A 72,089-nucleotide genomic window follows, 5' to 3' on the forward strand; every position below is an offset into this window, starting at 1 on the left:
GCATTGGAACAGGCTGCCCAGGGAAGTGGTGGAGTCCCCATCCCTGAAGGTATTTAAAAGACGTGTAGATGTGATGCTTAGGGACATGGTTTAGTGGTGGACTTGGCAGTGCTAGGTTAAGGGTTGGACTTGATGATCTTAAAGGTCTTTTCCAACTTAAATGATTCTATGATTCTGTGATTCTAACATTTTGAGATCCAAAATACTTCACTTCTTGAAAGTATAAGGTGAATATCAGTCAGAATCTATTTAGAAAATGTGAGGTTGCTGCAGCAAATTATTTGAATTACGGGCACTTTATTTTTCCTGCTCAAGATGTTACTGTGATGTATAATAATGTAATATAATATTATCATGAGGTAATACGCAATATAAAGTTAGCATAATATAATGGTACCATGAAAATAATATCTAATCTTTTCTATAAGAAATAATAGTGCAAATGAGGACAAATGAGAGTACTAGGCAGCATAGTCCTGGCTCCTACTACATATAATCTGTCAGACCTGATTTGCCAGTGTCTCTGTAGTCCATCAGAACCATTTAGGGTGCTCAAAGTTATAATGTCTATAGCCAAATAAGCAGACATCTTTATTGACAAATAACAGCCTGCCCCTCTTGCTTTTTTTTCTCTTTCCCCTGTAATTTCCTCCCTTCCTGGACCCCCCACCTCCAACCGTCAAAGTTGATGTCATTAGCATCAAACTGGGCAGTGTGACTATCATGTTTCCCTCTACACTTGGGCAATATGATTATGTTCTCTTTTCTTCCACTGGGGAAGCAATCCTTTAAACACATCAAACAAACACCAGCAAAGAAGTGAAATCAGACTGACAGGAAGGTGCAGAAACATTGTTCACAATCTACAGGTTATGAAGAACAAAATCTCATTTGGTTTTACTTGGCAATCAGTAGCAAAAAATAGTTATATGATGTCTTAGAGCTACACTAGACTCAAGACCAAATGCATGGTTCAGGGAAACTGCCATACTGACTTTAATGCTGAACAGCTAGAACATAGAGATTGGTAGGTAGCACAATGGGCAGAAAAGTGTTTCTTTTGTTATTATCAATACCTACACTCTTAAAAGCATCCTTCTTTACCAATATCAAGGCAAAGTGACATATTCACTGCTGTCACCAAGTGGATCAAATCTGTGCCCCAGAATGTGATGCAGGTAGAGCCACAGAGTGCCATTTCTTCAGCACTGTATATGTAATTTTATTAAAATACAGGAAATAAGACCACCTCTAAAGATAGTGTATCTCAGTTCCTTTCTCTAGAGAACTTAACTCTGTCTGTCATCCAGCAGCAATATACCTACACCTTTCTTCTCCCTGAATCCAAAGGAACACAGATTTAAAATCTACCAAAATAATCTGTAGGATTTTTATTGGCTGAGAAGACACCTTAATGGGAATACCTTCAAAAAATACAGCCAGATCTTTTCAATAAACAATGCTACCTACTTCTTTTTTAGACTATTTTTGTTCTTTCAAGGATGCACTGTGCTTTTCAACTGGCAGAAGCTGTTGCGGGTGCTGAGGAGCAGCCAGTTTGCACATTTTGCAATGGAAGCAATCATCAGCAATAACATATACAGTACATTCTTCTTGGCACATAAGCAACATTTCCCTAGGAGTTTTCTGACAGCTGATGTTGAACCTTATTAGTCTGCCATGTATGTAGTCACAGAGGAAAAAAAAACCAAAGCATTAGTCAGGGTAATCTGTATGATTAGCTTGGTTTCTCTGTGCTCACAGATGTGATTAGTAGGGAGCCAGAGAACTGACGTGTTTCTTCCTAAGACCTTCTCCAAGAACAATTTCTGATAAGTTTCCATAGAAATCCATACTAACACTCTGTGATAAAAATAAAGAATGGCATATTTTGAATTCTTCCTCCCTTCTCCATAAGCAATTCTGTATCTGTCCCTTTTAAAGACCACTGTATTTGTGTGTTACACCTGAAACTGACTTTAGGATCTGAGAGAATGAAATCAGGATGATTATTGGGAACATTCAAATTTAACTCAAATAATTTCTGTAATGGCCCTCCCTTATAACCCTTCGAGCCATCCACTGTTTCACCTGATTGGTATTTATTTTCCTCACATTCTTCAGTGCTGCCTTCTTATTCATTCTGCACTTAATCAAAACCAAACAAGCCCTCTCTGTGTGACTAGCAGAGCTATACTATTTTCTTTAAAGCTCCAGAATTTAGGGTGGCATAAGTATATGCAGCTGCAGGATCCGCATAAGAGTTAGTCAGTCACTGGCTTGGACTGAACACAGATCCTGGAGAGGTATCTGAGTAACACTGTCATGAGCCAACAGTTACAGAAAAACATGGCAGAAGAGGAGGAGAAAAAGGAGAGAACAAAAAGGAGAGAAGCCTCAGATTGCAAACAAAGTGCAAATAAGGTGGGTAAAGTCTCAGGGAGATGCTTGGATATATCAGAATTACTTGCTAGTTCATTACAGGCGGTTTGCAACAGGAAAACCAAAAGAACGGAAAATAGGATGTGAAACAAAATGTAGTAGAATAATAAATAAAATTATAAAACCCCATAGATGATTCTAGGCCGTTTTCTTCTAAATTTGTTTACTTTTTCAATTTCTTTCCATTTCAGTGGTAATTCTTAAATCTGCCTATCAGGCCAGGTACTTTATTAGTATTTTTAAGTCGGCTTATCCTTCAAATATATTCATATTATAGCTTATAGTGTTCTAGGAATTTATCTCATACATTCATAGCATTTTTAGTAGTATCCTTAATAGATGACCATACATCAGCTTTTACTTCCATGCTGCTGCTTGATCTCTGTTTTGGCATGAAGCTGTTATGAAGGTCTACTTGGTTCAGTCACAAGGCAGCATAACTTTTTCTTCACAAGCTATACAAATCATAATTTACTTCTTTATCCAGATCTATTTCATCCAAAGAAATAAAACAAAAAAGAGGCCATCACAGTGAATACAAGTAAGTGTTAAGCAGTCCTAAAAGTGTTATAACTAGTATAACAAATGATGGTGGCAAAAGCTATTTATAACAGCGGGTAACAATATTGATGAGATTAAATTGAATTAACCTGGAAAACATTGTTGGTATCTAACCAGCTGTCAAGTCAAGGCCCACCAATATTGCTAAGTGAATTCAGATCAGCTGGATCTAGCCAGCTGCAGGGAGGCCTGATCGGTGTCAAATACCAGTTACGGAGGTCAAAATCCTTTTCTCAGAAATCCCATAAAAATGCTCTTAGTTCCTTCGAAAATTATTGTGAGTAATATTGAAATACTAAGCAGTTTGGATAAACTTTCTATTTTCATGAAAGAGACAGAGAACCCTGAAATAAAGTTTTTTTATGAAGCAGAAAAATTCACTGAAATTTGCTAATAACAGAACATCTTAAAAAATATTTTTCTTCAAAAAGTGTATTTTTTGGTCTTTTTTTTTTTTAGTTTTTTTTAATATTATACCACTTTAAAATAAACAACTTTGAAGTAGAAAAAAATTCCTGAATTGTTGAAACACGATGTGTTGGAATATTTTTCTTGGATTTTCTACCCTAAGGAATCTCCACCATATTTTACAAAGTAGTTCCATTTTGACCAACCTATATATTCCACAATATGATTACACTGAATTTTCTTATGCCATCTCTGAAGTAGTTTAGGGCAATTCTATTTGATTGTGTGTTTTGCCATTACAAGTAATCCTGATGTCTTGCAAACTTCACACTTACCAGATTATCCATTAAAAAAAACAGTTTAAAATAAATGTTTTCATTTTCCAGCCACAAAACACAGGAAGAAACAGGTGCATAGTAAAATGATTCACAATGTAAGCAAAGAAGGCTATAGGACAGTCCACTTTGCTAAGTCCGGGTTTTCAAAGATCTACACAACAAGTTCCTTAAGAATCTTTGGCTAATCTTCCCAGATGTTGAACCTTAGCTTGATATGCATGAATTTTTGCCCATATACACTGGACACGCACATCAGTTGTAGCTCCGATATTTAGTGCAGGGAAATCTCCCAGTGGACATCTATAGCAAAACTGAAGCGAAGCTTGCTTCAGGGAGCTGAATCAAAAGGGAAAGTAAATTGGAAAAGATCTGCAGAAGCATGACAAAATAGAGACATGGACAAAAAGAAGGAATATGAATATACAGATTATCTTACAAAGCATACCACTGACCTGAAAGTTCACGTTGGATTTGCTGTCCTTGTTCATTACAATTTGATGGGTAAATCAGAAGTTCAATTTTTAAAAATACAGCTAATATGCAAACAATAAATCCAAGAGAGGTATTTGTTGGGGAAACTTTTATGACATGTCTTGGCCTAGTGTTTTCCCTGTCCTGAAAAAAACAGAAAAGCAACAAATTTTAGTGATATCAAGAATATCCTGTTCCTCAGGCACATATTTAAGAAGGAGTAGGAATTCATCATGCAGGCAGTATGTTTTCTAAGAATAAGGAAGTCCACTTTCTTTTCTTCTGTTGGACACCTCTGATAGCCTGTATCTGTTTCTGGAAGTAACAGATGATACTATATCAATATCTTTGCTATTTCCTTGATGCTGCCTGCAAATATCATGCTGCTTGCCTGTCCTAACTTTAGGGTCTGCGCCAAGTGCTTGTGTGGGGACCTCCAGTGTGTAAAAAGAATCCTATGCCCCATATGACCAAACACAATTTGGGCCCTAGAAATACTAATCACTTCTCTTGAAAGTATGTTAATTGCATACAAAATCATAATGTTTTCAGTGAATGCATTTCTCCTCACTGTTGGAAGTCCCACTGCTCCTGGAATTTCCACTTCACTATGTTTATCAGCCAAAAAAGTCAATCTATAAGACTGCATATGTTGTTTCATTATAGATTTCTAATGTACCATTGAAGGGAATGAATAACTGAAAAACACAATTATTGCAGTGGCAACAACTTTTTATATGACTTTTTAAAAATTATCTAGAAAGCTCCCATGAACTACAATAACCTTACTATATTTAAACAATATTTGTGGTTTAAAAAGCGTGTTATTATCAAAAGTTTTTTGCAATTTTTAAAAACAGTTACCATGATTTTCTTGATACACTTCAACCACCACAGAAACAATAGGCTGTGGGCTCATTAATTGTTTATCAAGGTTCAGCAACTCTACATCACTATTTAGGAAACACAGAAAATTATCCCATGGCCCACCCCTGAAGAGGCTTAAATATGAAGACAGAAGGAAACTGGCTTAGATTGCACAGGTTTAATTTGATTAAAATTACATAGTGTAGGTGTTCCTTTGGAAACCTTTCACAGAAGATTTGTGATGCTCTCTAACCAAGTTTCCAAAAGATACCTGAGGAAACCTTTGGAAATGATAAGCATTGACTGCAGGATATTTGGATTCATTCATTTTACTTCAAACAAAAGCAAAGAAACTAGACCCTGCATTCTCAAAGGTACTTGAAGCTCTAACACTCCCATGCTGCCTGATCCTTCTGTCACTGGTATATGAAAATGTACCTTGCCTTGATTAATATTCTATTAATCCATGAGAAAGTACCACTCACACACTTATTTTTTCAGCAAGTTCCTGAGATATGCCTCATTAACTGGATCACTTGTTTGATCTGAACGCTGTCATACTGTTCTGTTGACAGCTAGCGTGCCTCATGCTAGACTGTGCAGTGAATGGTCTTTATTAGTGCCAACCCCTTCACGTAATGTCTTTCTGAACCCTCTCCTCTGATGTATGGAAAGTGGCCCAAGGTCAAACAGTTTGTGATTAACTGTGAATGTAGATGTTGGTGTCTTGTCTGAGTTATCATAAAATTAATTTAAGTAACCTTTGATATGCCTTTAAGATAAAAGAAACATGAAAAAATCTATGTTGAATGAATCTTTTTTTTTTTTTTCTTCACAGAGTAAAAAAAAATTTTCCTCTATGCTGACTTTTTTTCCTTATAACTTTTGAAGGAATTTAGTGCTGCTTAGAGGTAGCATTCTGACAGCCCTGAGACCAAAATTCTCAACTAGTTACAGATCAGAAACAGCATGGTCAACAGCAGCACCCATTTTTTCTCATAGAGAGCAGCTCTTCCAAATGGAGTCATATTTCCCATTCCGTGAGGCTGTCTGCTCTTTTTTCATCTTAGCAAGAACTCAGTCAACTTTAAAGGTACAATGAGTTTTTTTAACTTGCCTATAGGGCAGGTGGATCAAGACCTGAACCAAAAGCCTTTTCTTTTTTCTTTTTCTTTTTTTTTTTGCCTGCCTCTGAGTCTCCTTTAAACTTTAATTGCTTAATGAGATATAGATTTTTATATACTCAGAGCTGTATTTTTAATGGAACTCTGATTCTAGAGGAGGGTTAGAAGTCAATTTTGTTCCTTTTCTCTAAAATGAAAAGGAGAAAAACTCATTATCCAGACACACACACACAGCCCCCAACATCTAGATATTTGACATTTGGATCTGGGTGCAGTTCTAAGTGTCAGCATTTTCAGAGAACAGATGCTTTGGGTGCATTCTCACCCAGTTGATTCTGGCAGGCTGGAAATCTGTCTAGCCTTTTTTCAAAGATCACCTGTGGTGGTGAACTCAAGCAATCTGTTCTACTGCTTCAGTATCTTTACCATAAGAAAGTGCTTTTTAATATTTATTCTGAATAGTTCTCACAGAATTTAAGCCCATTATAAGTGGTCTTGTCTATTGTGGGCATGGAGAACAGATTCCATCTTTCCTCTTTTCTGCAGTTTTGGTATCATATGCTTTAACTTGGGTTAAGTTATCTTTAGGAAAAAGGGGGAAATATCATTGATATTTACCAGTTTATAATTCTGCTTAATTTAGATGGAGTATTTTAAGCTATAAGTAAATATCACCTTATCCATATTTTATAAATAGTGACAAGTTGATTGAGAAAACTGGTATCCACACATAGTAATTCCAGCTTTAATCGACATAGTATACAAAATCAGTCTCACTAATTCTGAGTCTATTTACTTATAGCTGTTTGTCATTCAACATATTAAACAAAGAAAACCCTACTGCTCTTATCCATAATTCTCTTTACTTTTACTTTCATAAAAAAAAGAATTCTTTTCTTGACTAGGTGGGATAAGACTGATAGCAAACTCATTTCCTGACTTAAGCTCATTGAAGTTTGAAGAGTTCATATAGTGTAAACCAGTTGAGATTGTGGTTGTAAGCCCAAGAAAGCAAACTTCACTCTTGTGTTCTGTAAACATTCCTGACAGCCTGACAATACTTCTGCTTCTTCTATCATGCATTAGATGCTATTGGACCAAAGTTGTAAGCAAATAAAGCACCTATTTATCTCCCTAAGAAAGGTCCATTTTTTTATTCCATAATTCAAAGCAACGGTTGAAAACCTCCATCTGAATAAAATCTTTTCACGTGGAAAACTGCTCTAATGGTATATAATGCACTGTTAGTCAACAGCTTGAAAACAACTTTCACTGCATAATGTAAAACATAAATTTTATATGGCAAAGTTGTGAAAGCATCTTACAAACCTGAATAAATATAATCTTTACATACTCAAAATAAAAATTAACTGAGTGATCCAAGGTAACAGAAACTACTATTTGAAACCAGGACCAACAGAGCTCCTGGCTGCATTGAGGTCAACAGTAAAAGTCTTTGTGGTTTTGGTTAGGTCAAATTGGCTTGACATGGTTAATTATTCTGATTCAAGGTGAGACCTGATGGATCAGTAAGGCATGAACTATGTGAAATACAGCTGCACGGAGACAGATGGTCAGTCACCAGTTTGACTTTGATCCTAGCAAAGTGTTGCTGACAGCATAAGAGGATTTGTTCTTTATTAATAACCAGCTGGATACAGAGAAAGTTTCTCATTTCTACCACACACTATATAGGTTAACCAACCTTGTAATAGATATAGACACTTTCCTCTGCCAGAAAGAAAATTATCTTGGCCAGAGATCGTACCCATAGAGATCAGAAATTAATTGAACTTGACTTGCTTATAGTATCTCAGGTAACATTGCTGATGGCAGAAGTACAAAGAGGTTGCTAAGCAAGCCCACTGGACATTATTATTAATAGACTCTCAATCAAAATTCTGAACAGTTTCTTTTATTGAGAAAGACTGAATCCAGCAGAGTCAAAAGTGTGTGTTTCAGTGTATGCATAAAGAAAAAAAAATTACAGTGAATCTTCTCCAACATCAGTATTTCAGGTAAGATTTGTCCATATTGCTGCAGCATAAAAAAATAATGATAATACATGTAGGATGATTTAACAGATGGTTCTAGGGAAAATGCATGGAAAAGAAACTTTTCAGATTAAAGCTTGCCATTGTCTATTAAACAGATAAAACATCTTTAACAAAAAAACTTTATGAAGAAACCTTTATAATCATTATATGGAGAGCCTAAACATGATGTGGCAAGTTTATGTGATACCTGGCATCTCAACCACAACAACATTTAAATATTATATATTAGGTATCAGACAGTTGATAAACGTGAGAAAGAAAAAAAAACCATCATAAATTTTGCCTATCATCATGGATGGTTTAGATGGTATGGAGTGGTTTAGATTCCTAGCCTAGTAAAGCCACTGTGAAGTTTTACTTTATTTCCAATTAGATCAGGATCTAACAGTAGCCTCTATCTCACTTTAAATGAGATCGGGTCATTATTTTTTAAAAATATCAAAGATTTACATTTTATAACCCAGAGTGCCTGTTCTTTACGAAAGAAAAAAGATATGTTGAAAGCAAATTTTCATGAAGTGGATAGTTTAGTGTGAAGTTTTTATTTGTAACACATCTTGCTATGCTTAAAATGCCAAGTAATTTGGTTTTCTATGAATAAACAAAAACTAGTCTGAATACTTATAACATTATTTTCTTGTTGTTATACATGAGGAGACAAATCCTTTGCTTCTGCTTGTACAAGTCATTAAATATTAGAGAGAAATTTAATAGCAATCTGGATACTTCTATTCTTTCTACTCCCAAGTCTCTTAAGCTTGAAGAACACCTCCTTAGCTACTTCTTCCATTATTGCTGTTCTAACTTTTAAATAGTAATTACATCCATGACAGCTCAAATTTATTGTTGGGAGGACAGAAGTTGGCCATTGCATGTAGAGCTTGCATATTCAGTATCCAAATCTCTGGTGCTTTCTTGTAAATCTTTGCAATGCTGAAGAGATGATCATGGAGCATGGGTTAGCAATGCTCTTGAAAGCATGTTGTCTGCCTCATTAGTCTGCATCCTGTCAAGGCTATCCAGGCATGTTCAGGATAATCTGCAAAGGAGACTAAGTCAAGTGTGGTATAACCAATAACAAATTTTGAACAGATAAGTTCCATGTAATGCCCAATAAAAGCAAATTTTCTTAAGCTTCTCTTTTTCTTAAATATGAATTAAATATATCCCTAAAAATAAATATTGGCAAAGTGTCAACCCAAGTGGAACCAACCTAAATTTCCACCCAAAAGCTGAAGCAAAATGCCAAAGAGCCTTGATCCAGAACACAAGCAGATACTGTGAAGCAGGGGATGATTGGTCATTACAGAGTTACATTATATTTATGAACAGAAAGGGCGTTCCAATCTCAAGGCTCTCTATATAAATTGCTGTGTAATCACCATAAAGGCTAGCAGTGTGAAGAAAGTAATATTTTAGTAACTACAGGGATGTAACTGAACTGTAGCCCTCGGATGCCATGCTGTGAGGATTCTAGGAGACGCTGTGCAGTAGAGCACTACTGTCTTTAGGCACCCTTGTCTGCAAACACAATATGGTATTTTTGTCCCAGAATCAGATTATACTAGAAATATAGTGAGGATTCATTCTTCTAAAATTTCCAGCCTAGATGGTTATGTCAAGGTGTTTAAACAGGCAAGTAAACCAACTCATCTCAAGGGACCTACCTGAATTAAACTACTCTCTGTACTTCTGAAAATAACTTCTTACTGGAAACACCCCGGGAAATCAACACTTACTATTGTAACAAAAGCTATTAAAGGTAAATTTAAGAGGGTTTTTGTTTGTTTGTTTACTGTTTTTTAGTTGAAGGAAGCTTTATAAATACTGTGTTTCTCAATTCTTGTTTATCATTTTTCAGGAAAGAAAGAGTTTTTATTATATAAGTTCAAAATGCAATATGCCACTGAACTTTACAAAACACTCACTTTCCTTTATACAAGCTTGCTTAGATGGCTAAAATGAATTCCTGTATTCCTATATGAATATTTTAATAACCTGATTACTATGGTAGGGTTACTTTCTATTCCTTTCTCATGTTTTCTCTTTATGGTTTCCTACAATTTTTATCATTAAAATGTGAATAACAAAATAAATTCCATTTTTAAGTCTAAATATGTCCATTAAACATACATGCTTTTTTCATCTTCATAACTTGCAGTTCAATATCACTGACGTTTCTAGGTGTACGTGGATGCAGACAGTACTGAGCACCAGTTATAAAGCATCTTGTCTCACTGTAGCCTCCTGTTTTCTCATGGTAACTTCTTTATTTTTGATTTCTTCTTCATTTTTAGAAGCTGTGGGCATCTGAAAGGTTGCTGATATTTCTGAAGTGCAGGTACTGACATTGCCTTCTTATTTCATAGGCTTATCTCTGCTGAATCGCTCTTCCCTACTTAAAGAGACCTATGTGTGTCCTGTGTTTTTACTTAACTGAAATTCCCACTTAGTCTGGCCTGTGATCATTTGCAATATAATGTTCCCAAGACAAAACTATTGCCTCTAAGATACCTGCATCTCTAAGAAGGAGATTTTTTGGCATCTTATGCATATACTTCTAAAATTACTGCATAGAGTTCTTTAAAATGTTGACTGACATTTCTTCCTGCTGTTTCTCCCAGTTTTGAAAATATTTGAAAAAGTTTATTTGTCAAAGTTTACAAAGAAATCTTTCTTTCCAATTTTCTTATGGCTTCTCAAAACAGAAGAAAAACACATTTTCTTAAAATTTAAATATTTCCAAGCCATCAAGAAATTCTTTAAGACAATAACTGTTGTGAATGATCTAGCCTTTATGTATTATCTTATCAACACACTCATACACTTGCACCTTCTGCTTGAACCAAAGGCTATTTTTATACTTCAGATGCCACCTTAGAGATGGCAGACATTCAAGATAGGTGTTAAGGGACAGCTCCCTTCCAGACATGGAATAGTGCATAACGTGGGAACTGCAGCTCCATCCTGGATGATTGTTCACACCCCATAAGACAGAAGGTGCTCTAAGAACTAACTACTAGGTAACACAACATTAGTACCTTCTCATATTTGGGAGCAGCTCTGCCAAGACACCTAATTATTGAGGGGAGTGCATGATTTCAAATTCTGTATGGAAATGGACTACTCTCCTGAGGGCTCAGTTATCTGCTTTTTGAAGAACAGATATATATTTATCACTTTGGCAGTTCTTAGTGGCTGATTTAGCAAAGGGAGCATCTGATGGTCTACTATCTGTTTCATTTAAAAGAACCTAATTCTCCTATATTCCTTGTGTACATACATGCACAAACAAACAGATTTGCATACATGTGAAAGGAGCTTGGGTGCCTGCAGTGAGGCAACAGATACCACTAACTGAGATGTTGCTCAAGTTTTTTTATGCATCTTTGCAAATTGGTTGAACCCATAAGAGAATAATATGTTCGACCAATTCGCATAGAGGATCCAGGATGGATTTTATGTACTTTCTTGTAAAAGCTCTGTGGTGCCCCAAATTATGCCTAATTCCAAGATGTAATAATTCTGAGTAGCTACGCATTCCTCTACTGCTGTCAGCCCAGAACTATTCCCTTCTCTGGGATGCCAAGCTCAGAACAAGTGCGTTTTCCCTTCTCAGTTTGTGCAAATCAGTTATCGTGCACAGGCCTCAATCTTAGCTTTTAGTAAAGATCTTTCTCTCTCATTTTCTAAAGCACAAGATTTTCATTTAGAGTAATTCTTTGGTTTATTTACCTCTTACTACCAACTTACTTGGACATCAGGCATTTTATCCTGGAAAATAAATGTTTAAAATAGAAGCTAGAACAAATGAAACTGTTGGACCAGAGATTATAAAAAGACTAGGGATATCGAATCAGCCCATTCATCACTGTCACACACATTTCTGGAAGCTACTCCAAAACTCTGAGCCTCCATGTACTCTCCTGGGTACTCTTCATTATTTTCTGCCAAAGTGTCAGCAAAATAATCTATTCATATCATTTTGGATTAGGCTGAAACAAAGGGTGCTGAAGAAATGAGACCTGCAAGGAAAGCCTAGTAGTTCCACATCATCTGTGGAACTGATATTGAATTAAAAAGTATCACTTCATCTTTTTCTTTTTTTGGAAATATGTGTTCATAAAACACCACATCACAATTTTGTATTTTTTCTTTGAGTATATTTGAAATAATAATGCACTCAGAAAGATGCAGAAAATCTAAGAATACATTGTTTCTTCTCTGCTTTCTATTGGGTTCAAGCTTTCTCTTCCCATCTCATAGGAGTAGATTTTTAAGTAAGGTATGTAATTGTTTCAAGTTTTTTAATTACCATTTCCTTTGGCAAAATAGAGCCATCATGAAAATCCGTGTTTTTCAAAAGATTCAAATTCGTGCAGCATATAAATATTTGTCATGCAAGGTCACGAAGTATCATTCTAAGATCTATTTATTTTAGCATTGTTTCTTGGAACTTCAGAGTTTCTAATGTTTCTGTACAAACACAGATGACAAATACAGTCTTATTCAGATTTTCACTCAACTGCATTTTAGAAGACAATGTAGTTTTTAATCTAGTTTTTAGTGTAGCTTAACTTCAATTTATGTTTAGGTGCCACAGTTTACTATTTTCAAAAATGCTTTTAAAAGTTTAAAAAAATGTTACTGTTATGGTCCAAATTTTCAGTATCACATACCCACTTGACTCAGCAAATTGCAATGGTCAAAAAACATATCCACTTGACTTTTAACAGATTGTTCTTCTTGTAAAATTATTCATTACACATTAAGAGCACATCATGCTTCACTGAATCAGTGCAGTGATCATTGCATCCACTAATGTTTCTCACACCTTATGTCATGCTATAGTTTATTTCTTTTTCTGTTCTTCTCTCGCTTTTCACTAGGATTGTTAACAAATGCATGTTTCCATGTGTACTGACTATGCACTGACTATTCCCTTCAGTATTGGTTTATTACAGTTTAAATATAGGTTGTATGGTTCAAGTGGCCATAGCTGTACATATTGCTTTCCATGTGGTATATTATCCTTATAGTCACAATGGTATGGCTCTGATTTCATTTTGTGCAACCTTAGACATTCACAGCAAAATGGGCCCAAGTTTCATAACTTCTAGGCATGCAACGTTGGCTTTCCAAATGATCTCTGAAGTAAGAATTCCCATACTGACAGCTACTTTCCCCAACAGTCTTTTTAATGTTCCAGTTTAAAAATTGCACCTTATTTCTAGCAGTCATTTCTTTTCCCATCAGTTACTTTTAGTGCAAAGGAGACCAAACTTGCAACACACTAGACAGTAGACAAGTGCCTAAGTGCTGATCCATAAACAATCTGGATTTCATGTTTGTTCACATAATCATAATCTCTTTCCCAGTGGGCATAACTTTAATTTTCTTTACTAATTAATGAAGAAGCTGACTTAAGAAAAATAGAATAAAACTTTCGAGGATCATTCAGCTGAGTCAATTCCTAGATCTGCATGGCAAAAATTATAACTTGTCAGTTTCTGATAAGTAGAGTTCTGTGCGTAAATAACAGCTAATAGCACCTTCTATTTTCTAGTTTAAAACAGAACATAATTTACAATGTAGAACTGTATGTAGCTTAATTTGGTTATCTTCCTGCAGGTGTACATTCACTAAGTACTATCTAATGTCTACAGTAAATGAGATGGAGGAATGACAGATTTTTGTCTCATTTCTTATATCATCACAATTCATCTCCAAGCATTATTTATTATATATGCTGAAAGAAACAGAAATCTCATGAAACAACAGTTTGAAAGTATGTGATTAAGATTGTATCATAAAGCATTCATGTGCAAGGGGCAACGTAAGGTTATCTGGGCAAACTCAGTCTTGATTTTATTTTTAATCACATTTCCTCATTTTATGCATTTGATTTGTCAGAGTTAACACTTCTTTATGTAGCTTTTCTTTGTACAATGTCCTAAATCTAGATGTTTTTCTTTTAAGGAGTATGGAGCAAACAGTTGCCAACACTGTGACTAATGATGACTCAACAGGGCTGTATAACAACCAACCTGAAGTGCCTCCACACAGTGTAACAGATAAGCACGGCAGATTTCCATCCTCAGTTCATGCCAACAGGGAGGTGATGCACACATTTCTGCTACCAGCTTCAGGGGTAGTTTGATAACAACAGAAAGGCATGGCAATGGCAACACAGGGAGTGCCCCAAGTGCCCTGGCTGAGTGAAGATGCAGTACCTAATTAGAGAACACGGTTGCTTAACTCTTTCAAAGCCTGCAGGGAATATTTACAGAGTAAGATTTTTCGAAGTCTTATAGCCTAACTGAATTGGGGCAAACTTCAATGCCAGTTGAAGGCATTTCACTAACTTGATTGCTCCACTCCCTCTTTGACACATTTCAAGTCCCTGTTCCACAGGATGGGAGGTTGTCAAGAGATTTAGGGACCTAAAATCATTAGATTTCTCTTTCATGTTGGCAAAATAACACTTTTCTCTAACCTTCTTGAGTGAAACAGTGAAATTATATTCACAGATATTTTTAAAACTATTCAGCTTGAAACAGATATGCAGCCAGAAAAAAATATAAATATTTAAAACCTAACAAAATATTAAGCAAACTGAAATTAGGATCTTGTAATTGGAAATATCAGCTAATTTTCTACATTTTCTCACTAACTGATGTCCCCTATAACATTTTTCATTACAGGATGCTCTCCTGCATTGCTTTAAAAAATGCCATACTTTTAAATACACAAATCCACATCCAGCTAGGGAAGCCCTATGGCTAGTACCCTAGAGAAGAAAATCATCAGGCATTGCTGCAATAATATTATTTCATATTTCTTTAGGACTTCACACAGAAGACCTCAAAGAATTTTACAGTTCAGGTAACTACAATCTAGAAGTGGAATGAATGCATGCTTACAAACAGAAAAACCGTATTGTGTATAGCAGCAGCTAACAGCCTGGGGTACTGCCGTCACCAGTAATCCCACTATGGCTGCCAGTCAGAGTGTTGACCTGGGTAATCTACTTTACGTATTTATTTAGGTAATGGCGTGGTCTCTCTAACTTTCTCAGAGCAGCAGCCTACAGTGCTTTGTCATGTAATAGCCTTTAATTATAGCAGTCCTAGAGAAAACATTAGGAATCTTTTCAAAACAAAATATGGCTGAAATCTCTTTACCTTCTGTCTTTCAACTGTAGAAGAAATATTCTCATTTGCTCCCCTTTAATTTTGCTTTGTGGATTACCCAGGTGATTCACACACAAATTGGCAGAAAAAAATTGACAGGAGAATTTCTTCAGTTGTTTCCAAACAACCAGGGTGTGCCCTCCAATATATAATAGAAGGCAAAAAAATTCAGTTTGCCGATAGAAAACCAGTAAATATGGAGGACCTGAGCTTGCTTCCACAAAATTGGTTTAATATGAGCAGAATCTTGTCTTAGCACGTTGACTATATTGATCAACAGCATACAAAGTGTAGTCTTTTGTATGTCCTTCCCTCCATTTTTCCTCCTGTTACATCTAGAAGAAAAATCAAGATAAAAAAAGCTAGGGATGGCTGTGTTAGGGACAAGTGCAAGCTATCCACTTGAACAAGTATCATACATCTGGAAAGAGATGCTGAAATTAAAAAAATGAATAGATGTTCACTGTACAGTGATGGTATTTATAAACTCTTCACACTGTCTTTCTGTTATACCTACCTTTGGAGGAAAAGGGACAAAATGCCCCTAGAAATCATGGGGGGTAGAAGCGAGTGGTTTCTCTGTGGAGTAAATAAGAAAAACTCGGCATGTTATAAAACTGTCCACAAGTTAAAAGGAAGGTAAGAAAGTCCCTTAAAACAGTAATTTGCTTAATAGTACCAGGTGCTTGAAGCACACACTGAGTAAAGATCTTCCTTCCCACTGCACAACTCATTTCAAGATTTAGGACGGATTCTTCTAGATTTAGGAGCAACTCTTCAAGATTTCTCCAAAATATTAAATATTTTTTGAAGGATGGGAAACGAGGAAGGTCAAATAAGTACACAGGAACTCTGTATTCAGTGATAGATCCTGTGCATTATGCACCTGCAAGAAAAAGGAAGCATATACAGATGTAGTTAAAGTATGTGGCATCCTATGTCTTTATAAAACCAGCCTGTCTTTTATTCTATGTTTCTAGATAAATTAGGAGGAAGAAAAACACCCAGCTTGTAATAATTATAGCTGGAGGAAGATTCAATTTGTAGTACAGTGAACACACTAAGCTTGAAGGCCTACAATGTTTTTGACATTTTCAGAAGGAAAATAACTCAGACATGAATAAAACATCTCCACAATACATAGATGCTAAAAATAAAGTAAAGCACTGTTAAAAACAATTGAGTGCACTAAGATTATTGTGTTAAAAAAAAAAAAAAAGGAAAAGACAAGAAACAGCAACAATCAAAGACAAAAAAAAACAAGGACAAAGGATCACATTCACTTCAAGGCTACAATAATTACCAACTCAGCAGTTTGCCCACTGGCAATGACAGTGTTTCAAAGCTGACCATACAGACTATTAGAACAGGCTCCTGGGGATTAAAATAAAATTAAGAGTAACTGACTTGATCGATTTTGTTTGTATTCCTCAAGCTATGATGCAACTTAGTAGTTAAAAGCCATCCTGGAAACATATTTAATTAATATATGTATGCATTTACATTTAATATACAATATATATTAAAAGAACACAGCTTTTGAAAGATAACTGTAGACAGACTATATAAAACAATGCTTGTCTTCTGCCAGTACCAGGACAATCAACATTCACAAATTTTACCTAGTAAAGCTCTGATTTGATTAGAATTCTAGGATTTCTGCTTCTGAGTAGTTCCCTGCCAGAATCGCTGTCTCACAGGTGCTGGCCCTTTTCTTTCCTTTCTCATCATCATTCACAAGCCTTCCAGCTCCTGAGGTGAGCCTCTCCCATCATTCTGCCAGTACACGTATAGGAGTTATGCCCCAGCCCTTGGTAAATGAGCTGCTACATATTGAGTTCTGCTGGCAGCCGCCGCTCCTGCTGAAGGTCATGCACCCAGGAGGGATGTCTTTACAATTTAATCCACTGTACGCCGAGCTCTGAAGAGAAATGCTCTTCACACGTTTCAGCATCAGGTCCTCCTGAGGATAAAGTGGATGTCAAGTAGGGTGGCCTACCTTGGCCAATTTAGGAAAGGAATAAATGCAGGTGAGGACAAAGTGCAAACATACATCCGGAAAAAACTGCAGAAGAGGTGCTACGCTACTGAGCTATATTTTGGATAAATGTGGATGTTTAATCACATTTACTCTAGAAGGTAGCAGATAGGCTAGGAAAAGAGTTTTTGTTTGTTCATTTGCTTTTTAGCTTGTTGTGGTATCTTTTAACCCAGCTCAGGCTGTACCAAGCAAATATGGCACTCAAATTGAACAGAAAACTTATTTTTCTAAGTGTCAGCTAAAAGGTAAAAGCAACAAACACTCTCTACAAATTACATATAGATGGTACACAGGTGCTTATGAAACACGGTAAACACACTTTATAGCACTGTGACAACTTATCTGTTCCAAAACACTGTTGTGAACTAAGGCAGAAATATCAGTCCAGAACGTATAAAACATGATTTAGCATTTTATACCATTATCCTACATAAGTAAATTCTGAAAAGACTTTTTTTTTTTTTTTTTTTGCATAAAATACAGTTTTTCTCATTCCAGTTTTTCTTCTTTGTATTTTAATAGGGGACAGAACTAGTGTTAAACATGAAACCCTCTCTTATCTCTTCCAATTTCTGCACATACAAAAACTTCTCATATTCTTGTGCTACCAAATGTATTGGCTTTGAAATAGCTGTATTATTTTTATAGAAGTCCAGGGGCGATTTCTGTGTGCATTTTCTTGGGCCAAGATCTAGTATTTGGTAGAGGTACCAGAGCTAGGCTCTGCCAGCATGTGAAAAGAAAACATGTACATGATAATCATTGGCTTTAAGGTAGGCTACAACTTCATCATCAATAAATGGTAATGGAGGTAAATTGAATCCAGTGCACTTATTTACACTAGTGCCATCTTAAAAGAGTCAAGGAAATAAAATTCTCTCTGTTCAGTGAGGAACTATGGTGAGTAAATTAGGATCTCGAGCTTCATAGGGTTTTGTAGATCCTGATTCAGCTCATCTACCTGAAAATTTGCCAGTTCATTCCCAATGTATTTTCTTCTGTTCATTCATAAATGTATCTGTCTCCCAGCTGGGCTTCCTGTTTATGTTCTTGATAAAGTCATTAGACACAAAATCCTTGTGTATTTACAAAAATTTTTCTGAAGATATTTTTTCCCGCTTAAATAAGACAAATGTTGAGTGCCTATCCTCCACTATATGAACACTGTAACCTGTCCCTATCACAAAACTGCTTCGGCAAATCACTGCAAATCCCACCAGTGAGCTCAGCTGTAACCCCATTGCTCTACATACTGGTCTCTTGTAGTCCTGTAAGCAAGACAACTCCTAAGCCACGACAGAGAATCTCAGTAAGAAATAAACTAAGAGGAGCCATGGGTGGTTTGGAAGGAATTATTTTGTCTTGACAATCTAAGAGAGGGGAAAATAAATTTAGGAATTGCAGCTGACCAAGTTCAATTTTGCAAAGAAGTAGCTGTTCCTATTTTAAAGATTGTCACTAACTTAATGGCTAAATGCCACAATGTCTCTAAGCATTTAAAATGGGTGGTACATCTGCTAGCTAGACAATAAATTGTTGTCTCTTCTGATCAGCCTTGCACCATCTCAAAAAACTCTCTTATGACGAAGACATGAAAAAAAATAAACCCCAGTCTCTGGTACATACCTATGCATCCAAGCATTTCTATTAAAATATCCAGAGCTTCTGGATGACAGTTGCTGTGCCTGTTCCTTGCCTCCTGTGGTCAACAACCAAGTACCAAATCAATAGTGAACCACCATATCATGGTGGATGTGGCTTGATCTGTGAAACATTTTCATCCCTTAAGTCCTTGTGTACTCTGTAGGAGCTCTTACTCATTTGGAGCTACTCCACAGAAAGGATATGCTAGAAATGCATGACAACTTACTTGTGAACAAATCAGTGCACCCTTACTGTGGTCCATCCTCAAAGCAATGTTGTCACTCACCTACTAGCTAACACACAGGTATTTCAACTCCTTTAAACAATGTTTACAACACAGTCATTGTCATCACCTGGAAGGAATGGAGAGAGGCAACATGGACTTACTTGTAATTAGGCCAGGCCTTTTGGAGAGGAGCAACAGGTCCCTGAATAATTGTTGGAATGAAGTTGCTCCTAAGGAGCCACAGTTGGGAGGACAGGAACATACCCTGAAAAAATGGAAAACCAAATCAAAATCAGTATCCTAGATAATTCAAGATTACTCAAAACATGGAAACTATTGCTATTGACTTTGTCTTGTACACTGTTTGTGCATTTTCTTTTGGTATATAAAATTTAGTCTCAGCTCATAGAGAGTGACACAATGCTATAGAGCCATTAGCTTTGGGTGACTGGGGCGCATACTTTGGCAGTCACTTTCACTGACCTCTGCAGAGTTCTGACAGCTCTGCCTTTGCAAAGGCTGCAGTTGGGATGCTCTTCTTAGAAGCACAAGCCTCTGCAGAACTCAAAATGGAAGATGGAGATTGACTATGATTTTTTCTATTTCCTTGCCCTTGCCAGCATTATGTAAAGACAGAGGGCTTTTTCTTCCCCCTTAACAATAATCTTTGGAATTATAGAAATCACTGATTTCACTTTTAATGTTATTATATCTTCAACGTCAGTTGCTCTAAGAACTAAACAACATATTACTGAGCATTTTTTAAGTGTTAAATGAGCTCAATTTATTATGGAGCCCTGTAGATTTATCTGTATAAACTTCCAAGGGACGTGTAACTCATAATCTTTCTGGGTCTATGATAATTTAACATCTGCTGTTTTCTTATAATCCTCTAGAGTGCCAGCCTATGTACCTAACAATATGTTTATAGTTTCATGTACTCCAGATGAAGAAAATTGCCAGTTTTATTTCAGTCACATATAGAAACACAAAAAACCTGAAAGCACTTCTGTATCAGTGAAAGTTATCACTGTTTTTCCAATTAAAATAATGGGATAGTAATTTCTTTCTGTTTCAAAAACCTGAAGAAAAATCGAGGCTGCAAATCACATGAACTGACCTTAACCAAATAGACATGCATCCATGTATGCAGCAAGATGAGTATTTTTACTTTTAGAAAAACACTATTACCATCAATAACTTTGGATGGTAAATTCCTTTTATTTTCTGCTAACAGTCCAGAAAGCAGGTTTATAAAATAGCCATTGATGCAATTTCCATAAGACCAGTGTCCAAGAATTAATGTGCCAGCAAAAACCAGATGCCTTTATATGCAGCTAGAAGGACTGCCCGTGGTGGCGTAGTCCTCCACAGAGGGAAGAGATGAGAGCTGGGACCTGGCTGCTGTCGGTGGGTATGGCTGTCTCAGCCATCTGCAGGGTAGCAGGGGCTCTGCAAGTGGCTGCCACGTTACATCAGGAATGTCTCTGATCTGGAAACCTCTCTTTTTGACTCCCACTGCTTTCTGGTGTCTTGACCATAGGCCAAAGTAGGCATGTCTGCTTCCTGCAACTGTTGTTCTCTGTCTAAGCATGCAGTAATTCTCAAGCCGTGCAAAATGGTAGGGAAATATTCTTATTTGTTTTTGTCAAAGGAAAAAGTTTTTTTGTGCAGGGATAGCTATTCTACTAATTCACTATAAGCAGGGTATGATTTCTGGGTAAAATAACAGGAGCCCATTCTTACCTGGAGATCTAGTTTAAAAAAAAATTGATTGTTTATTTTAATTTTTGTATTGAAAGAAAAGCATTTCAACATTTTAATTTAAAAAAAAAAAAGAAACAGAATCCTATTCACTAAGGAAATTTCTTCTCAAACTTAGAGAAAATCACAATACTAGACAACACTGTGTAATTCTTAGTCACTGTAATATCCAGAGATACTATAACTGTAATGCAATAGGATTTACCAGCATACACCTATTGTATCATCAGTCTGAAAGCTAAACCTACATATATATAAATTATTCTAATAAGTGGTAAGTCGACAGGGACCATCTGCTCTAGCTGGTGAACCCACTAATGTGATCCACCTGTCAGTATCTAGGTCATTACGTAGCTGTAATTGTGAATTGCTGTAATGTTTTTGGCACATATATAAAACCCCAAGTTGCACTAATAGATTGAACTGAGGTCTGAGATTAATGTACCTTTTTTTTTTTTGTTGGTATCCAATATGCATATTTACAATACTCATTAAGGCCACTGGGAAAATACCAAGGAAATTTCTTTCAGCATGATTTTGCAGTCTTCTTTTTAGTTAGAGGCATTTTAGAAGAAATTTCACTATATTTGCCACAAATAAGAAGACAAGTGTGGGAAGGTAGTTGTCATAAAGTATTGGTTCAGAGATTGTTTTAGAGCACCAGTTTTCACATTGTGTCTTCCTGTGTGTCTTTCTACTTATTGCCCCCTACTTTCTCTGTACCAGTCAGCCTAAAAACTTGCTAAAACAAACTGCTTTTAGCAGTAATGTCAAGACTCAGAACTTGGTCTTAATTTTTATATGAGATATTCAGATAAACCAGAAATAGTCTGACTAAGATTTAACCGCTTATAGCAAAGTATATAGTCCTTAAGAAGGTAAGAGCCAGCGCACCTTGAGCTTCTACAAAAGAATATTACAGTTTAGGTCATTTATGTCAAATGCACCTCAGAAAATGAAAGTTGTCTTGCTCAAATGATGCACATCATGCTTTTAAAAAGTGAAAGCCCTGATATCTTACAGTATACTTTTCTGTACTATGGCAAAAGCACTTAACATTTATACATATACAGACTACTGTTGTTTCTGAGGAGATAGGTAACATATCAGCATAAACCTATTAACATGTTGTAGTTGGAACACTGGCCTGAAAACTGGAACATCTCAGCTCCTTTTTTGGATGTGTAGAGATTATTTATCACGAACCTTTAAATGATCTTCAGTATTCGAAAAGCTTTGTTCCCCATTTATACATAAAACACTATACATTATCAACAATAGGGTTTCACCTGGTATAACCATTGCTTGTGATACTTAATGCACTAAAGAAATGTACAAGTATAATCCAGAGAAAACTATTCCAAAGGTTTTACTCTATCATGCTGCAAGTTATCCATAGGAAGTGTTTTAAATAACTTCCTACCTAGCTCTAAAGGGTACACATTGAATTCTTGGTCTGTGTAGAAGTTAAGGCAAGGCAGACACAGACACACAATAGTTTCTTCTTCTTGTGTCCTTTTCATTTCAAAGACAAAACTCAGTAGCTCCCAAGTCTTTCCATCTTCCAAATTTCCAGCTGAGCAGCCACTCTCCCAAGTTTCTCCATTTTCCAAATTTCCAGCTGAGCAGCCATTCTCTTTTATCCACTGATAATAAAATATCTATGATCTGGGCAGGGAAGAAGTGAAAAATTATCAAAGTAAAAGATTTTCTTCACAGACAAGCTAAAAAACAAATTGAGCTATGCTAGCTTAAATGAAAGGAGAATTAAGGAGTTCTGTACTGTCAGATCCCTGGAGCTCAGAGGGAGCAATAGAGGAGGTTATAAAGAAAACACTAAAAAAAGCGTAAGTAGGGGGAACTTGGTGACTCTAACTGGACTCCAAGAAATTTCAGTCTAATACTTCTCCTAAAACTTAAACTTGGAGCAGGAGATATTGGATGAACTAGTACCTAAATGTCTCCTACTGAATCCCAGTTGTAACCTCACAGAACAATGGGCTTGTTTCACTGCCAGGCACGTGCTCGAACTCCTAACTATTGACTTCTCTTTGGTGACAAATCTCTCTCTTCCTGTCCCACTCCTTTAGGATACCATAAACGAATCTTCAAATGGCTTTGGTGTAATCCCAATTTAGGATGAGACTGGTTTTGATAACAAAAAATAAACCATACACTCTTTCAAGAGTAAATTACTGTCGCTATTCATAGATATATCATGTATGAAATTGTGTCTGCATTAATAAATTGATATAAAAGGAGACAATCTGTTACTGAATAAGGTAAATGTTAATGCTTATATATCTATAGTATCTACACTTCTATTTTGGGACAGTTTTAGTCTTGTGTCCTGATTGAAATTTTCCCCAACGCTGTCCAAAGGCCAAATTGGTTCAGACCCTTATGTCTCCTTTAGGCAGATGTAGCACACCTAGAGCACATCTGGTGATAGGCTTCTAGTTTAGTTTCCTCCAAAAGGAACCCAGCTAGCATGAACCAAAAGACCTCTGCAAATCAAATCAACAAGATTCATTACGCCAGGTTGATCAGGGGCTTCATGCCAGAACTGCAGCACTGCTCAGAGTCACAACACCATGTTGACACCACCTTAGGGTTCATCTGCATTATGGGCTTAATCTGAAACAGGACTGAGTGTCCCAGCTATCCCCGCTTACTTGGTTTGCATGTTGAAATGATCTCAAGACACCTGAACTAGATTGCTTTCATATGAAATTAAACTAGAAGTTGCTCTCCAACTACACAGGGACATTTAGTCCATATGATGACATTAAAGCTACTGAGAAGTAAAAATAAATTCCTGTGTCCTGGTTTCAACTGGGGTAGAGTTAATTTTCTTCCTAGTAGCTGGCATAGTGCTGTGTTTTGGATTTAGTATGAGAACAATGTTGATAACACACTGATGGTTTAGTTGTTGCTAAGCAGTGCTTACACCGGTCAAGGACTTTTCAGCTTCCCATGCTCTGCTGGGTGCACAGGAAGCTGTGAGGGAGCACAGCCGGGACAGCTGACCCAGACTGGCCCAAGGGCTATGCCATACCGTATGGCGTCATGCTCAGTATATAAACTGGGGGGAGTTGGCTGGCAGGGGGTGATCGCTGCTTGGGGACTGGCTGGGCATCGGTCAGTGGGTGGTGAGCAATTGCATTGTGTATCACTTGTTTTGTATATTCTTTTATCATTATTAGGTTTTTTTTCTTCCTCTGCTGTCCTATTAAACTGTCCAGGGGAGGGAGGAGGATGAGCGAGCAGCTGCGTGGTGCTTAGTTGCCGACTGGGGTTAAACCACAACAATTGTTTTTTTGGCACCCAATGTGGGGCTCGAAGGGTTGAGATAATGACAGATCTGACCAGAGGATGTTAAAACAAATTTGTTATAAGCATTCATTATATTAGTTTAGAAATTGCTGGTCACAATGTTGAGTTACTTGTTCTCAGAGTTGTGTTATGTAACACCTTCCTTGCCATATATATTGTTTGTCAGTATTTATGTGCTGTTTATCACTTCTGGGAGATGGATTAAGGTTGTCGCTTTGCTGTACTGTGTAACACTAGCTTATGGTATGATAAAATTATTGGTCATGAGATCAGTCTCATATTTATACTCAGCATTGCTGTCACCTCTGTACTTTGGGAACCATCTATCAGAAAATAGTAGTAATTACACTTTTTACTTTTTCTCCTAAGAGACCCAGCCTACAGAGGAGACACCTCCCTCCATCTTCCCCTTCTTCTCCAGGCTAATTACAATAGCTCTTGAGAATTTTGAATATCCTTGAGATGTTCAAACAAGCATTTTCCTATTGCTATGTCTCCTGAATGTGTGTCAGGTCTTTCTTAGGGTTAAACAACTATTTATGAATACTGCGGCTACTCCAACCTCCGCAACAAGCACTGTCGCTACTCAAACCCTGGCAACAGGCACTGTGCCTACTCCAGCCCCTGCAACAAGCATTGCGGCTGCTCAAACCCCAGCAACAGGCATTGCAGTTACTACAACCCCTGCGACAGGTACTGTGACTACTCAAAACCCAGTGGGAGGCACTGTGGCTACTCAAACCCCAGTCAAAGGTATTGCAGCTGAACCAGAGAACTAACCTGTGCTGGTGTCAGTCACCTCTATACACAAGAAGAAACCTTGGAAGAGAAAGTCAACTCATTTAGAAAGGGATGATGGCCAGTACTTTATCTCTGGACTGACTCATGGATAGTGGCAAATGCCCTGTGGGGGTGGTTGCAGTAATGGAAGCTGAGCAACTGGCAGCTCAGAGAGGGAAAGAATGTACATATATATCAAAAGACAGGAAAAGTGGTCAAGATTAATTGGAATGTATTGGAAAGAGTAGGACCTGGACATGACATAGATGGTATGGAATAAGGGGTGGATACTGTCCGCTGGGGTGGGGCGAGGGTGAACAAGCTGCTGTGTGGTGCTTAGCTGTTCACTGGGGTTAAACCATGACACCCTGAAGTACCTAGAGTGGGAATATCAGCTTCTGAGCACCACTGTTTTGTTCTAGAGCTCTGTTTCTACCTGTCTAAAATACTTTGTCAATATAGCCATAGCTTCAAAGTGTTAAAATTTCACCTGAAGGTTGTTCAGTGCTGGGTTGCATTTTGGATTATCAAAGCTTCAAAACAGATTTTCCTTATTTTCCACCCCTAAGATTTCTTCCTTATGAAAGATATTTTGTGTACCTTAGAAATAATCTGACAACGGGTGGGTATTTCTTATCACTCCAATGTCTTTTATTAGTGTTCACGCAAATTCATTAGTTTTTAATCGTTTCTAACTACAAGCTCTTTGTTAAGGTAAAACATTGAAATGTTTGTGAGATATGATATCTCATTTTAATTAAAAAGGAATTAATTACACTTTTCTTTTAAAAAAGATAAAATTAAACACAAGCTAAAGGTATGCTTAATTAAAAGAGTACATGAGTTGGTAGACTTTACCTTCTTCTTTCATGTCATAGTACTCTTAAATTTCTTAAGTTTTCAGGACAGTAGCAGAAACAAACAAAATATTGCCCAATAAATAGAAAGTTACTGTACTAAGACAATGATATATAACACCTATTGGTATGTTTAAGTTGGTTCTGAAGTTATCTACTTTCATAAAGGAAACAGACTCTTAATCAAGATGTGGCATATAAGTAGAAGAGGTCCTGAGTTTCATCTGAAAAACAAAAAATAAAACAAGCTCTATTTTGTTGACATTTTTAAAGGGCCACTTTCAAACTGAAAACTACTGTTCTGCATGGAACGCCTACTAAATTTGTACTATAACTAGGGTGAGTTAATATTCCCTCCCCATTCTGCATGTTGTTTAAGCTGTCGTGGTCTTACTAATTGATCTCCTCTATAATGCTAGAGTCCACCTGACAACATGACAATTAGATACCAGTATAACTTCATGTCTTTGAGTTGTCCCTATAAATTCAAAAGCAGCGCCCAGGTGCAAAACATACTGAACACTTGCCTTTCTGCATAATCAAGGCATTCATTTGTAGTTTATATTTACTTTGAAGACCCAGGCAGTCCTCTCTCCCCTCTTTTTTAAATACATTAAAAATATTGCGAGCCTTTTTCAAATAATTATATATTTCTAAATAACCTCTCTTTAAAAACTATAACATGACAGTCTCCTTTAAAGAGTTAGTATTGTTACTACAAGATTTTAAATAGACTTCAGGAATAAAAATGTGTCTTGCCAAACATTTTAATCATTTTTTATTTTTATTATTATTTTTATTGATCCAATAAAAGAATTCCAAGATTTAATGAACCAGTGTGGAACTGAGAAGAGCTACAGGCATAATTTATTTTTTAGTTGATTGGTCAAACCACAGTTGAAAACTAAATATTTTTAGACATTTTTGGTGGCAGGAGATATATTAACTTTACCTTTATTAAATATAAATTATTTTAAAGCAAAGCCTCATTTCAAAATGGAAAAACTTCTCACTTCAAAACTGTTGAATCAAGATTTTTCAACTTTTTCTAGTTTCCCCTTTGCTTTTCTTCAACATGACAAGTTCAACACCTTCTTGCTTCAATGTTTCAGTTGGCCTAAACATGTTAAAATAATTTTTCCATTTAAAATTTTCCTCATTCCTAACTGAGAAACTTCAGCTCTCTGCTAGCCTATCATAAGATTTACTTCATTAAAGCACTGAAGTATATGCCAATTACATATAAAATAAACAGTTCTATTGGTTTCAGTAGGAATCTTCAGAAAGACATAGAAACATAGTGCTGAACCATAGTCATATATAAATACATGCCCTAAGTAAATATATTGATTTTGAAGTAAGTGCTTTAATTCCTCCTGATGTGACTATGTCATCAATACTTACTTTTTCCCCAGAAATGTTTGCCATTTGTAGTCTTAACTAAAGTACCTTAATGGACTTCTTCTGCAGTATGACTAATGAGTTCCAAAAGAACACACCTGTGATGGCCAAAATGAATTCTTCCAATATTTTTTCCTATATTTTTACATAGGAGAGAATTTTGGAGGATCAAACCATATGAGTTCTTCCGAATAATTATATGGAAATAGGTCTGGAAGGAACCTATGCTTAAATTTTACCTTTGAATTATTCTTTGGATCTGGGGAAAATCAATTTGAATAAATAAAATGGGTTGTGCATAGGTCATTCCTCTTGAGATTCTTAGTGTGTTTGAATCATCATGCTTCAGTAATCAGAGGTGTACAATTTTTGACATTGATTATCTGTTTAATACAGCAGCACTTGTTGATCCTTCAAGCAGCTTCAGGTTTTGAGCCAGTCATGCATTTTTTACTTGAAGTGAAAAAGTAGGCTCAGAGTTGTAGCTCCCCATTTTCCTGAGTTCAGAGCCTTCTGTAGCTGAGAGAGGCACTTTGCAAAGGAGGGCCATTCCAGAATTCTAATTTAGCATCTTCTTTTAAGTATCAGATTCAGTGGGAGGATCCTACAACCTGGCCCATGGATTTCTGCACTATATGAATGGGGTTTTTGGAGGAGAGAGCCTTCCAAGGAGTCTGAAGGACTTCAGTTCTCTAGAATTTAAAGTGAAATTTTAATTTCTTCTTTTTTCTGGAGCATAAAAGTCATAAACTGTGTTTCCACCCAGGTGATATCTGCCCTTTATTTTGTTTGTAAATTCATTCTGATTTTAAAAATTTATTCTGCAACTTTTATACAATACACAAAATATTTTTTCTCACTGGCCTGTCATGATGAATTTTTGCAATCCTGTTATTTTGTGGCAATCTTCCACCTCCAGCTATACAGTTTGGAAATATTTTATTTTACTTTAATTGGTAAATCAATGAAAACGTTGCTTTTCTGACATCTCAGACCATATGAATCATTTTTAACATCCTCAAAGTGCTGCCAGGTATGGACATCTTATGCCTTCTGCCTGTAACTTAAAAACAAGTAGGGGATGTTGGTTTATTTTGTTATGGCAGACTAAAAATGTTGTAAGGCCATAGTCTAGGTACTTTAGAGATATGAGAATAAAGGTGATGTATCATGAGAGAGAGGATTAAGCCCCAAAAGTACTGAAACTTTACTTATGTGTTAGTTGCTAGATAATTTTTAATCAAAGTCACAAAAATTCTCTTGGAAATTTTTCCAGCACCTCCCACAAGGATTACGAGGCTGTCTTCACTAGATTTAAGGGCCAAAAATTAGTCCTTTAAATCTGATGTCAAACAGCCTTAAGTGTATATGCAATAGATAACTTATGAAGGGACAGTGGGCAAAATTATATAAACAAAAATAGTAGCATTTCAATATTTTGGAGTCTGATGGCACTCACATCATTTGTTTTCTACAGGATTTTTGTTAATAAATGCTTTAGTGCAGCTTTCTCCATTGTTCCATTCCATGCAATATAATCCAACATGTTGAATCTATATAAAACTCTAAAAGGGAACATCTCATTATTATAATTTTAACCATATTGATAATTGTTTTTCTTTCTGCTACTCAATTTTCTCCTTATGTGTTTGTTTTGTTACTTCCTTAAAACACTCCAAACTCTGTTTTTCCTTCTCAGTGAGTCACTAGGTAGAAAGCAACACTTTAATATAGTTATAGAAATTCATCTTGATCTCACAGAATTTTCAGATTACTATGAATAGGCAAGATATTGAATTCAACACTCAGGTTTCAAAAGAAGACAAATCTAAGTTTAATCAGTTAATGTGCACTAAACTGGTATAACAGTAAAATTTCTTAAAATGAAATATGATGAGATTCTAAGTCAGATCCCTCACCATTTTTACCATTTGACTCCAAAATACCAGAGGTGGATATGTCTAATGCTAGGCAGGGATAAATTGGCAATCAATCATCTCTATCTAGTAACCTTCTGACAAGAAGATTTCCTTCCCTCATATGTTTCTAGATAGATAAAACTGGTGCTTCTCTTTTTACAAGAGCTGATTAAGCAGATAAAAGAGGTAAAGTAAAAAACAGTTATAAGATTTGGTAAAACTGCAAAACCTTTCCATGTAAACCCCATAGTTTCAATGTGTTTTGCTGCTCAAGTTCTTATGTCTTTCCCAACTAGTAATATCATACAGGTATGGATGAAAGCCCTCTAAAAATTTTCACAATCAAGAGGAAAAATGGCAGATTAGGTCAACCAAGATACTATAATTTGGCTTATCTGAATTAAAGTATGGGGAGAAGTTAAACAAAATGATTTTCACTGGAAAACAAAAATGTTCAGTGTAACTAAAATAAAGCCTACAGTGTATCAAGGACTGATGAAGCTCCTACCTTTGCAGTTCATGTTTCATGGTGGTAAGAGTCTTAACATTTGCTGTAAGAGCCTTGAAAATTATCTTCTTTCATTTTGAATGGAAGTCAATAAGAATAATCCCAGGAAAAAGGATTATTCATATTCAAAGTTGCAGGATCAGGAAAAAAAAAAAAAAAAAAAAAGACATGTATAAAGAATCCGGACAGAGGCAATATTTTTTAGTCTTCATTTATTTCTACAGAAATCAGTACCAGAAACCCAGACTTATTCCCTTGTCCAAGACCAGAAATTAGCAGAAATACTGTGCAAACTAGTTTAATGAATGGACAAAGAAAAGGGAACAACAGTAATGAGGCTGCATATGAGCTGAAAATTTTGGAAAGCAATTTTTCCTTTCAGAAATGAAAAAGTATTGCATCTCTCTCTGTCTTACTCAGCCTAGCTGTCATGGTGGGGCTGATGTCTTCCTTTTGGTACCACAGTGTGTGCGAGCCACAAACTCCCTGACTTACATGATGGTAGATTAGTCTTTCTATTTAACTGCTCCGTGTTATTATGTATGCAAACAGCCCCCAAAGTAAAAAATACAAGTGAATTCAAGCTATACTCCTGTCTGACTTCAAAGAAACTAGTCAATGTGACAATTACACAAAAATGCTGGAAAGAATGCTATTTCACCACAAGGATGAAAAAAAAAGTTCCTACCCACCTGAAGTCTTACATGTTCTGTGTTAATCCTCCGCATTGCTATTAATAACCTCACATACTACATAATGTCAGCATATTTCTGAGGTACATGTTTCTCTGCAGACAGCCTCAGTTATGGTGGTGTCTTCGTACATGTACATATCAGCATTTTTTATTTGACAACCTAAATACCTTAGATGTGTGCTAATTAAGAAAACCTAAATCATAACTGGAGAAATTGCAATTGCTATCATGAAAGTGTCTCCTGCTTTTGGGGGGATTCTATCAAGCCTAAAAGCATTACTCAGGAGTGTACAGAGTTGTTTCTTTGGCAATCTGAATGACATTGTTTGAGCTTTGTCTAAGCATAAAGAGTAGATTCCTTATCTAAAGACTCCTCTTCAAAGGTTTCTTATTCATTGGCCTTATTTTTATTATAGGTCTATAAAAAAAATTAATGCCTGGTTTCATAATGCAAGTTATTCATTTTCTCCTTCACTAAATCAGCTATATTAATTAAATATTTAAACATCTTTATTACATTCTGTAACATTTGCAGGTATTGCCAAAACAGCTTTCTACCTTGATCCAGCTATATAATGTCAAAGAACAGCAAAATTATTTTGGTTCACAAAATTACTGTGAACCAAAATACAGCCTGGAATTCTTAGTGCCATACCTCTGCCCTCTGTTTAAGGAATGTTCATTTTTGATAACTGATATAGATTAAGTCCTCTGTCTAGAAGATTAGACTGGATGATAATGCAGGATTGATGACTTGCATTGACTCTGCATATTAGATATTACCACAGAATATTTAGCTAAATGGGATTTATGGGTAGTGGCTTAATTGTTTTGACAGGATAATGTTGAATGAACATTTTTTATCAAGTTTTTGAAAGCATATTGTGCCACACAGTGAGATATGCTGTGGCTGGCATACTGCAGATATTTTCCACAGTAGAGGAAGCTTTTTGCAATCAAATGCTGCAATGAATAGATAGAAATGCTGCAGCTCAATTGAAAATGATCAGCTAGTTCCATAAGAACAGATGGAATAAATGCTTATGATATTAGGAATCTAAAACATCTATTTAAGCTGAAAAATCTGTACATAAAATTATAATGTTTCTGAATAAAGTAACATTTTTTTTTATCTCCTTTTTTATTCTGAGCTATGGTGCTCAGAGAACATACATCTGTTTCAAACGAGGTCTGAGTACCTTCCTTCACTTTATAGCCAAACATATTTTACAACCTACAAGCTAAGGCTATGCTGTAGTGTAGACAATACTTAACATTGGCAACACTAAATTAGAATCAAAGAATCATAGAATCATTTAGATTGGAAAATACCCCTAAGATCACCATCTCCAACCATAAACCTAGCACTGCAAAGTCCACCACTAAACCGTGCCCCTAAGTGCCACATCTACGCATCTTTTAAACACCTCTAGGGATGGGGACTCAACCACTTACCTGGGCAGCCTGTTCCAGTGCTTGAAGCTCCCATTCTTGAGGGTGAATACATTCTTCTTTAGGGGTAAAAAGCCCTTCTGTAGGTGAGAGGGCTCCCATGAAGTCTGAGGGGGCATGGAGGATTTGAGTGCCCTAGAAAGGTGAAAACACATAGAAGTCAGACTTGAGAGTCTGAGAAGAAACACATAAGTTTTCTTCATCTGAAGAAGATGCTTAGCATCCAGTTTTTCTAGCAGGTAGCCTTCTAAAGTCAAAGGAAAATACCAGCCTAAATTTCTTTCCTCTCAAGAATATTTTCTGGACTTCACTTTGCTAACTAAGCTGGTGCTGAATAATGCCTGGAGAAAGACTTCGGCCATACTGTATGATACTTGTGTTCTCAGTTAAAAATTGAAAAACAAAGGCAGTCTAAAGAACTTACTTCTGCACATAATGTTAACTATAAGGAGAAATCCCTATACTTCATTCATGCCAGAACAAAATGCACATCCTCTGAGTTTCTGTTATTAATTGCTTTCATGCCACAGTGGTTCTATCCTTGGTTAGCAAGTACATTTAAACCATTACATAAGGATAGAAGTGAATAAAATAGATCAGTATGATACAGAAGACTGGTTCCCATGAAACAATAAATTTAGGGTATCAGAAACAATAGAAAATTTCACAATACTGTTTCTTCTGCAAAATAGTTTGATCATACTGTACTTCCTTCACTTATAGATGATAATATAAAAATATATTAACTGGTGAAATTAAAAATGGAAAACAAGGAAACATATTAATACCATATATTGAAGTCATGCAATAAATAATTGTTGCATGAGTTTTGTAGTCCACTCAACTTCAGAATGTTAAAGTTTTTTGATCTGGAGCTTTTTATCTTTTAGATAAAAAGATGGCTGTTTAAAATTCTGTCTTATCTAACAAAACCATCATTAAGTGAGAAATCTGTAAATCACACAGAAAAGATACTGTAGAATACCTTAAAGTGTTTCTAGCTTTAAAAATATCTAACATATTTTCCACCAAAAATATTATATAGATGTGACTGCAAAATATATGACAACACAAGCTCTCTGATTAGGTTGTTTAATACGATGAGTGCACAAGACTTTTGATCATAGCACAAAGGAACTTTTATTTAAGTAACGATCTGAAGATGTGTTTTCAGTATTATCTGAAACCACAGGTTTTTAATTTTTTCTACACAATTATCCTTTGATATTTCCAGAGTCTTGATAAAGGAGATAATGACTGGGAAAATGGAGAAAAAGATACTGAACTTTCTGTTCAAAAAGGATTTTTAAGGAAGATGCTTTTACTCTGATTCAAAGCTATCGTACAGAAAAATAGTATCTACCAGCTCTGAATTTTAATAATGAATAGCCATGCCAGAGGCTACTTTTGTCAGTCCCTCTTGTACCTGGCTACTTTACATAGTTCTGAGCTCTTCAGTACATCAAAGTGAGTATGAAATCTTGAAATACAGTGGATAATCTCAGTGTCACTGCTTGATTGTAGTAATGGAAATGCTTCAAGTGGTCATTTCTGTTGAGCAAAGATATGAGGAAAAGCAAAAAGGATATATTCAAAGATGTTGTATGAATGGCTAAAATGCTACAGGAGTGCATCATGATTCCTTACTGTTTTTTTGCAAACTTTTATTTTATAGAGGGCAAGAGTAAGTAGCTCAGCTGCATTTTTTTCCATCATCCTCTGCTTGGATTACAGCAAAGAAACAAAACACACAATTTGAAAAAAAATCAACCTTTAATAAAAAAACAAATGACGACAAAAAAAACCCACTGCAGAAAATTTCAGTGTTCCTTTGACTATCAAAACCATCTGCTCTCATCTCCCTGTGTACATCTTCCATGTAATCACTGCATCAGTTTGGAGGCTCAAGTTCAACAGAATATCACTTTATGTTCTGCTTTAAAAGCATCGAACAGTGCTTTGAGCAAAGTGGAACAAAGAATGAAAGAGAACCAGTTTACTGGAAAAGAACTAGTACATAGCTATGAGTTTACCAGCAAGCTCTGAACAGACAAGGTCCAGAGCTTTCAGCTCTGACTAGAGCAACAGAGGTTATTCAGTAATTATGAAAAGTTATCCCGAATAATCAGTTTGGTGCTTTATGCAAAACATTCCAGTGATAACAGTGCCTGTAGATCTTTTCACTCGTTACAGAGCAATAGTAGGCATTATTTTTGCCTTCTTAACGTAAACTTCAGGAAAGGGACAAACTACTGTCCTATCTCTTCCCATGGTTCTGTACAGTTGATTTTTCCAAAATACATTGTTGAGGCTGGCAACTGGTAAGGGACTGCTAGCACTAAAGACAAGCTCATGACAGGCTCTAGCACTAGAAAATTCACTTTAAAATCATGTTGAAACTTTCCAAAGCTCAATGCTACCAAAAAATTATAAAGCTAATATATGATTAGGAATGCATTAGAAGGCACATTTAGGAATCGTAAAATAATAAAGTATATGATCATCTTGGTAGATGGAAATGAACGTGACTTGGGTAATTAGAAAATAGAAGCTTTATGAGCTTTCTAAGTCTCTTATAACTGAATCCAGAAGACCATCACAGGGAGTTTTGAAGTGTCTGTCAATAAAACAGAAACTAACTTTGGGCTATTTCCTATAAAAGTCACCTGTCATTACATGGGGGGCTGACAATATTTTGGAAACAAACTGAACTGTTAAGGATGCAATATGAGTTACTAGTGAAAACAAAGGAATAACTAAAAGATCAAAGTGGATTGGAGAAAACAGATTTGTTTTAAATTGAACTGTTTTAAAAATGAATAGATCTGTGGAGTCATACTGCCACCACCTTTACAGACATTAATGTAACATCATTTAACTGAATATTTGGCAATGCCTCGGTAAAATTCCATCACAACATATTGCATCTGAGCCATAAGTGTTCAAACTCCCCAGCCTAAATGCTCCCGTCATTCAGCTTCTCCTTGAGGGCTGATATTACAGGGAAAATAAACCTGCATCTACACTGCTCCAGTAAAAGAGTGTCTATAAAGTCATTTCTCTGTAGTCTAGAGAGGAAAAAAATGGTGGCCCTTCTCCCAGTCATCCTCTTCATGATCAACCCCCTTCACCAGTCTCCAGAGAGAAGATACCCTTTGCAAACCAATGGTTGAATCCCTCACTGAGGTAGTTGTTGTATCTGCCTGCTGCCTCCAATCACTGTAAGGACATGGTGCCATGTAAACATTCATCACGACACATGTACTCCTGGAAGATCAGAGAAGCTGACCCAACATTTAAACAAAGTCAAGTATAAGGAAAAAGTAAAGTTTCTGAAGCAGTTTTTGTCCTGTTTTTTTGATTTCCCACTTTAATTTTCATAAAACACTAGAAAAGCCCCATTCAAGTCCCCAAGCTGGAAATGCCGCTCCATGAAAGGGTGTCCCAAGAACACAGATTTGGAAACCTGATGTCTCATGTCCTTTTTCACCCTCTGCCCAGAAAGTCTGTCAGGGATTTCAAGTCACTGACAGCTACTGTACTGATCCCAAGGGGTTCTTACCATTTTAATTCTAAAACAAATGAGAAAAGCAAAAGAAAGAACTGTCACTAATTTTGGACTTTCAGATATATTTCCTTTTTTCTAGTTCAAATAGTAGCTTAAGAGCAGGAAAAGCTCTCTTTTATCAGTGGCTCCTGTGAGCTCACTTGAATTGAGTCAGGTCCTATAATATTATCCTCTAGTTACTAAGACTCAGAAGCAGCTGAGACAAGGATGATTCACTGAACACTCAATATCATCCTGGTTCACATCAGTGAAGTCTTGTGGTTGCAAGAGAAATGACAAGAGCAGCTGTGGAGGTGTCCTGGTTTCAGCTGGGATAGAGTTAATTTTCTTCTTAGTAGCTGGTATAGTGCTGTGTTTTGGATTTAGTTTGAGAATAACGTTGATAACACACTGATGTTTTGGTTCTTGCTGAGCAGAGTTTACACTAGTCAAGGACTTTTCAGCTTCCCATGCTCTGCCAGGTGCATAAGAAGCTGGGAGGGTGCACAGCCAGGACAGCTGACCCAGACTGGCCAAAGGGCTATTCCATACCATATGACATCATGCTCAGTATATAAGCTGGGGGAAGAAGGAGGAAGGGGGGGACATTGGGCATGATGGCGTTTGTCTTCCCAAGTAACCGTTACACATGATGGAGCCCTGCTTTCCTGGAGGTGGCTGAACACCTGCCTGCCCATGGGAAGTAGTGAATGAATTCCTTGCTTTGCTTTGCTTGTGCGCGCGGCTTTTGCTGTACCCATTAAACTGTCTTTATCTCAACCCATGAGTTTTCTCACTTTTACTCTTCCAATTCTCTCCCCCATCCCACTGGGGGGGAGTGAGCGAGCAGCTGTGTGGTGCTTAGTTGCTGGCTGGGGTTAAACCACGACAGGAGGTCACACTTCCTATCCTCTAGCTGTACTGATGAGACCTAAAAATTCCAAGAAATTAAATTCGACATGCATTTAGTTCATACAAATTCATCACAATAAAATTTATTTTCTTCAGAATGCAGTGCCTAGTTAAAAGCATGAGATTTAGTGTCCCTGGCCACTCAAGCCCTCAGACTACCACTTGGATACTACTGAGCAAGTAATGCTGTACTACAGTCCCCTCTAGTCCTAAAACTTATGACAATGTTCAAATGATATTGGGTTAAATAAAGAAAATCAAAACTCTCAGAAGGGCCTTATATCCTTTAAGTAGTCTGAGTTTGTAGAAGAAAAGATCAAGAAAAAAAAAAGAAATTATTCCACTTGTTCGGGTTTACTTCTTTCTGGAGCTAAAAAAAAAACAAAAACAAAAACAAAAAAAACCCCAAACACATCTGCTTGGAATCTGACAGCTGTGGATTTGTTGATGTACAAGCTCAGCATGAATCCTATCATAATTTTTTCTGCCTACCTGAGTGTCTGTCATATTCCTATGGCACTTTCAGGATTAGGTTTTACTTAGGTCCAAGGCTTTAGCTCTGCATTAAACAATCAAACAATGTGTTTCACCAGTTAAGATGGGGTGGGGGACGAGTGTAATGAATGTCCTAAACAGCTCTTGGGATTGCTAAAGGCGTCGTATCTACTTAGAGCATCCAGACTGAAGATGCACACAGATGTGCTTAATGTCTTTTTATGCTTTGCTAGCATAGTTCCCATAATAATGCAGCATCTGCCTGGTGACAAAGACACTTCAGTGGCACAGAACAGACCAAGAAAGAAAAAATCTCTTATCTTTTAGTTGCACAAAACACTTCAGCAACTGCAACACGGTTACATAACCTACTTGCAGAGAGGGAAACATGGCCAGATACGGACTGCCTGGAAAAATTATCCTGAAATTATATTATGGTCCAGGGACCATATATTACTTGACAGGGAAGTGCCTGGCAACTGCTATGCAAACTCAGCAAAGTTGTACACACATTTAAAAAAAAAAAACAAAAAACAACCACAAACAAAAAACCAACAAGAACAAAGAACAAAAAAAAAGAAAAGCAAACAAATAGACAAAAAAAACTTTGGCAATTTTCTGAGTGCTGAATTAAGACTTCACAACCTACAGCAGAGTTAAACAGCTCTGCAGAATGTCCTTGTACACAGTTTGAAAATATTTTGAAATGTTCTGAGTTCCTTTTAAACACCTAGCAACTTCTAGCAAAATCTGTCTGGCTGAGCATGGAGAGTGAGGACTGAATCATAAAAGTGAACAAATATTTCCAGCACATATTCTGGAAGTGATAGCAGTCATGATTTTAAAATGCATGATGCTTGCACAGATGCCTTTTTGAATCCTGCAAAAGTATCATGCCATATAAAAATTATCTCCAGTGTTTTCAGCAACTGTGTTTTTATGTCTGATTGAGTGTTCAGTAACTACATAACTAACTACATAAGTGTTATAATTTTAATTTTCATTCAGTCCTTTTATAAACTTCCTTTAAAGTTTGGCTATGTGCATTGCTTTGTCAGGAAAAGTATCTCTACTTCAGCATTTTAACTATAATTAACGATGACACTCACCTTGATTGTTGCCAAGTTTATATTCCCTAAGAGATGGAACAAAACACACAACGTGTGAATTATTTATACTTCCATATGGAGGCTTATTGTTAATACTTTCTCAGTAATTCTTAAGCGTTGGATCTTAATGAGGAAATGTAGATCACTGGTGCGTTTAGTTCAAAATATAAACAGAAGCATGTATCCAAAGAGATTAAAATGCTATTGTACTTCAAAAATGAACAATAAAGAAACCTTTCTTCCTGTCAAAATTGCTGTGACAGCTTTCAGAATGCATCTATACATGAATGCCATATAGTCTTCCTTTGAGCAATGACACACTGCCAATATTTTAACAAGAAGATTCCATAAGTTAAAAATGGAATCTGTTGTCTTGTGGTATCCCTCAAATGTCAGGCAATCTATGAACTATGGCAGGTTGAAGGAAAGACAGGATATGGATCTTTACTTTCTAATTTAAACAGATCTCATGTTAGAGGGGAGGCACAGCAGCATTTGATACAGAAGCTTTAATTTATATATTGGGTGGAACTGGTGCTGTATCTTGGAAGTAGTACCTCACGTGGGGTTAGCAGCAGCTCAAATGTGCTTTGGATCTCCTGCAATTTGTAGAGAGAGAGCCCTGAACTCCCTGCAAGTACTGTGCATCATGTTCTGCTAGGTATCAGTTCAAATTATAGCTAATACTCGGCTTTGTTTCTTAGAGCAAAACATTTTCTCTGCATTGCTCTTCAAAAGTATCAGGGTATTTTTCAGTTCATGTGGAAGTAGAGAAAACAAGCTTGATCAGAAAAAAAGAGGAAAATTCTTCTACTTTCTGTACTTCATATCTACACAGAGATATCTAGATATATCATAATATTTATATAAGATATTTCTGTCATATAGATGTTTATTCTGTCCCTTATATATATAACATGCATAATTAAACTGCCCTTAAAATCTTGTTTGCCCACAGTTTTCCTGGACTAAAAGGAAACAATCATTTTTACCTACATTTTTCATCAGGGTTTCATTTCATTTCATCCTCCCCATGGCAGGAGAGTCAGACTAGATGATCTTTGAAGGTCCCTTCCAACCTAAACCATTCCATGATTCTATGATTTCTATTGTTCTTAGGTACTTGGGACCCAGAATAAAACAGCACATAACTTGTGTAAAAAAACAACACAGCATGTGAAAAGAACTGCAAAGTCTACCTGAAGTCTCTGCAGAGGAAGAAAGCCTTTGGAGAAGAATTGTCATTCTCAGCACACATAGGTGTGAAAATCACAGGCAAACACTTTGCACAACATAGACTTGCTGTATTGTCTGATTTCTTGCCAATGATGTTTCTTCAGACCATCTCATCTTTTAAAATACACCAAATGATAGAAGAAAAAGTTTAAGAAAAAGTGGATGCAGCAATTCTTCCCAGACTACAGGACAAATCAAAGCCTTTTTCTCTTTCCTGTACTTTTCCTGGCCTGTCTCTGTATTTGCAGAGTATCACACTGACAGTACAACTCAGATGTTGAGAAGCGAGGCACTGTATGAGTTTTCCATATATTTGCTGCCATCAGGTGGGGCAAATGAGAGGATTTACACAGTGTTTGTCCTTTCCAAGTCGTATTTTTGCCCCAGTCATTGGAGAGATGTCAAAACCATACAACTTAACCTGACTCCCCAGCTCACTCCCCTTAGGTACTATTTGATGAGGGTGGATTGCATGTTGTCTCGCCCAAGTGGTTTCAGCCACTCTGTCACAGCCATCCATTCAATATTATTCTAGTTTACATAGGAGGGAGCATCATATCCTATAGCAGCAGCTAGGGAGAAGCTCTGAGAAGGAGTGACATTTTGGTCCTTTTTTGTTCCTCTTTTTCTCAGACAACATGCTTAAACTGAGCAAGAAAGATGCAAAGCTTTCTGCAGATTTCAAAATACCATTTGGTTCTCCAGCTTTAATTAATTTGTTTTGTACTCACTGTCTGTGATAAAATAGAGGAACTAAGATCAAGCAGCATGTCAGCCTGAGCAAAATTGTCCTATTTCAACCGTAGTAAGAATCTTCTTCCATACTATATGTGTCCCAGAGAGCTCTATCTTAAAATTGACTTGGTCTTATGGTTTTAAATTTCTGTTTTCACCTTTATATATATATAGTTATATGCTATTAATTTAGTTATCACAGACTGGTGATCATTTACTGGTTGTAAGACCTTTTACAATTCAAGAATACTTTAAAAAAGTTTAGAAAAAAGTTGGAGCATTGAGAAGATGTAATCTTGGTTCCTTGTTGAATTTAGAATAGAATAGAGTAGAGTAGGGTAGAGTAGAGTAGAGTAGAGTAGAGTAGAATAGAATAGAATAGAGTAGAATAGAATAGAATAGAATAGAATAGAATAGAATAGAATAGAATAGAATAGAATAGAATAGAATAGAATAGAATAGAATAGAATAGAATAGAATAGAATAGAATAGAATAAAATCAGGTTGGAAGGGACCCCAAGGATCATCTGGTCCAACCTTCCTAGGCAAGAGCACAGTCTAGACGAGATGGCCCAGCACCCTGTCCAGCTGAGTCTTAAACCTGTTCAGCGTAGCGGAGTCAACCACTTCCCTGGGGAGATTATTCCAGTGATTGACTGTTCTCATTGTGAAAAATTTACCTCTCTTGTCCAATTGGAATCTCCCCAGGAGTAACTTGTACCCATTACCCCTTGTCCTCACCATGTGACTCCTTGTAAAAAGGGAGTCTTCATCTTCTTTGTAGCTCCCCTTTAAGTACTGGTACATGGTGATGAGATCACCTCTAAGCCTTCTTTTCTCAAGGCTGAACAAACCCAGCTCTCTCAGCCTATGCTTATACGGCAGGCTTCCCAGACCCTTGATCATCTTGGTGGCCCTTCTCTGGACCCTCTCCAGCCTGTCCACATCTTTTTTGTATAGCAGGGACCAGAACTGTACACAGTATTCCAGGTGTGGCCTGACAAGCACTGAGTAGAGTGGAATAATGACTTTTTTCTCTCTGCTGGTGATGCCCTTTTTGATGCAACCCAGCATCCTATTGGCCTTCTTGGCCACAGCAGCACACTGTTCACTCATGTTGAGCTTCCTGTCCACCAGGACCCCCAGGTCCCTTTCCGCAGAGCAGCTCTCTAGCCAGGTGGATCCCAGGCTGTGCTGCAAATCATAGGACATCTAAACTGTAAGATGTTGCCGCTGCAATTGGCCATAGTTAGGATAAACATATGTTGAAGAATGGCAGTGTTTCTAAGACTATGTCAAAATTCAGAATTAGAATTTAGATTTTAATTTTACAGTCCATAATCTAACATATCAGTTTTGTTTCTCTCTTTACCTTCTCCTATATTGCTCTCATGCTTCAATTTTCCTCAAAAGCTCTTTCCTTCTGTCTTAAGTATGGAGCCCAGTCTCATAAAGTAAGAAATGCTAAATAAAAGTTTGCATGATTATTTAGACCATAAGGGAACAGACAAAACAAGCTTGAATGGCATTTTCCACTGATAATTGTCTACAAATGAGAGCTATGTATAGCACTTTAGAAATCTCAGATTGCAAACAAAGCTAGTAAAGGCTTAAGGTAATATGTTCGGGCTCCTGACAGAGTAAGCATTTATTTAGGATTTTAGTTCATATCAGGGCCGTGCTTTTTATGTGAGTCCCTATTTATTGTGCCTTGGTTTATTTGGCACAGAGACCTTGGACAGTATGAACTGGATTCCATACAGATGAAACTATACTAGAAGAAACAGTTCATGAGCATATCTAGTGCTCCAATCAGTAATGGACATTCAGCCCAGCTAGAATTAGCCTCTGAGATGCAGTCTGGATTTTAGCTTTAAAAATTTCCAGATCCTTCTAACCCTGGTTACTCAAAACAGTCCTTTAAATTTTAACATCATATTTTACTTATTCTTTTTATTTAAATCCCTGGCATTTTTTTTTTTAAATTGAAGAAGCATTGATGTTATAAAGTAAGACAGAAAGAATTAAGTGAGAGAAATGGTAAATTAAGCAGAGTACATGCCCTATGAATCTAATATAGAACTATTCTGTCACATTGAAAAAGAATTTTTAAAAAAATACTGATACAATTTTAAGGGAAAAAAACCCCACAACCACATAAGTCCCTTTTCTTGACATTTTTTGATTTGACATTTTTCTAGAACCTTGTACCTTGTCTATTTTTAAAAGTCTTGAGAAGGGAGACTACCACTACTTTCTGTAGTAGATGTTCTAATGTCTTTCCCCCTCTTTGTTTTCTTTTTTCTTAATTTTATTTTGGGTCTTTTGTATCCTTTTTTCACCCCGAATAATTCTTCTCAACACAAAATGTAGATCCTCTTTTGATATTTGTAGATAGTTCTCCACTTTTTCTCACTCTTAATACCCTGTTATAAATCAGACTCTGTAATCTATAAGTTTGCGCTAGGAAAACTCATGGCTTTGAATGCAGTATTGCCTATGTGATCTCATCCATTGCACTAAGCATTATAGAGCAGTGATTTATTGGAATAGGGAAGCCAAGTAAATTCCCTGTCTAGACTAATGTAATTGTTCCCTTGTTCTAAAGGTTCAATGATTTCACGGCTAGTCATTCCATCTCTTTTCCCTACAAATGCATGCAGATACCCACAAAACCAGCAGCTTTACACAACATACATTTAACTTAATGGAAAGATTTTCTTGACTTGGTATGACCAAATCTTTATTCCCTGATTCAGTCAGGAAATACACATATTCTACATATGTATGACTTGCCCTGTGCATACCTAGAAGAGCGAATGCATAAATATGAGATAAAATAACTGAAATCCATAGAGAAAGTAAAATTTTTTTCAAGTCTTGCATTAACACAATTTCAGTAACTCAGTGTAGCTAAAGACAAAACATACCATACTGAAAACAGGCTGATAGGCAGCTTTGCTATTCCTTTCTCCAAAAGTTAGGAGATAAATGCTATACACACTGAGACCAAACTGTCTAAAAGAAAGCACTGTGTGCGTTACACGTCACATCTTGTGTGTGCAGTTATACAACTTGTACCTCCACATAAAGCAAGTATTGGCGAATCTTATGATGCAAAATCTATTAAAGAAATTTAATGATTAACAAGAAAATACATTACTTTCTGAAAATGTTATCCCAATAGAATTTGCCATTCCATCTAATGTTCTGCTTATACATTAGACAATGTTACACAGTGGGAGACTGTAACTGCTTAGCTTTATGAAATTCAAGCATTCCCATCATTAACAGTATGGCTGTTTATATGTGCAAAGTTAGTAATAGATGTTTGCTAGACAAAGATTAAGGAAAACAAGAGAATAAATGAGGAGTGACTTGAAAATAAATTCTTGCCAATCTCAATTTTCTCTTTGTAAATCCATGTCTCTTGGACAGGTGGAAGTGTCCTAGATGTACATGGAGGAAAGGCAGAACTTAGACTTATATGGTCAAATTCTGCTGCACACTGATCTGCTCTGAGAGTCAGTCACTCCCTGAAGTAAATTCGTAATGTAAACTCTTTGCTGAGTACTGTACAATTCAATGAAATCATTATATTTTTGAACTTTATTGCTTTCATCAAATAAATGTACTTTTGAAAGATGCATCAACTATGGTCTAGAATCTCTATTTAACTTCAGCTTACAAACTCCAAATGCATCTGTTTTGACTATAGCAGTCTGGGTTGACTAATGATGCAGACTTTTTCCCATAACTATATATTGAAGTTGGGCAATCAATGGACGTGACAAGGAGGCAATTCTTCAGTTACCTAGCAATACATTAACCTTACTATACCAAATGGTAAGTAACCTGAATGCATCAGAGGTTCTTAGTAGCAAATAAGCTAAATAAGAAGGCAACATCCAGAAACCTTTCAGTCTCACAGAGAATTCAAATTGATTAATAGGAAAACACATAGCAAACCAGCTGCCAATATCTTCAAAGCTGGACAAGGTTTAGCAGTCCCACTGTGACTTCTGTAGAGTAGCATTCCCAGCACAACAGATACAATATATTATAATTAATTCAGTTGAAAAGAAAAGGTGAATTTTAGAATGCATTTTATTTTCCTCTCTTTTATGCTTCAGCCTACCAGAAAATTGAAATCTCTATCTCTGGCAGCACTGTGGCAGACTTCCAGCTTTATCTTAATGAAGAAGGAATTATTTTTGACAGAGCTCTGGTTTCCAAGTATCCCAAAATCCTCTAATTTGTTTACCTGAGGTAGAGAGGAAAAGTAAGGATGGAAGGAAGAGCAGTGAATCATACAAATATTACTCAAAAAGGATAAAAGAAAGTGTTCTATGGAATAGAAGACATGAGTATCTTATAGCAGAAAAGTACTTCAATAACCTTTACTAAAATGCAATGCTTGAAAATTCAACTTTTTATTCTTAAATAACACTATTAAAGGAATAACAAATGAATGTCACCAATTTTGAAAATCAAATGAGAGTGAGAGGAAGCTGGAACTCTGAAATGTAGAACTACTGATTTAGACAACTTCCTTAAATTTACATGTGGGCTGTTGATTTCAAGGAGGACATTACATAATCTTTCCATTATATTTACCTAAAATTTCTATAGTGCCATGTGTGCTTGTGATTTAATTTATGGAAAAATTTACGACAACATCTGTGTCAAAGAACATTGCAAGTCTGACTGAAGCAAAGAAAGATATCTGAAGACTGAGAAAGCAGGACAGCAGTGACATCAGTTTATCCTTTAGGTCTAAGGGCTCAGTAGTCTACAAGTTACATACTCAAAAATTAACTGGGTATACTTAACTCCAGAATAAGAATCTTATTGAATTGTTTCATTTGAGAATATGCTTATTTTATAAACCTATAATTAGCAAGACCTATTAATAAAGAGCTGGGAGAAAATAATAATGCTAAAAGCTTGGCATGGCAGGTTAGCCTTGGCCAACAGACAAACTCCCACCCAGCTGCTTGCTCACTCCCCTCCCCCTCTCCAGTGTGACAGGGAAAAAGTAAGAAAAGGAATAACATGCTTGTGGGTCAAGATAAAGATAGCAAGATTGTTCACCAATTTGCCAATGGTCAAAACAGACTGGGAAAATTAACTTAATTTATTGCCAATTAAAATAAGTATTTTCCAGTAGTGGGAAACAAAAAAGGCAAACATTAAAGCAACACCTTTCCTTCTTCCCTTTCCCAGTCTCAACTTCATTCCTTCACTCCCAACTCCTCTAACCCTCTTCCCTGAGTGGTGCTCGGGGTCATGGGGGAAGGAGGTTACAGTCAGTACATAGGGGTTTCTCTCTGCTCATCCTTTCTCCTCGTATTTTTCCTCTGCTCCAGCATGGGCTCTCTGTGGGCCACAGTTCATTCAGGAATATCCATCTACTCCAGTGTGAGATTCTCCACAGGCTGCAGTGTGGGTATCTGCTCTGTCATGGTCCTCTCCACAGGCTGCAGGGAAATGCCTGCTCCACCATGGTCTATTCTAAGGGCTGCAGGGGAATATCTTCTCTGCCATGGAGAAACTTCTCCTCCTCCTCCGACTTCAATGTTCCCTCTGCTGTTTTTCACTCTTTTTGTTCACTTCTCCTCTGCCTGTCCTTTCTTACATACAGTTTCCCAGAGGTGTCCCACCCGTGGCTGATGGCATCAGCTGTCTCCTGTGGTCTGTTGCAGAAATGGCTGGAACTGGCTGTGTCCAGCATGGGGCAGCTCCTGCCCTCTTCCCACAGAGGCTACCCCTGCAGCCCCCGTGCTGCCAAACCTTGTCACCTACACCAAGACACCTGGTAAAAGGCTCAAAACTATTTTTAACACAGTTCTTTCTTAATACAGCTGTTTTTAACTCTTGGGATTTGTAGATTTTATCACACAGGAACATAATTTGCTCATCCACATTTGCATAAGACTACATATATTAAAAAAAAAGCCCAGAATGAAATAAAAACTCATGGAAATTATACCTGGACTTTGAGCTTCTCTTATTTTCATTAATGTTTTTGACTACAGGCAGACTTGGTAAAGATGTAATACATTCAGTGAGCTAAGCTTTAACTTTGACAATGATTACTTCAATGTCAAAGAAACAGTGGCAGATGCCCAAACCTCTTTTGCAGGGTTTTCTGAGTTTTCAGTGGATGAGACTGTGTTGGAAAAGAGAAGCTGGGTTATTCCCAGATTGTTCAGGACATGTTTATACAGCTCATTTTCAAATTAGCTTTCACCAGAAACGTTCCTACTTACCTATGATACAGTTTAAATTTCCTTTCCTCAGAAAAAAGGAATCAATAACAATGGTTCTTCTCTTCTCCAAGGGTGACTGTTTGGTCTGGTTCCAAGTTCACCTTAAACAGGAGATACTCATTAAAATAAATAGTTTAACGACACGTAATTTTTAGCGTACTTCTTCACAGTTCTGCCACCAGATTTTTTTCCTGACTTCCAAGTTTATAAGGAAAGGTCTAAGGTACACAGAGGCACCATATGGGAAGAGGAAGGTCTGGCAAAACTAAATTTTACCTTTGTATCCATGTATTTTGGAATTCTCCGTGATTCCTCTGTTCTGTTCTGATGAATTATGAGTTTCCCTATGGAGCATATTACAATTGCAATGAAAGAATTTTTTGTAACACATTAAATCACTAGTAAATGGTAACTAAGCATCAAGAACCAAATGTATTTCTTATAATGTCAAATAAAAAAAAAAATCCCAGTGATTTTAGTAAGAGTAGAAAACCCAAATCTGTTAATCAGGCTCAACTAATCACTTAATGATGTTTCATACAATAAATTCTAGATTCAGAATCATTCATAAAATCTGATACCACATATTCCTATTTCAGATTTATTCCCTTTGTTTAAACTATTAACAGAACAATCCCTTTTATTACAGTCTCATTCCCACTTTAATATTCACTGAACTGAACAGAAAGGTGTCCTGTCCTGACGCACTATAACCCTCAACTCCTGGGATAGCACCGTGACATATGACCACTCTAATCAGAGATTCATTTTCTATTATGTTTGGTATGGTTTAATGGAAACAAAATATGGTTTAAAATTATGATTCAAGGATATTTTCATTATTCACCATTCTCCTATTAAAATAGCAGATTTGAGCTCATAACTTCAAAATGTATAGAATAAAATATACAAGCTTAAACACTCCCGAGAAAAGCCAGACAAAACTATCTACAAAAGTATCAAGAAATCTACAAACAGGAAATTAAAAAGAAAGAATATTACATGGTTTGTCTTCTATAAGCTTAGCAAGAATTCAGCAGGATAGCTCAAGTTATTTGTAGGTATTTGCAATTTCATAAGGTTGTAAATTATGAACTTTTAATTTTCAAAATAATAATTTTGTATGTATTTTATTCTCCTAAAGCATCTACTTTTGATTAAACTAAGACAATAGAGACATCACTACAATGTGAATACCACATTTGAATTTGCCTATAATGCAGAGAAGTGTTAGAGCCACAGAGAGGTTATTAACATAAATTGCAATTATGAAACTGATTGTCATCATTTACGACTCTTTTCAAATTACTTGACAGATTGTCATGGAAAATAATTTATGCAAATTTATTAATGTTTATGCAAATTGTTTTACTTTAAGACTGAAATAAGACTATGGATCCAATACCCTTCAACATTTACAGTGAAAAGCGAAGGATATGCATTTCACTTAAAGTTATTTGAATTAATCATGGTAAAAACAAAATAATCTTATTTCTAAAATTGCTTTGATTGGAAGATGTTCCTGAGTCATACAAACTGAGCAATTAATCTAGCAAAGTATTATGTAGACTGTGAGAGAGTTCACTTTGGATGTGATCATGGACACATTTTGACTTAAGATCAGGAACTGTTCAGAATGCATAAAAATGAAGTAGTTAATGAGGGGAAATTGGAGAAGGATGTTATGCTGTACTTCTTAACTGCATTTTTTTAAGTCTTCTGATTGCTTGTAAATTTTGATTTAAAGTGCTTTACGTAATCATGTAAATACTCAGCAGGCTTTACCCAAGCCAAGTTACTTCTACAGCTGCTTTGCAGATTTAGACAGGAAGACACATCAGACTGCATTTGAGATTTGACCATTAGCTTTTTTGCAAACTGAAAGTTTGCTCATTAACAACTTTTTTCTCTGAAATCATGAAGAAAAAAAGTAAAAACCTGTTGATTTTTAAACTCTCTAATTGCAGTCATAGAGAAAGAAGGACAAATATGTCCAATGGGCCAATAAGTAAGATCTACAGATGTTTCTGCCAGCACAAGCTCATGAACTTAACTCTGATTTCACTGTTAAACAGAAACATGCTTGCTCTATTATAGGTTTAGCTACTTAATAATTTCAAAGAGACCATTATTCTTTCAACATCCAAAACAACAAAAAGGTGAGTAGCCCCAGTAAAACAGAATGACATGTTGCCTGTTCGCACTGGTGAGGAATGAGAAGCAGTGAGAATATTCCAAGATACGTGCCATTTCTGTATTCTTCTATCAAGATAAACCACAAAGTAAAGAGAATTTATGCATGTCTCCATACAACAGCTGAAGTTTCTTTATTCTTTGTCCCTTTACATCCTTATCAAGAAAAGGTGGTATTATTCCTCCTTTAACCATCCCTGTGGCCAAAGAACTAGGCCAGGTCTCCATTTGGAGCTCTTTAGATTCACTTTTTAATCATTTAAAGGACATGTTTAGCTTAATGATTCTTCTCTACCACTGCGCGAGAATTATGGCTTGCTGGCAACTGCCTCAGTAGAGACATATGACAGTTCAGGGTATTTAACTGTGGTGAAAACTATCAAATTTGTAATGAAATATTTAATAATTCAAAAGTACACAAACACCCCTCCCCAAGACAATAATGGACAATGGGGGGGGGGGCTGTTATGTGAAACAGGTGCAACAAAAAAATTTGAAGTGAACATTATCAGCTCATAACTTAGTAAGACAAAAATATAAAAAATAATAATCTGTGGAAGAACTATCTTTGCCTTTCATGTTAAATTTAATTTCAAACTTTTGTTTGTGGTTATTACAGGAAAAGAACATCTGAAGAGTTAAGTCGATTAGCTTTTATTTTGATTTTTCTGTTGCTGCTTATTATTCATTATGGTATACTTAGAAATCTCAGCTATATTCTGAATCCTAATTTCTCCATATCGAAAGGCTGAATATCAAAAAGGTAGTGAAAGATGTAAACCTGAGGACCCCAGGTAGAGGCCTGGAATTCCTTTAAGTAAGTCCAAAATACTGAGTGTGTCGGTAATCTACACAGGGGAAATGATAGGAAAAAGAGGACAAAAAGCCTTCTGAAAAAGGGCCTAACTGAATCAATTGTTCTCTCAGGAAGGATTTATATGTTGGCAGAAAAAAAAACAACCAACCTGATCAGCAAGGAAAATTATGCTTTAGGAATCAAGAAATAGAAAGGTAGGAGGCAAGCGAGTCAGACCTGGGAAAGGATATTAAAACAAATAACTTAAGATTCTTTAGGTATACAGAAGAAAAAGATAATTTTAAAAATTAAGATTACTGCGAAGAAGGTTCTGGGTAGAGATTAAAGACAAATGTAACGTGGCTCCAAAAGCAAATGAATATATAAAGATTTTCACAAAGAAGCAGTTGTTGATCTAGAGACAGAGAAGATGAACTTAAGGACAGTAGGAAAACAGAATCCACCACAATGAAACTGGAAGGAAAACTCAAACAGCTTAATGACCCCAAATTGGTTGGGACCAATGATCTCCCCCAACAACAAGTTGTTCCATAGCTGACACACAAAATCATTATAGAATCATAGAATCATTTAGGTTGGAAAAGACCCTTAAGATCCTAAGACTCTAACCATAAACCTAACACTGCAAGCATTCATATAACAATTTTTAAGACAAGAGAGTCTTGGTTTTGTTTTTGATATCTAGTGAATAGTAACTGTAGCACATATTAAAAACAACGTAAAACAAAACAAAACAAAACAAAAAAACCCAAACAAACCATAATTCAGAAGTTAATTACTTGATCCAAATGTTCAGAACTGTCGATATAAGCTCAATAATGTGCAAGGCATTATAACAAAATGTTACGTCAAGAGCAACTATGGGTATGGAAGTTAAAAGAAAATGGGGTTAGACATTAAAGGTCTTAGCAAAGATAACCTGGCAACTACATTTCCTAAAGAAAAGAAATACAAGAAATCTCATCTAATTGGACTTCAGTGTGTAATTGGTACTGTCACATGGAAAACTAATAGAGTTGAAAAAGACAGAAAGTAATAGCGATGGATGAGAGACTACTAAGGGAGTGATAACAATCACTAACCTTCAGAGAAAATACTGTGACTGAGTGAGATTTTCAGTAAAGTTACCATTTTAAATAATGGGACTGATCAAATATATGATTTTCAACACCCTTTTTTAATGAAAAGTTTGGACAGCACTACCTGCTTTAGAAGAGATTGGCATATTACACAGAAAAAAACAGGCTACCGCAATGATCAGAGTAATAATAATAATAGTGGCATGAAAGTAAAGAAAAAAAAAATTAGAGAGGTTTACATGGATCATCAGAGGAAATGAAAATCATACCTTGCAAGAAAAGACTAAATGAAAACTTTTGGCCCAGTAAAAGGAACACTGAGAAGGGATATAACAACTATTCATAAATATTTGATGGTGGAGGGTATAAATACCAGACAGTGCTGGAGTGAGAGCAAATTTAGGAGCATGATCAAGAAAGACTTTTTTCTGACTGTGAAATTTCAGGCAGAGAAGCAAGAGCAAAAGACACAACTACTTTGAAAAGGAGCTTCCCACACCACACTGTGGTAACAAGGGTTGATGCAAGAGATTTCTGTTACTGAAATATTTCATAGTCTATGAACATACATTGAAATCCTGCCTTGAAACTAAGACTTAACTTGAATTATTTACCTAAGCTCATACAGCTGGGGAAACTGGAGAGATGGGAAAGTGTTTTTTAGTTCTTAATCCATTTCCCTAGATTAGTATTCTGCCTTTCCTTTGATCTATGCTCTCTAGAAAAGCTAGATCTCTGTGGTGGTGGCACCTTCCCTGCTCAGTCAGCTCCAGAAGACATACAAGTCTCCCTGAAATTTTGAAGTGCCCAGCTAAGTTGCACATTCTCCTGATTGTCTGTCTGTAAGTCAGGGCCCCAAAACTCTTCGATGAGGTATAAAAGTGTACATTGATCAATGTCTATATTTATATATCCCTGTATGTTTTTGATTTGCCATTTGTTCTTTGAGTCTGTAGACATCACATTTTCTAGCTTTTCTGCACCAAAAAATGATTTTTTTTTTTTTTTAATAATAAAACTAGGCTTCTTCTAGGCAGGAACTCCAAGGGCTGATACTTAAAGAAGACTACCAAGTGACCTAAGACTCACGATAAAATTCTGGCATCATTATGTCTTGGTTCTTTCCTTTTCCCAGCATTGGAACACTTAACAGTAACTCACTGCTAAAGCAGATAAAATACTTCTTTAGAAGGGAAGTTATCAGGATACAGGCTAAGATTATTAATTTATTCCTAAAAGGAATTTCTAATTTCTTTACAAAAGATTAAAAAAATTATTTATTATTAGTCAGTGTCAGGCAATTGATGCCAATTGCTACTTTAACAGTGAAAAAAAAAAAAAGGCTAAACAACTAGAAATCTCACTTGTTTCGATGGTACATATTTCCAAAATGTGCCAGCAGGTATATTTTATTTGAACATCAAAAGAGGCCTTATTTAATATTACCTATTTGGAGATATCTCCAGCTATTTTGTGTAGCAAGTAGGTAATTAATGGAAAATAATAAAGAAAGTTTGAAACACACTGGATGGATACTGAAAGTTCTGTGCCTGTGTTAAACTAATAATATTAGAGGAACGTACAATGCTGAATGACCCTGTCAAAAACACAGTCAGCTTTACCCCTATTTAATATCAGTGGCCTTTGAAATTATTTCATGCAGACACTTTGCAGAATCAGGTCATGGATTCATCAGATTTTGAATGTCACTGGCTGCATTAGACATGTTTGATAACATTGTGGTTCACATCCAGCAAATACGCCAGCTATATGAACAGCAGTAGAAAAAATTGTCCTTTCTAAAAGACCCTGGAAATGCAAACACTAAACAGCAAATATCCACGGTGTGTCATTTCTCCTCAAAGCTGGCAGCATTTTGCGTTTTCAGGAAGGTTATTTTTCCCAGTAGTTCCATCCTGACCAAATGGTGGTGGCAAACAAACAATCAGCCAATATCATCAGAAGGAAAGGCTGGCAATAATTTTAACTGTTTCTTCCCTAAGGAGTAGAGACCAAATGAGGAAATGACCAAAACAACTGAAAACCACATTCATCAGTGTCAGTGCTGAACAAAGGATTGCCTTGTGTTTCATAACAGATACTATTGACTCACTGGTAAGGAACAATATTAAGTGCAGTACAGGCTGCTCAGCTTTAATGCCTTCGTAAATATGCAATCTGCTCTCTGTGCAACAGTCATGGACATCCAGCAGTCTTTGGCAATAAGAATATAGTGAATTAGTCTCACTATAATGAAAAGGTATGTATGCCTTCAAAGGGAAAAACAGGTAATAAAAACGAAAGGATGAAAACCTCAAGTATTAAGAAGTTAATGAAATTACATTCACAAAAAGCCTACACCTTCAGGAAGAGAATTCCAGTACAATGAAGTTTGACATGAGCTGTTAAGGCAAGCAAAGCTATTGCGAATTACATGCTGTCTTTTCAGATCATTCCAAGACAACACAGTAACTGAAAGCACATGACTAGATTATAACAAAAATGATAACAATAAAGAAAAAGGACATTTGCTTTAGTACCTAAATGTAAACTTGAGCTTTTTGAAAATGAGGTCTTCCTCATAGGTTTTGAACACTTTCAAACCTAACCTTGTGTTTTGAAAATCCGGACAATATCACAGAAAATAAAGCTAAACTAGAAAAATAGATCTGTTCCTCTATAGTTTTGGAAACATGCAATCAGTATTCTACATAAACAAATCATACTTTCTCTGTTCTGCTTCTGACTATTTCAGCTATGTCTAATTAATTCACACATCTTTTCTCCTACATTTAAATATTGTTGTATCACTGCTAAAATACAGCATTTCCCAGAGAGCATGCTTTTCCACACCTTGCTTAAAAATACATCAGAACCCTGTCACTCAGGAAGGATTTTTTATCTCCCAGTGCCAAAGCACTGTAATGTTTAGTGACCTTATCCACTTAAGGAGTCATCTTGAAAATTGCTTTTTCTCCTTTTGGTACGTGGAGACCTGGCTCATACGCTCTGGCTTGTGACTCCAGGTTGTGCAACCATGTGAACTGTTTTTAGGCTACCGGAAGCAGCAGCTACAGAGATACAGCAAAACAATACTGGCTTACAAGAAGCATTAGCCCTCGGCCAGGATTTTATGGCCTCGCAGCATGGACATACAAGAACTGGCGGAAGGCAGGTGCTAGGCTTATCTGCCAGCACTCTGTAGATATCAGACTGGGCCAGGCAGCTGGGCTGGGATACCGCCTTTTCTCTCCTGCCCTATGAGGCACAGACTTTTCTAGAGCCCACCCTACACCCAAAAAAGCCACATCGATCAGCTGTGTTGCCTGAGAGCATGGTGAGTTTCACTGAAATCCCTTTAGAAATACTGTTTTGGGACAGAACCCTAAGGAAAGTGTATGAGAGAACGAAGCTCTGTAACATCTAGTTCAGTGAATACAAAAAAGTCATAGTTCCTGAAAGAGACACATTTCATTCTGATAATTTGAGAGCTGTTCCTAAGGAATCAAAGGAAATGACTGAAGAAAACCTCAAGATCTGGTTCCCAAGCAGGTCAGTACAAGGTTGGCCTGTTTCATCATTTGAATTTTCTCTTCTTGCATATCTGGGCTATATGTATTTATGAATAATATTACTCTTCCGTTTATTGATTATAATCCACTATCCCCTTTCTGTTTTAAGAAGTAGCATCCAAAGTGTTATGGATTGTTTACAGAGATCTTGTTATTTTAATTCATTTTTAATTCTTTACGTAACTGAACTGAATTTATCCACTTTAGCAAAGGTATCCAGAAACTGCTCCCTGCAGAAAAGACCCATCACTGTCAACAAATGTCCTAATGCCTCTTCCTCCTCGCAGCAGAGAGAGCTAGTCAGGAGCAACAGAGAGCGGATATACCCAACACTTAATTAAGGGCCTTTCATAAAACCAATAAAAGATACAATGTCCCAGCTGAGTTTGGTGAATTTGTGAACATTAGTAATTCTATTTGGTCTTGATTTTTTTTTTTATACAAACACAGTAAAATGCTACACACCCCAAACCTATTATCTGTCAGTATAATGTTAGGAGAAGAAATGATTACGTGATGAGTGATTTCATTTGAATCACAGCCTTGATGGTAGATATCGTCTCATTTGAAAATATGAAAAAGTAAATGAACACTGTAAGGGGTTACCTAAGATATCTTTAATTTTGAAAAGCTAGGTGTTTTGAAGATCAGATGTTTAGTGTGTTCATCTACATGTGCTTTACAGTTTGTTCATTTGGGATACAAAGAGAAAATGAAGATTTAGTCTATATTAATATCCACCTCTTTCACTTTTTCACAAAAAAAAAAAAAAAGCTACTGAGTCTATGGTAATCTTTGAAACTGTTCATAAAAGTGTTCTCTACTGGTTGTGCTTTGAAATTCTATTCATGAACTCTCAATCTTTTAAATATGCCCTGTAATACTATGTTGATCTCTGTGAACTCACGCAAAATTGACAATTTGACAAATGTCAGTGCTACATAACCTGAAAACCCTGTTCATGTTCTGTAGCATGCAGCGACCCAAAAGATGACATTTTATCATCCTCAGTGTTTATCTTCTCTCTGTCAGGTTGATGCAACTTAATTTTTTTTTTTTTATTGTAAAGTATCAAAATCTGTCTTAGATAATGTATTATTTTCTGTCCTATCAACTGCTTAGCCTAATGTCATTGTTTTGGATGTCAGTTTAAAAGAATGTAGTTGGGAAGGCAGAACAACATCAAAGAAACCTTTTTAAATCATAGTTGATATGAAATTTCATGAGAGAATGAAAATTTTTGAAGACTAAAATCTCCCCTTTTATTCCATTTCTCTAACAGAAGGTATGAACCCCGCTTTAGGACTTAGAGTGAAGCTACGAGTGAAGCAGAGAGCTCTTTCATGCTAGTTTAGTAGAAGTTTCTGGTAGAGAAAATGAATGTCTTTTATTCCCATGGAAGTCAATGAGGCTAGAAGGAGTGTCTGTGCTTCCCAGCATCAGGACCTTGCTCAGACTGTCAGATATTAACAGTTAGGTGAGGTAACATAGAGAAATGAAATAAAGATAAAGTAGTGAGCTTAACAATTATTGCCAGCACCCGTGGCACTGCTATTAGTATTGAAATCAAACAGAAGTAGCAGGGGGCACCTACATTCTCACAGCTGAAAATCTGTGGTAGCTGATATCTCCTGGAAGACAAAGCATTCACATCATAAATCAGGATGGAAAGATGAAAAGTAAAGCAATATGCTGTTTCTATACCTTACCACATGGGAGAGTTGCCTTAACCTTCTGCAAAACGTAACTTCTTTCAAATGCTGTGAGTTATAGCTGCCTAGATACCACATGTCCAGTCAGAGAGGTTAATTAAAAACATTTTCTGTCTCTGGAGCCTCAATAACTTGCTTTTCAGATGAAAGATGAAAATCACACATATTGGGCTATTGCACTGTTAAATCAGGTACAGAAAAATATGGCCAGGAAGTTCCGTATTTGTATCAGGACACTCAAAGCTAGCCCAGTTTCTCTCTTCATTTCCCCCCTCCAGCCTAAGGGCTTCAGTCTGATACTGTACAGAAAAGACATGGATATCAAATTTAATGTTCTCAGTTCACTCAGTAAGAGTGCATTGCTTAGTGCTGGAACAGTTATTGAAGAGTAAAAGTTCATGAGGGTATTTTACAAAGAACGATGACAACTATGTGGACAAATTCAAAGAGATAGTTACTCATACTCATACTAATGACCTAGAAATCTAGAAATCTCATAGTCCTAGAAATCTAGTCCACTTGCATGCAGACCCTTAGAATCTGACCTCACAGATCTAGAGCCTTATTGAAACCCTGACAAAACGGGGTCTGGATCTACATTGAAACCTGCTATCTAAAATAATTCTATTATATAAAGTGTTCATTCCTTCACATTACTTTGTAAATGCATCATGCAGGTAGATAATGGGCCTTTGTCATCTGCTAAACAACATCACTGTGCTCTTCTTTAACATAACATTCTATATTCTAGACAAATCTGTGCTTCATTGAATTCAGTGCTGTTGACCTAAATAAGGTCAAACTTTTATTCATTGTTTTTAACACCCTCTGCTTTTAATCAGGCTTAACAAGAGTGCAAATTGAACAGGGTATTAGGTCTATTTTAGAAGTTAAATGCTTCAGCCCATTTCAAACTCAGGTAAATCATACCCCTCTTGGGAGAATAATAAAGTGTCTTTACCACTCAAATTTTCCATTTTTTCAATTGCCCACTAAATTTGTATCAGAAAAATATAAATTTTAATTTTACTTGTTGTGGGTGAAAAAAAAAAAAAAGAAAAAGAAAAAAACAGGATAGGAGCAGTTATAATATTAGTCTCGGAGAAAACCAGAAAAGTTTGTCAGACATACACACAGACATACAATTCTTATTGCAACTACTTGTGCCACGAGATTAATCCCTTTGTAAAAACCAAAGCAACTAGAATAGATATGGTTTTTGCATATATTTTTCATGAACGTAGGAGAATAGAAGTTTGTCCTAACTCATATATTAATTATATGTGTTATATTCAGCTGTATTTAGATTAGTTATCTGAAGTACGTTAATTATTCCCCTTCCACAGGACAGAATCTTCTGATATTGTACTATACAGTTAATGCTTCCATGATACATTTCTCCTTATTTAAAATGGATAAATGCAAAACTACATTTCTCCTTAATGTGATACTGAAATTATTTCATAAATCATTTTAGGCATTTCATAATTTCCAACTGCTTTTTCTTAAGGATGATCCAGAGGAAAAACAATAAGTAATCAAATCTTTTAAATCTGTTAGTAACTGAATTACTATTTGAATTTTTCCACACTTAACAATATTACCAAATATTCACAATCTTTGCCTTCTGTATTATCAAGTACTAGACAAGACATCAAAATTGTATGCAATATGCTACTTCAGGTGAAGCAGATATATTATTTATTATTCGCCCTAACAGCCGCAGGCTGTAGTTTGACATTTCAAAATGTTTAGCCGTGGTAGTGACATGGGATATTTCGCTTCATTCCTGCACCATGACTGATCTAAAAATAAATGAATCCACTCAACAAACAAACATTCCTTAGTGACTAAGGCTTTTTAAAAATAATAGCCTCATTCTTTAACAAACCCTTTCTAGATGAGGATCAAAATAAGAAACCAGCGTTGCAGGCAGTGCTGGCACACATGGCATGCCCTACTTCAGAATGGGCAGCAATCACTGATTATCATAGGTGTGCCATCCATTAAACACACATCCAAATGAGAAGAGATATATACAGCCCACTTGAGACAACAGATATATATACAGAAAGATGGAAGAGGAGAAGGAAAGAGTGAGGCAATATTGATCATTTTCATGAGCAGAGACTGTACTCAGGCTAGTGTTGCACTTATATGAATTCTTACATAGTTTTTGTTTTTTTCATCATAACAAAGGAAATGGGATTGGGGGGGGGGGGGTGGGAAGTCAAAGGTTTATGGATGTTTGAGATGCAAATAGCAGGTTGGTGTTGTAGTTTCCAGTGATAAAGTAGCAGGTGGCATAATGGGAAACAGATCATCACACAGATGGAAGTTAAGTTCATGTTTGTGAGCAAGATCCCCCTGAAATTTGCAGCAGAGGGAGAGGAGACCATGTACAAAGCCATTTGGAAATGTCAAGGGGGTCAGGATAAAATTGTGACATGGCAGGAACTGCAAAAGTCACTCTAAAACAAAAAAAAAATAAAAAGCAGAGTCTGGAGGGCAACCAGGAGAGGACTCCTAAAGACTGGGCAACTGAGAAAATGCAGCTTGTTTGTCCTTAACAATTGGATTGAATACTGATTCTGGGCCTCAGCTAGAGAGACATCATTAGTGTCTGTGGCTATTTTTTTTAAAAAGCCTTCAGATTTGTCACAAAGGACATTTTCTTCAGGAGCTATAACTAGATGCCTGTTATCATTTTTCCTGAATCAGGTATTGCCACTTTATATTCTGTTGTTATTTTCAAATTTTGAAATTACACAGGTGATCAGCTAATGAACTGCAGAGATAACAGGCTATTAGCAAATCCAGTGCACCGTATTTACTACACTTACACAGTGGATTTAACATCAAATTCACGGTGAGTTCAATTCACATGTCATTCATGCACCACTGAGTTCCTTTGCATTTGTACAGTGGTTGGCTCACTGCTCATGTTGTGTCCAGGGCTTCCCAGACTATGAGGAGATCACTGTCTCTTAGGTTAATGCTCCATTTCCCAAGGCCGTCTTTCTGTAAATACACCCTTGCTATTTCAAATATCTCTGCAAACTCTGTTAATGCAGGTGTCTTAAGTTAAGGCTTTGAAACAATTTCTTAAAATAATATGATTGGGAATTTACAGAGACAAATTCCTACTTCCTGAACTGCATTGTGCAAGCTTTCAGAATAGACTTTTGTCCTCATATTTTTGGGCCTGTTGGGTCCTGCATGGTGCTCAGATACTACAGTGAATGGTATTGAGCAAGCATCTATGCCAGCTTTTTTTTCTTTTTTTTTAAAGAAAACAAGTTTTGGAACACATCGGTGACTACACAGATTCCAAAACAGTTTAGATGCTGACAACAGAATTTCTCTCTACAACACAGACTTTCCTTAGTGAACGTTCTCTATGAAATACAGGGGACTACCAATGCTGGATATTTCATACCACTGCATACTTGTGCAATCTCTAGTAGAGGTTCTGTAATTCCAGTTAGTTGTTTGAATATGAGAAAGTTAGGTTTTCTGGCAATCCAGAGAAAACCACCTAGTTAACATGAAGTCCTTACAAAATTCAAGAAAAAGCTAATAATAATCTATTCAAGAATCTTTAGATCTGAAGAACAATATATCTTCCGTTTCAAGCCTAACACTTGCAGTAGCTGTACCTAAAAAAATGTTTTGAAAAATACATAAACAGAAAAAATTCACCAGTGAAACTACTCAAAGTGACTTTTATCTTGGCTTATTTGGTTTTGACTGCAAAAAGCAGAATATAAGAATGGTTATATATCTTGACAAATATCTTGACAAGCATTTCAGATTATTATTATTTTATGACTGAATTTAAAGCAGGTATACAGGGGATGTTTGGTTTATAATTTGGTTTCCAGAATCTCAGGCATTGTATTTCATAATAGCATTTTATGCTGCATTAACAGAGTTTTATGCTGCGTTAACACCATTTTATAGCATAATGGAAAACAAATGGGTACAAAAGAGAGGTAATATGGAAAATAAACTGTAAAACTTTTTTTCTAGCTGGTTCCTGTACTGTACACTGATAATATTGCCAACAAAACAACAATGGTTTTTAAACTATCCTCTACTTCAACTTCACTTTGAAATGAGCACTTACTGTATCATATATTTTCATATAATTGTAAAGAGACAGACTGGGATCCATATTTTGGAGATGAGATTTTCCCAACATGAGCACTTAAGTTTTAGAAATTAAATTTGGCTTGATTTTAAATACAAAGTATGATACATTATATAAGGCAATTGAGAATGCTAGTTGTCCTATCAAAGATTCAAAGAAGTGGAAGAAAGGAATAGATAAGACCTTAATGCTAGACAAGGGATTTTCACAAAGGAAGGAAAGGATTACTCTCTAGTGATTAAAATGAACCCGGTTTCCTGTTCTGGTTTCTGATGTTACTGACCTTTTCCTCAAAATCAGTGTGTTCTCAGCTGGAATCATGTACAGCTTTGGACATTTTTTTCAAGAAAAATGTTCAGTAGAGAACTGTAAGAAGAATACTCAGAGGCTAGAAAAAATAGGCAAAATGGAAGGCATAAAGAAACTGGGACTGCTTAGACTTGGGAAGAGACAGAGGAGAGCAAAAACAAGTCTTCAAACACTAGAGACAATAAAGGAGGAGAAAGGGAATCATCTGTTCTTCACATTCATAGTAAATAGGACACGAATAAAAAGTTAATGCAGCAAAGAAATTTAAATCAGACATACAAAAAACTACTAATAGCAAAATGAGTAAGAAATTGAATAGTTTACCTTTGAAAACATCAATAGCTTCATCTTAGGAACTTTAAGAACAAGTTCATGAAACATGCTGGGAATAAGCGTAGTTTCACTTTTCTATCATTAATTTGATTTTACTTCCCATGGAGAATAAATAGAACTGGGTGCTGAACTTCGAACATTTTCCTCCTGCTACGTTACCTTTTAACTAAATCAGTTCCTTGATTCATCTCACTGTGCAACCATTCAAATACTCATGCCAGCCAAAAGTACAGAGTAGCAAAGGGATAGAAACTAATGGCTGGAAGCAGGGAATGTGTGTGATTCCTTCCTTTGGCAGACCTGCTTGGCATATGCAAATGTAAGATATTTATAGAACTATGCCTTCTTTCTTGTAATATGCTGCAGTCTATTTGGAGAAGAGCTTTTTTGTTCTAAATTTGTCTATTGTAATGAGATGGTCCCGAACAATGTCTGAAACTCCTAGGTACAGTAACAATTTCAATAACAAAAGAATAAGATACACTAGAGTGACTGAACCTATATACATCCCAATATGGCAACTGGTGACATGTTAGGACTTTTTTTTTTTTTTTAATTCCACACACTCAGGAAAGTTTCACAGAACAAACAATGAATACAAATGCTGTTTGTCAGATTTATAACAAGGAAATCTGGCAAGATAAGAGGCACTAAATACCACGTATTTAGTGTTGTGACGTGTAACAGCAATCTTCCATCAAAGCTTATACAACTCCATCCAGAAAAGTCTACCTATATTAAAAGCAAAGAAACATCTTGTATACCTATATCTTTCAGGAGCTTTCAATAAGAACAACGCTCACTGAGGGCAAAAGACATGACTGAGACAGATTTATGATATTTAATTATTTTTTTCCACTCACGTTTCTAAAAAGGTTATTTCCAACATCTAATTCTGCTATTCCAGCTCAACCAGTTCTCAGTGACTATTTTTTTTTTTAATAACAATAATTTATAAAGTTTCTTTTTCTTTTAAACTTTTGCTCACAACACTAGAAACCAATCACAGTTTCTGCTGGCAAGGAATTGCTCATGCTGATGAAAGAAGTATTCTGCCAGAAAGCAGTTGTATGCAGTGAACTGTAGAGCAACTGACAGAATATCTGGTTGTTCTCTTATGTGGAAATCCTTCATCCCCCCTTCCTTTTCTTTTTTAAACATTGTTTATGTAAAAAAAACCCCAAACATGTCAGTTACATGTACGCTTAATTGCTGTGGATTTCAGTGCTTACCAGCAGTTGTCAAAGCTTCTGAATTTTTTTCTTCAGCTACTTCATTGTTTGGCCTCTCCACCTGCCACTTTCCACAAGTCTTTCAAAATCTTTCCTCTTTTCTCACAAACCAGTTCATTCCACTTAGTTATCAGCCTTCTTGTCATGGTTTTTAATGCCTTCTACACAACTGAATATTCACATTTTCTTCTGGTTTTATTTGTCTCGTGATGAGTGTCTTGGCTTGCTTTTCCATTTGGCTGCTCTCCATGTCATTTAGTCAACTAACGTAAATTCCACTCTTTGAGATTTTTACTCCACTGTCTTTCATGTAGATGGGAGTGGTCCATGGACTTTGAATATTTCTAAAACAGATAATGTAATTTTTGTATGTCAGCAGTATTTCATTTCAAGAATAAATTTCCAAAGGTAGTATTACCCACATAGATGCCTTATTAATAGTAAAACAGATTAGTAAAAAAAACCCATAACTGGTTAGCATCTGAAAATATATGAGCATAAGTCACAACAATAAGCTACTGTACTCATATAGGAATAATATTAGCATTTGATTAAAAAAAAAAAAAAAAGAGCCATGGGAACATCTTTTAGGATTCTATATGAACTATTCATGTGCAAGATATTTAAAACTAAAGCGCTTTTCAAGTTTTCCAGGGCCTTTGTTTTCCAATTTTCAAATTCAGAGTAAGACTAGTAATAAGAAAGCTAGAAGCAAAAAGGACAAAGAGCTGAAAAACAAGAAATACCATGTTCTTATAAGTCTCCAAAGACAATTTTGAAAATAGCAATACATGATAGCTTATAACTTACAGCCTGGTGACAATTTTCCATACTCTAAGCATTATTAAAAGCATAATTTATTTCAACAGAAAAAATAAAAATAAAAAGGCAAGAAATTAAACAGATTCAGAGACAGGCATAAAAATGATTAGGGACATGAAAGAACTTCCATATGACAGAAATGAAAAGATCTGCACTGTAAATTTAGAAGACAAGACTTGATGAATGTATACAAAATAAATTATAGTATAGTGAAGATAAATTAGGCACTTTCCTTCCGCATTTCTGCAGTGCAAGATCATAGGAATATTCAACAAAACTGAAAGCCAGAAAAGTTAGAATGTATAAACGGAAATATTTTTGTGCTACATTAAGTTACTCTGTGAATTACCATGAAATACTTCTAAGTCAAGAACAAAACAGGTTTCAAAAATCAATCAGAGCAAATACATCTATGAATAAACAAAGAACTCCTACATAACAATAATTACAAATGTAGCGACCATGAAACAACTTGTTCTGCATATTTCTAGACTGTATACTTCTCCTCTGATCCTCCTCTTCCCCTTTTCTCTATATTTTACAATGAACATAGGAACACATCCTCTCACATCACATATATTAACTGAATTTCATGGTTTATCAAGGAAGTACTGGATTAATTTAGATCAAATATGTCAAAATACACATACTATTGATAAAATTGATCCATTTCTAAAAAAGAAAAAAAAATTGGGATTTAAAGAGGTTCAGAATATTTAATAGATGTAGGCAAACTCCTATTAGAACCCCACTAGCAAGCTGTTGACATAAGGCAGACTTTGGAAATTGCTGCCCTTATCTTTCAGAAACACACACACCCCACCACTCCACAACAAAAACCAAGCCCACAGGCATTTTCTTCCACTTTCTCCTCAGGTGGGTCTTAGATGGGAACCACACACCATACTCGTGGACAGACCTACTAATCCTGTTTTTGCAAGTTCTTTCATGATGGTTCATTCAATGGCTGTAAAAAAAATTATCATCTATACAACACAAACGCGAGTCTCTTCTGTCCTCCTTCATGGAGGCCTAGGACAGCGACTGTTTATTCTGAAGAAGAAATGTATGCATCTTCTGCAATTGTCTGAGAAAGATGCAATATTTCTGGATGGTGACAGAATTAGTATTGCTCAGATTCTAATGGGATTAAAAGGAGGAGCTTGGAAGAGTGATGATGTTAAAATGTCTATTCTGAGAAAAGCAATAACACTTTTAAAAGTAATGTATGCAATATCAAGTGGAAAAGATAATAACAGTGGCTTTTTTGATTTATTCTCCACCTTTACAACCCATCAAAATTTAATTTAAAAAAAATCTGCAGAGAAAGTGGTGTGCCTGTACTTGACCTAATAAAACCAGAAAAAAAGGTATTAGCTCATAAAACACTGTAATGATATGGACTTCTAGATAAGTAATAAAATTAGCCTGATGAGCAGACACATTCAGCAGTGTGATTGAAACCTACAGGACTGCCAAAACCAGATTCCAGTTCAAGCTCAGGGGCTGACCAACATTCCTCAGGCTCTCCACTCTAACGGATCATCCACGAGTACTCTTGATACCATTCACAATGAACTCTGGTATTTAGTCCAAATGCCTAAGGTTTATAATGATTTCCATACAGGTCAATTCTAACACACAAAACAGGTTCATTTGAGTGCCAAAATTTGCCAACAGGAAGCTTAACAAATGCCTGGAGTCCAGGCTGGATAATAGTAACACTGATTACTATTACCTAGAAATCAGGAGCAAACCACAAGAGAAACATCTAAAAATAATTCCAAAAACCAATCATGAGTGACTAAGGAACAAATTTGTATGGCAATAAAAATCACTAGAATTTAAACCTGGATGCTGTCCATGTGCAGTAATTAAATAATGAGATTCTATTATTGTTATTATTACTCAAACTTTGAAAATTGTCTTACATGTTTCTTTCAAATCCAATAGATCATATTGGTGGACATCGTAAAAATAGGAGAAAGGTTGATTTATTGACTTTACAATTTTTTCCAGAAAAATGTTAATCACATTATTTTAAAAATAATTAAAATTGCTATAAGGCATGGTTAGGGCAACAAAATAGTCTTCCTAAATTAAAAAAGAAAAAAGATTTTAACAACGGTAATAATGAGCCATACTGGATGAATAATAAATACAGATGAACAAATAATTTACAACACATCATTTACTGATCTAATTTAAAATTCTGTTTCTATTCATGGAATGTCTGTGAACAGCTTATAAGATCATTTAATGTACATTTTCATTATCTGAATTTAGTCAATGACATTTAAAGATACTCTTTTAAATCTGAAGTTTGTCATAAGATTATGATTAGGAACAGGTATTTTTGCAAATTATTTGTCATTATTGTGCAAGTGCTAATTAGCCATCCCTTGTATTTGCATTAATTTTATTTTTGGACAAACCACAGACTGTGTGACACAGCTCCATTCCCTGACAGAAGTGCTATTATTTCTACAATCTGCATTCAGATGTAAATCTTGTAGAACTAGAAAGTTCTATGAATATGCTTTATTAAGGCTTACCTTCTTCCTAGAAAGCAATTAAAAAGTCCAATAAAATTATTTTTAAAACTCAGATGAGTCTGAGAAGTTGTGTTTTTCCTTTTGTTATTCACCCTCTTGTCACGTTCGAGGAAGAGTTCTGCCCTCTATGGCTGAACTCTATCTGTTGGTGAGGCAGAGACTTTCTGACTTTGCTTGTTGAATCTTTGTTTCCCGTACCTTTTCTCTTGCCCTTTATTTCATATGCACACTGCCCTTTGTGTATGATCTGTCTCGCTGAGAAGATGCTGACAGCTCATTCTGCGCTATATGGCTGGCTTTAACACGTGGGTTCTGGCTACCACTGTTCCAATTCTTAAAGACTGTAATTCATATTGACCTAAAGGCCTGCTGATCTCCAGGAGGAACATCATCTGGGGCTTCACTCTGAATATAAATGCATCCTTCCCAATACTGTAAATATTTTTTCTGTAAGCAGCCCAAGAGCACTGCTGGCATTAATGTCTAAGCTCAGCACATACCTTGATGGAACACATGCAGCAGGGTATATATGCAAGATGGAAATTTTACAGTGCATCTTAAATATACTATTGTTTTTAATTTGGGAGAGGATATAACTTCAGAGGGTGGGCATTGTTTTACATATGTTTTACCAAAAAAAAAAAAAAAAATCTCTCGCCAAACATGCACCAGCAACTCAACCACAGGTACCACAAAGCTGGAGCACATGATCCCATGGCATTGTGAATTCTCATTTTCTCCCAGAGTAATATCATTGGTAATGTTGAATGCTTCTAACATTATCCATAAAACGTTGTCAGGCTTCTAAAATTTGGTCCAAGTTTGACGGAATTACGTATGTCCACTAGGAACTGCTGTTCTTATACACGGCAACTTTCAACACCAGTGGCTGGACAGGCCCATAGTAAGCTAGGAACCACCCCAAACTGCAGTGCATTTGCAGGGCGTATTTCTGTGACCTACTGTCTCTAATGTAAACTAGAGATACAATAAAACCATATTGTCTGTTAAATGTGTGCTTCTACATATGTAATAACATATATCGTGCAGTTATATTAACATTACATATTAATACATGATATATACACACAACTAAAATATTGATATATATTCACAGCGTTGAACACATTTATGTATTTATACAGAACATATAGCATCAAAGAGCAAAGATTTGAGAGCAAATCAATGAGAGATGTTAATGATATTATCTAAAGCACAGTGTGTCTCATAAGGCTAACAGAGGAATCCATGGACAGTGAGCCCACACCCCTGGCTTCTTCTAGTGTTCATTACCTTTGCAGCTGAGACACAGCGTAACATACTGTAACTCATTTTTCCTGGAGTTGGAAACAAACTAGACAAACAAATAGAAGAGAAAAAAGGAATGCAAATAAAAATTAATTTTTGACCCAAATAAGTGATGGAATTGGTTTATATAACAGTTATCAAGTCTTTAAAATTGCCAGAGAATTAGCTGCTTAAATCTCTCTGAGTTTTAATAGGGCTTAGGTGCATAATTGCATTTAATCTCTGAAAAACCTACATGCATCTGTGATATAATACATTTTAAAACAGTGACCACTGTTAGAAAGGTAAGTCAAAAAAAGTGAGGCTTTAACACTAAAGAGCTCCAGCTCACCACTGAAGCTAATTGATATAGCCCCATGCGAATGTTCATATAATCATGAAATTGAAGTTTAGGGCAGTATTTGTGAATATTAATGTGCTTCTGAAGAACTGTGCTCATTTATAAAAGGGAACATATTAATTCAAGCCGTATATCATGTTTAAATGTTGAATACATTCAAGTCAGCATCTGATCACACCTTTATACAAGTCAAACATGAGCTTTGTTGTCAATGATTTCACCATAGTGAAAAATCAATGTGAGATCAGAATCTGATCTATTCATAACAACCTGGGAGAGAGAGAGTGTTTTTATCAATGGCCCATAACTGCATCATACATGCTATTTCAGGAAAAAAATCATATTTTAATAGCACAGATAATAATAATATGGAGGGGAAAAAAAAAAAAACCTTAGCTGATATAATTCAAAAGAGTACCTAGCACTGAAGGTTATTTTAAAGGTAAAAGTAAAATGAGGATTCTTAAATAGAAAACCTGAAGATTTCCTACCTGATTCTAGTTTCTGTCACTGCCGTATTAGGATAGAGGTGATAAATGAGATTATACGAATTAGGGAATGTAGAGAACAAATATCATGCAGATTTTTTTTTATAAACTTACTGCTTCACACAGCATACATGCCATGATCCTAAAATAGCATTATTAAGTTGTGAAGACAAACTCAGAAAATTAAGGCTAGACTATGGTTGCTGGCGCAGCCCTCATTCTGCCCTGTGCACCTGCATTATGAGGAAGCTTTTAATTACCTGATCACACTCATTTTTGCATAGGACCTCTGCCACAGCTAGTGAATAACCTTCTCTAAAGAAAGAATAAATTTCCTTATGGATCTTCCTGTGGTGGTCATAACAACAGTAGGTGAAGGCTTGATAAAAATTAATTGTCTTCTCAACATCACTATTTTTTCCATGTGAACAATTGCTGCATTTTCCACAGCCTTGTTCCTGGAAACAACTGCATTGTTCTGAGTGAAACTAGATAAGTATAGCCTGAGGCGGACACGCAGCATGGAAAAATGAATCTCTAACTAACTTAAGTGTTGCAAAGTTACAAACCACTGAAAAGAGGGTCTGATAGGTGGAAGCGTCAGGAAACCTTCACAGCAGATACCACTAGCAATTTCCCCATAATATGCCCAGATTCTCAACTGGCAGCAATTAGCTTCCGTGTAATGATTTCAGTCTTACTTGTAAGATTTAAAATCTGTCTAAGAAGGCTGTATTTGAATAAAGATGGAAAAAGACAGAAGGTTAGGAGACTAGATTATAACTGAGAGTCTAAAAAAGAAAAAGATGCTGAGGTTAGGACATTGGAAATCCAGGATTAGAAATCAGAAAAGGGAGATCTAAACTGCCTGGGCAAGAGCTGGTAACTAGCTTGCAGGAGAGAAGTGCAACTCTGAAAGAGAGACAAGAAAGAATAGAGGAAGAACTGGGCTTGACTGGGAAATCATAGTATAAACAGAAAGACTGCACAATAACCTCATTGGAGACAGTCAGGAATGGAAAAGTCAGATCAAGAGATAAGGAAGACTGAAGCTTAAAAGTCAGGGGATAGTCGGATGAGATGAAGTGCCTGGAAGAACAGGCACTAAACTGTTCTGATGGAGGGTACTGGGTTTGAAGCAGAAAGACTAGAATCAGGAAAATTTGACCATTTTCAGGGAAAAGCTGGCGCATACCATTCTGTGTACTGAGCTGTCACCCACTGGACTGGAGCTTGAATGGATTGGATGGTGTATTGGGAGTGACTGGAAAGAGTCAGGACTGGGACTAATGACCGACTGGAAGCAATAAATCAGAACTTGCTGTTGAACCTGCACTGAAGGTAAAGGGAACAAGCAAAAGAAACAGCACTTGTTTGAGCTTGCGGCTTTCCGGGGTTGCAGGATTCCTCACTGTACCTTTCTATAGGCAACTGTAGGTGTTTACCACTGCTGAAATATCCATCTCACTGCATGATATTTTAGATGACATTCATGATGATACCTTGATAAAGCTATTACTTTATTAGCCGGCGCATATTCTGTGTGAGGCAAGAGATGGCTGACATACATACAGCAAGCTTTCATAAAAGTTTGACTGTACTTGAATGCTGCCCTGGTAAAAGAAAGACTGGATCAGGTCCTTGATTCTGTCACCAGACTTGATGCTAGAGAAGTCACTAACATCACACTTTCCTAATGTGGTCATTCTGTACCTAGAGATCTCACCTACAGCAGCAACTGAAGCTAATGAGAGCTCCGCTTTGAACATAGGAAGCACCACATGAAACTGAAGTCCTGAAAACTCCTCTCCTGGGTGTCTCAGATTTACTTGAGTCTCTCCTTACCCCCACTTGATTTGTGCATTAGACACAAGACCATCAATGGCAACATACATTCACAACATTTATAACAAAGGGAAATCCAAATGATTGCATGGCCAGATTAATTCTGACACTTCTAACTTCAGCATTCTTGACTTTACAGTAGCAATGCTGTTCTCGTAACTTAGCTTTTCATTTGTTATTTCAAACCTAGGCTGGATGTTTTCCAGCACCAAAGGCCATTTATAGGTATCTATAAAGTTTTTCATAATTAAAAAAAATGCCCTAAAACTATTTGGCCTATAGCTGCTTCTCAGTTTAACAGAGCTTTTTTTTTTTTTTTATGTTTATGACTTGCTTGTGTTTCCTGAAATGACCACATTTGTTCCTCATTTGCATTTTTTATACTTTTGTACATTGTTTGTATTTGTGTACTTCTTGAATTTTATTTGTATCATTTACACATATGTAATGGACTTCGCTTTATCCTTCCAGGACTTAAAACTTGCATATTTTTTGTGTACTGTAGCTATTTTTTTTCCCAGTCAAAATTAATTAATGCTAGGTATTAGAAGGGAAAGACAATCTGGACAAGTGTCCAGATTTTTCCTCAAGGGAGCTTGTAATTTTCTGTTTCATAAACAAAAAGCTTTTATATACCCTAAGCATCACTGAAAGGTTTGGTTTTCCAACGCATGTGCATTTCTCTAAAGCACCTGAAAAGCAAACATCATGTCACTAAGGATATGAAAGTGACTATATACTGAAATATATGCTTTATCTATTTCCACTGTCAGTTTCGAAAAGGTTTAATTCTTAACTATCTCCCTAAATACATTTGCCTACAACTTACAGTGGGGATTTTTAATTAATAATGTTCTTAAATCTATGCATTAAATATGCTGTGTTTTGGGGTCCTTTGTAATGATGGGCATTTTGAAGCTTGAACTGCACCAGCAAAATTGATGCATTTAAAGTGTCTTCATCATATGGAAGGGGAAACAGTTCTCTTGTTCTACAATAACTTTCAAAGATATATATAGATACAGATACAGAATCAGATATATAGATATAGATATAGATATAGATATATAGATATATATAAAAAATCAACATCAGGTTGATTCAAAGATCAAAATTCATGTCACCTCACTTAAGGTACTTAAGTGAAGTTCTTATTAGGAACTTCATCCTCCTCAATATGCTATTAAAAAAAAAAAAAAAAAAAGAAAAAGGAAAAGGTAATGATTTGTTCGTTTGAAAGATACACTACAGATATTATCAAGGTATTTCTTGCTGCATCAGTTATCAAGGATGATTAAATTAGGGACATCGAGTAAGTGCTTGAAGTTAGGCAAGTAACCAATAAACCATGCAGATGGACAGATGGTGGGAGCACAGCCTCACCTCTCTCACTCAGTACTTAATTCTTACAGGATTTTGGTACACATAGAGCAAAACCTCAGCTTTTTTCAAATTAGGGCTTTCCAGTGAATGCATTTCTAACATGCTCCTCTTTTCCAGTTGCAACACATTCCTGAAAGAGGTATAGACAGGTGAGCTGCATTTTTTTCCTATAAAAATACTTCTGTATTCTTTTGGCCCTATTCCTTATTTTATCAGAGTAATGAGATCAGCAAAACAATAGAAAGTCATCACAGTTTGCACAAACTTATAAAATGGAGAGAACATTGACTGATTAGCACCAGGGAGCGAGACAAAGCAGCTATTAGTTTGTCAATTATTTAGACACCTACAAATATGTGGTTAGTTAGTCTTTAATTTCCTCATATTGTCCTTTAAAGACGGTTCTTTCTATGTGCTCTCTCTTCACTCTCTGTGGTCTCTATTTTTTCTGAGAAAAGAAAGCAACCTAAATGGTGTGGTTTTTTTAATGAATAATCTGAGAAAGTACATCTCCAAGGCTGTCACTCAGAAGGAGTGTTCAATTAATTAGCAAATAAAAGTGTATTTTTCTTGAGGGCTAAGTAATTTAAATGAGGTGTCAATAATTTAGACACTACTCAGCTCTAGCTAGAAGTCTTTATAATGAAGTTATGTGAGTATTTAAATACTTCCTACTAATTGTTCCCCACACACAGTAAAAATTGCCTGTTTCTTAATAGATTAAATGGCAGGATAACTTCCCTAATTAAATTAAATTAAGATTTCCCTACCAAGCAATGTATGTACTGTAGCTGCTGCAGGAAGAGTAAGCAGAAACTCACGTCGAATTTTGATGTTTAAGGCCTAATCTTGCAAAAATTCATGCAAACCAATCAACGTTACCTATTCTATCTGTTTCATTCAGCAAATTGAAATCCACAGACAGTCTACAAATACGAATGTTAATTTACATAACTTACCACTTGAATTTACCTAAACAGCTATGACATACAATATGAATAATCTTTCAGATAGATACTACTTCTGAAATAAAACATATATGTTTTTCCTAGTCTTAGAATTTGTTTCTGCAGAAGCTGCAGGCTTGACACTTTGAGAGCTCTCTTCTACTCATGTATACGTGAGCCCTAAAAATTAGTGACTGCACGAGCCAAGGAGGATTTTTTCAACCAGCTGCTTGCATTTTGGCATACCTGCATGTCTGAGATTAGAATTAAGTTTCAGGTGTCTACAACTGGGTTTTACAGTCCTACAGGCAGGAATAGCAGAGAAAAGAATGAGCTCCCAAACAGACACTGCTCTATCACTCTAAAACAAGAGCTGGTTAGTTCATTTGTTTCTCCCAAGACAAAATACCCTAACGCTTTCAGAAAGACTTATTAAATACCCTTGCTTGTATTCAACTCAAATGTGAGCAGTGGAAATGACCATTCGGTGGCTCAAGTCCCCAGAACAAAGTGAGGTTTTTTGCTTAGGCATTTTTCCTTCTTTATCACAAAATCACAGAGAACTAGAATTTAAAGAAGATACTTTAGACACCAGTTTTAATCTTCTCTCCC

General features: G+C 36.1%; 1 protein-coding gene across 1 annotated transcript; it reads right to left on the reverse strand.

Moving 5' to 3' along the window:
• Positions 1 to 16,930: 16,930 nt before the first annotated feature.
• On the reverse strand, positions 16,931 to 44,376 carry LOC148057424 (uncharacterized). Its single transcript, XM_087736635.1, has 5 exons — positions 44,256 to 44,376; positions 32,087 to 32,218; positions 29,938 to 30,005; positions 19,534 to 19,637; positions 16,931 to 17,424 (listed from the first exon to the last, which is right to left on the reverse strand). The coding sequence occupies exons 2-5, from the start codon at positions 32,183 to 32,185 to the stop codon at positions 17,354 to 17,356; spliced, it is 342 nt and encodes a 113-aa protein (XP_087592761.1). The 5' UTR covers positions 32,186 to 32,218; positions 44,256 to 44,376; the 3' UTR covers positions 16,931 to 17,353.
• Between the last annotated feature and the right edge of the window lie 27,713 nt (positions 44,377 to 72,089).

Source organism: Nipponia nippon, unplaced genomic scaffold, assembly GCF_047370975.1.
Source record: "Nipponia nippon isolate SJK-2023a ecotype South Korea unplaced genomic scaffold, ASM4737097v1 scaffold_1, whole genome shotgun sequence".
Classification (NCBI taxonomy): domain Eukaryota; kingdom Metazoa; phylum Chordata; class Aves; order Pelecaniformes; family Threskiornithidae; genus Nipponia; species Nipponia nippon.

Excerpts from the sequence above, each read along its gene's own strand:
- LOC148057424 (XM_087736635.1), bottom strand. The coding sequence starts at position 32,185 with ATGGGAGCCCTCTCACCTACAGAAGGGCTTTTTACCCCTAAAGAAGAA. Across the intron at positions 30,006-32,086 it reads CACTGGAACAGGCTGCCCAG|AAGATAATTTTCAAGGCTCT; the intron begins GTAAGTGGTTGA and ends TCAAAATGAAAG. Across the intron at positions 19,638-29,937 it reads ATGAAACATGAACTGCAAAG|GGTATGTTCCTGTCCTCCCA; the intron begins GTAGGAGCTTCA and ends CCATTTTTTCAG.